A 71,366-nucleotide genomic window follows, 5' to 3' on the forward strand; every position below is an offset into this window, starting at 1 on the left:
AGATGGCTGCTATTCCCCGCTCCCACGTGATCATATCCTGTTAGGGCTCATCCATTTCCCAGTAGCACAACTCCAAAGAGTTGACCATTACCACTCTTCTCCTTACAGCCACAATTTATATGGTTGTTCTGTGAATAGAAACTAACTTGCGATTTCTCAAATTCCCTCCAACCACAGGGAGCTGGATGTGAAGGTGGATGAATCCCGCCTGCAAATCTGGCTTCCAGGGTAAATGTCACATGGGAAGAACCAATGGACACTCAGTATTGAATAGGTGAAATGTGTGTGTTGTGAGCTGAAACAATGGGTCAACTTGACATTAATGGGTGATAAGCTGCAAACAATGTGCAATTCAAGATCAATTAATTTATGTTCCTACCTACACCCTGCTCTGTACTAGGAAACTTTCTATAAATACAAGGACTGCTCCGCTTCATCATTTAAAGACCCTCTTTGTTCCCCTTCTCTCCAGGCTTGCTGAGATCCCAGCCGACCTCAAGCGATGAAGATCCTCTACCTTGTGTTTGTTGTTCTCTTAGTGGTCTCCATGGCTACCGAAGGTAAGAGGAAAGCGTAACAGATGGCAAACATGGTTCCTGGTGGGAATGAGGATAAAATAATTATGTATTCCATATTCTATTATGTCAGTGGTGACACCCACAGAAGAATCTGCTCCCTCAGTATTAAACTTGACTAAGCATTGGTACACCTCACTGAATATAGCACAGTCATTTTCCTTTGATTTGGGAACAATAGGCCCGTTTGTCCAATCACACCAGCTTAATGCAGTTGTAGCTCCATTGAATTCAATGCAATTACTCTTGGTTTAAGGAAAAGGAAACTCAGGGCCCAAATATCTGCCTACCTTTACTTCTCTCCCCAGGGACCATCTGAATGACAAATCAGAAAAAGGAGCCAAGAGACAAATAGTTTCAGATTCTGCTTCCTGGACAAATCCTGACCATAATCAGGGTCCAGGAGAAGGGCAAAAGAAGGACCTTATCTCCTCTCTATGAATGGGACTGAGTTAAGACAGCTGGGCTCCTTTGAAAACCTTCCCAGGAAGAGCACCAAGAAAGGAAGGGAACTGATAAAGTTTACAGATGACACAAATTGTGGGAGTGGTAAATAACTAAGAATACAGATAACTAATACAGAGCTATCTGGATCGCTTGGTAAGCTGGGCACAAGCAAATAAGGTGTGTTTTAATATGGCTGAATATAAACGTATACATCCAGGAACAAAGTATGTACTTACGTGACGGGGGATCTGTCCTGGGAAGCAGTGACTCTGGAAAAGATTTGGGGGTCATGGTGGATAATCAGGTCAACATGAGCTCCCAGTTTGACACAGTGGCCAAAACAGCTAATACAATTCCTGGATGCATAAACAGGGGAATCTCATGTCAGAGGGGAGGGGTTATTTTACCTCTTTATTTGGCAATGGTGCAACTGCTGCTGGAATACTGTGTCTAATTCTGGTGTCCACAGTTCAAGAAGGATGTTAATAAAGGATTAGAAAACATATTTTATCGTAATAAACTCAAAGAGCTCAATTTATTTAGCTTAATAAAGAGCAGGTTCAGGGAACAAATATATAGTAGTGGATTCTTCAATGAAGCAGAAAAAGGCATAACATGCTCCAAAGGCTGCAAGTTGAAGCTAGACAAATTCAGAACGGAACTAAGACATACATTTTTTGACAGTGAGGGTCATTAACCATTGTAGCAACTTACCAAGGGTCACAGCAGATTCTCTATCACGGACAATCATCAAATCATGATGGGATATTTTTTTCTAAAAGCTCTGCTCTAGGAATTATTGTGGAGAAGTTCTCTGGCCTGGGTTATACAGGAGATCAGACTAGATATCACAACGGTGCCTTCTGGCCTTGGAGTCTATGAATCAAGAGGAGATTTTGGTCCTTCACTACTAAACAGGACTGAGTATTGATGCTCCTCACTGAAAATAGCCATGTTAATTGATTCTTATTTGGGAACTTAAGGCCTGATTGTCCAATCACACCAGCTTTATATGGACGTATTTCCATCTAGAACAATGCAGTTACAGCTGATTTAAGTGAGGAGACAGGGGCCTCAAATTATCTGCCTCCCTTTACTTCTCACCCAGAGGTAACCTGAACAACAAATCAGAAAGATTTGCCAAGAAAAAAACGTTCAGATTCTGCTCTTCAGTCTGATCCTGCCCATTTTCTCGGCCTGGAAGGAGAGCAAGGGTGGGTCCTTATCTCCTGTATACGAATGGTCTGAGTTGAGGCAACTGGCTTCCTTTGAGAACCATCCCAAGAGGAGTGCCAGGGAGGAAGGGGAATTCCAGAGATAAGAGGATTTATTGAGAGCTGCAAGGAGGAAACCTTCTGCAGCCTTTATGACCACCTGTGAATTACTGTCCTCCCCCGTCTGGATGCTTTATAGTTACGACGGCTGCTTCTGCTTACTGGGGCACAGGTAGGGATCTAGCTCACAGGGTATTAAATGAGCTGGTCCAGCCACAACCTCTACTGGTTCATTGGATCCTGCACTTATAGAGGTGGGGAGAGACAAGTGGCAATGGCCATGTGGAGTAGCACTTCCTTTCCAAGGTCAGAAGCTTCCCTGTGCTGGGAGACCTGGGACAGAATGACATCTACCCCGAAATTACCTCCCATGAACATTCAGCAAGGAAAACCAAAATTTAAGCCACCTGCTGCTCAGTTGTGATCTTCAAGCCAATGGCCTGCACTGAGGGTGGTGTGGGGCTGCACTGGCCCAAGGGGAACACTAGGGGGTGCTGTGCCTCAGGTAGTGAGACAGAACCCCCAGGCACTCAAGGTTTAGTTTGTCCATGGCTACACACCTTCAGTAGCTGACAAGCTCTGATGGTCGAAATGGGGTGAAAGCCTGAGGCTAATCCACCTCCCCCTCTCCCAGCCTATTCAATCCAACAAGTTCTGTGGTCTGCATGTGTGCAATGCTCTGCTTATCCACAGGGCCGTACTACATAACTACACTTTCTGTCCCTCGTGCAGGGTCTGGGGCAGCTCGGGACACACGGTACTGTGTGCAAAATGGTGGAGAGTGCAAATCGTCGTGTATCTTTCCCATAAACAGAATCGGATGCTGCCGTGACGGGGCCTGAGTATGCTGTAAACAGTAGAAACCAGCAGAAGTCCTGAAAAACCCAAGAGGAGATGAGTAGAATCAACAGAACAAGCTGTTCTACTCCTGGGTCTTCAATCCACTTATTAAACAAGTGGACGTGATGTGGCCTTTACTGTGTCCTGTGTGCTTCTTTGATTCTTGTCGAGTAGTAGGTTTCTCAAGATCAGGGTTGTATGGTGCTAGGCACTGTACAAACACAATAAGAGACAGATCCTGGGCCAAAGAGTTTACAATCTAAACAGACAAAGGAAGATTTATTAACCTCACTTTACAGATGGGGAAGTGAAGCACAGAGAGATTAACTGGTTTTCTGAAGGTCACACAGGGACTTCTGCCCTACCACAGATGTCCTAAGGCCAGTGGGGGAACATGGGATGTTTTAAGCAAACACAGCCAGCCTGTTCAAGACGTATGTTTTGGGCAGAGTTTAGGGCAGGGATCAGCAACCTTTGGCACGTGGCCCGTCAGAGAAATCTGGTGGCAGGCCAGGACAGTTTGTTTACCTGCAGCATCCGCAGGTTCAGCTGATCGCAGCTCCCTCTGGCTGTGGTTCACCGTTCCAGGCCAATGGGGGCTGCGGGAAGCAGCGTGGACGGAGGGATGTGCTGGCTGCCGCTTCCCACCGCCCCCATTGGCCTGTAGCGGTGAACTGCAGCCAGTGGGAGCCGCGACTGGCCGAACGTGCGGACGCTGCAGATAAACAAACCATTCCAGACCACCAGCAGAGTTCCCTGAACAAGCGGCGGACTGGCTTTGAGAACTACTGTCTTAAGGTACATGGCATCATCCAAGGACATGCATTTAACAGGCTCATTGAATCTAATTACATCTTGGTAATGCAATGGCATGGGTGGGTCATGAGCACAGGTGATTGAACCCAGGACTTCTGGATTTAAAAACATGATTCTCTATGGCCTGCAGGAAAAGACCCGGCTCTGTTAACTTGAAGCCAGTAGCTGGCTCATATACTTTTGTGTGTTTGAGCCACTTGATGGCACAGAATGTTTTGACATTCCCTGACACAATAAGCCAACCACACATAGCCACACAAAGAGACCAGAGTCCCACTCCCCCTTGATCGCCTCCAGCTACAAACTGTCCTGGTAGATGGGACTTGTTCTCTTTTGGGTGAATACTTTTCTCTTAAGAATAGCATGAGAGTTATCATTCCAAATTCAGGTCCCTTGAAACTACAGACGTGTCTAGAAGGCAAAAAGTACCATGCACAGTAATCATGGGACCCAGGGCAGCGTTTTTCAAAGTTCGGGTCATGACCCAGAACTGGGCCGCGCCATGTAAGGCACTGGGTCACCTTGTTCAGCACCTAGAGACCCTAACAACTTTTATAAAGGGTAGAAGAGTGACTCACCAGCTGGCGTATCCTCTGGTGGCTGGACATGGTGTCCCATGCTCTCCTCCTCTAATGTCCCCTGCTGACAGCCATTCCAGCCCTGCGATATTCTGCTTCTTCTCATGGCTCGGCTCTCCAGCCAGGTCATGGGCAGTCCCATAAACCAATCCAATAAGCTTAGATCAGGTCTTTGGCCTGACTCTGGGCTCTGTGGTCCTTACACCCCTTATCTCAGAAGGCTTTCACGCCACCTTCCTCAGTGGCTGGTAGGGGGATCCAGGCCCTCTCGCTATGCTTGGTTCTAGTCCAGAACCCCGTGGGCAAGCAGCTAATGTCTGCTGCCTCCCTGGACTACTTCATACGCAGTCTCTAGGTCCTTTTCTCCAGCAGCCCCTTCTGGGCTCACTCCTCCAGAGGCTCTTTGCCCCTTCCTGGGCTCTGCAGAGTTCTTGCCTGCTCTTCCACAGAGCAACATCTCCCAGGGCCTTCTCCCTGGAGTCCCAGCTCCTTGTCTGCTTCTTCCCAGGCTCTCTGTGTGTGCGTCCATCTCCCTCAAAGCCCCAACCCCAGAACTGCCTCCCGGACATCTGGCCTGTTTGTCAAGAGTCACCACAGTAGCTTTGTACGGGGAGACTTTGGCAAACCAGTAAAGTGCTTGAAACCACTATGGCTTATTGTTAAAGGCAGCCTAGTCAGCAAGCTGTAAATTGGCCATTCAGCAATCTCAGCTTGACCAAGGCAGGAGGGGAGGGGGTTTTGGGTGCCACAGAAAAGGCAGCTTGACTCCACGTCCTTCCTGATAAGAATGGTGTTGAAGTTGCTGATACATTTTAGAAGAGCAGGATGTGCCCCAAGAATGTCTATTGGGGTCTCAAGGCTGAAAACTCTGGAAAAACCCACACCTGGTTATTCAATAATCAGAAGGAACCTCTTGCTTGATCATTGAAACTGCTTCCTTAACAAGGTTTCTTTCAGGGACATGTCATTCTATTAATAATGTATAAATAAGGGGAAAAAGCTTAAGATAGTGTGACTCGTTTGGGGACTCTTGAGGACTGGTCTCTCCCTCTGGATGCATCTTGTGTTCCCCACCGGCAGATGGGCTGCCTTTGTGCCACTCGAGAGCCACACTCAGCTTCGGTAATTATCGAGGGTTGGGGGTGTCTTGCTAACTTGTTGCAGACGTGTGTGAGTGCTTGAGACTAAGTAAAGTTTAGCTTTAAGTGAAAGCACTCCTGTGTTGTCCTGCTTGTGCCAGCCATCTATCCGTCGGACGGCCGTGTCTCCCCTGATTTATTTCCTGACACCACCTCCCACAGAGTAAAAGTTACCAAGAGCTTTGGGTTGCAAGAACCCTGGGTAACAGCTTACTCCACTCTTGTCCTTTCCCAACACCTCTCCTGGCCCTTTTCCAAAGCTCCCTTCTTGGGAGAGAATCCCAAGGCCAGGTCTAGCCTCCTGCCTCCCTTCTCCTGCTCCGGAGTCAGTCCTTCCTTCATTACTCACCCAGCTCCTCTCCAGCTGGGCCTACTCCAAAATTGGGCCTCACCCACCCTCCAGGTGTAACTGGGTCACTAATTGCTCTCTAGCTCCAGTTAACTCTTTCTCTGCCGGTGTGGGTGGGTGAGGTAAACACCCCCAGTGTTGCCAACTCTTGTGATTTATTTTCCTAATTAAGAGGCTCTCAGCAGGGGCTGAGGCCAGTCTGATGATGATGCCAGATGCTCCAGCCCTCACACGAATTTAAGCCCAGCCTGTGGGGAAAACCCGTCTCTCATTGGCTGCCCGCCCCACTGCCCTGCCTCCTGGAGCAGAACAACCAATCAGAGCTGCTGTAATAAGAGATCTTTCTCCCCCTCTTCTCAGTAGTGTGACGCCGATCTCACAGGATGAGAAAGGGGAAGGAGGGAGCTATCAAGCAGGGGGGCAAAACTGATGGGGGCTGGGGCCTTAGAGGGTGCTAGACTGAGGCGGGGGCTGCGGAGACAGGATTGATTTGGATGTCTGGGGGCAGAATTAATTGCTGGGCAGGGGACAGGTAGATGTGGGGTGAGAGCTTCTGCAGCAGGGGCCAGAATCGCCTAACCCAGTAAATTTGGGAGAATGGGCAGCTCTGTCACACACCCACACTCAGGATGGGCCCGGGGAGTTCAAAAAGCAAAAGGCAGAGGCAGCCCAAAGCACCTTTCTAAACACATCTGGTTATTTGGGGAGAGTCAAACTCTTGATTATCGAGGATCTTACTCAGGGGTTTTGATCTCTTGAGGTTAGCCATTCTGCATCCCCTCACATGCAGGTATCGTTAAACTGGCAAAACTCTCGCGTGCAGACAAACCCGTCGTTATTTTACACGTTGTTCATTATACCTACACCTGACAGTGTTTTGTTGAATTGGGAACTAACTTGCTACTTGTCACTTTCCCTCTGAGCCGGATCTGAAGGAGGGAGAATTTCACCCCATCTTGTCCAGCTGCTGGGGCGGAGCGGATTGTGCATATTTCATGGGAGAAACATAATGGCAATGTGGAAGGGCCAAAAAAAAGAGAGAGAGAGAGAGACATGAATGCTGAATAATCAGGGCGGGCATATTACTGAGAGTGGATCCAGTGGGTCAGAGTGACCTGAAAGGGGGTTGAGAAGCCAGCAACCTGTATTTGGGGCGTGACTAATTTATGCTCCTCCCCTTGTGCTCTGCTCTCTGGTAGGGGACTTTCTATAAATACAGGGACTTCTCACATATGCCATTCAAACAATTGCACACTCAATCTATCTCGGTGCCTCTGACGGGCCAGCCACACCTTTGGCCATGGAGATCCTTTACATTCTGTTTGTGGTTCTCTTCTTGGTCTCCCTGGCGACTGCAGGTAAGACTGAAAAACGTAGGGGACTGTGTTATGCTTATTAGAAGCACACAGGATCTTTTTCAGGGGGAAAGGCAATACACCGCATTTACTGAAGATATAACAATTATCATATGCATTCAAACACACACACACACACACTGTCCCGCCAGTCAATGTTATAGTTACCAGTCCATAGTCCGGATCAATCTAGTGGCCAGCTAGGTTGATCACCGGTAGGGAGGAGCTGGGTTCCATTGGGCACAACACGATGCTCCAGGGAAGTCTCGGCAGGACAAACCCAAAGTTTCATAGCAAGGCACCCTGTTTATATAGTCATTTTCCTTCATTGAGTTTTGCACCATCATGCTGTAATTAATTGTTGTTTGACGAGTGCTTGTTTTTTAATTTTTTTTTTTATATTTTGTTCTTTTATTAAGTCTCTCAGGGAGTTACCCCATGGTTTTGATCACAGCTATCTCGTCCCCATTCATAGATGCCTGTCTCATTTTTAGAGTCGTCAATCTGCCCACCTCTGACATTTCAGGAGGGGCATGTTGGAGCCTCCTGGCACCCTTGCATCTGTCTCCGGTTTCTCCCTAGACCATCTGGTTCAGTGATGGCTTTCACACTTCCCTCTTAACACACATTCCTCATTCACACACAAAACAGAATTGATTTACACAGAACATTTTGAACAGGAACATCAAATTGCAATGCAAAAGAGAAACAACCACGGCATTCTTGTACTTATTTTAAAATGCTAAGCCTACAACAAACTGGTGACCCACAAAGGTCTGTTACTGCCTTGAAATCAGTCCAGACCCAAAGAAATTCTGGCTGATGCATCTCTACCAATGGCACATTAGGCCATCCTTTCTGCTACTCAAAAAGGTGGCTGGCAGGATATGGTCAAATCATACATCAATATATTTAATACATGCTACATTATTATTTTATTATTCTTTATCTTTTATTTTAAATTATACAAAATACAAACATAAAATCTACTACTACATGTCCCCTTTTAACTCTTCAAGAACAATTCTTGAGTGGGTCATATTTTATACAATTGTTTTATAGCTGTGAGACAATTTGAGCTTGTGGTTGTAATTTAACAAACATTCTTTTTGTTCAATATCACATACAACACATTTCTATCAAGCAAACACAGGACAATATTAACACAACTAGTAATGGGTGTAACATAATAGACTTTAGGGGTCCGGGACCAGCTTGTAAAAACATCGTACCAATGATAAGCTGTCAGGTTTTTTTTTAGATTTAGCAATTTTAGCATGTTTGAATTTAGATGTAATATTTGAATGACACGCTTCCACATATATTCCTTTGTGTTTGTAGTAAAAACTGAGTCACCTTTGTTTCTGACAACAAGTGATCAGTTAGATTGTGCCAATCTAGGCCAAGGGTAACAGAGAAATTAACCAGGGTGGCGGTTATAGTGCTTTGTGTTTTTTTAATTTTTGGTAAATAGTACGTGTGATTGCTAGCAGATAATACATGGGCATTACATCTCTATTCATTCACTGGGGGTTGGCTGATACTTGCATTTTTTTTAAATACTGTTTCCCAGGATATAACACATACACATTGTTTGTTGTACAAAACACGTGTCACATTTTTTAGTTCATCCCATACATGTTCCCAACGATGTGTCCTTGCTGCATGGCTCTGTGGTGACAGGTAGGGACAAGCACACCCATTTCTGAGGGCTCCACTTTGTACACCATCGGGTGTCCAGTAATTTCTCCTTTTTCCCAGCCCAATGACCCATAACCCAGGGTTGCCAAAAGGATCCCATGCTCAATTTTGGGAGCGGGATCACTTTTCAGTTTTCTATCTCCACAGACTGTTGGTGAGCAATTTTAACAATAATTTTACCTAATAACAAATCAGGCTTAACCATGCTGGAAACATGCTGCATTTATTTATATTTGTAGGTACAGAACAAGGACCTCTTCCGTTGTTTTAAAAGATGCGTTGATACCCAAACATTCCCCGATATTACCCCAAACATTTCATGTTCAAGTGCTGCTAAACTAAGAATTTGCATTTTAGTACATTCTATGGCTAAGGCAGTTTTATTCCCTAATTCTATTTGTTGTTTATATAGCAGCCAGGAGGTGGTGTTTAGCCACCTCCACATATTCCATGTTGCTTTTAGGTTTCCCAGATCTATTTGTACCAAGTTCACAGTTGTATTTGCCTGCTTGTGAATGAGACTATCTTGCAGTTGTGACAAGGAACTTAACTTATTTTTAAATACCTTCAGGTCTATAATATTTATAATTCCTGCTTCAAAACCAATCCCTCCTAATATGATGTCTCCTACCTGAGGATGTTTCCCTGTTAACAGACTGGAGCTCCTTGACCTCTGCCCTTTTTGCAATATTGGTTTTTGTAAATACAGTTTCAATGCTTATTATTATTATTTTTGCTTAATGCAGTATTTTTAACACAATACACAACAATGCTAGCAACGAAACAAACAACACAAGACAAAACATAAAACACAACACAATTTTTGTAGATTCATGGCATTTTGGGTTGCTTTTCAGCTGGTACCAGCTTTTCCTGATTTTTTGAAAGATGAAAAGAACATGTTTCTACCTCTTTTGGGGTGGCAGATTATTGCTTAAAATATCCCTTTCTTTTACAAATACCCTTGCTGATTGCAGGCAAAACAGAGGAATTACCCCCATACTTTCCTATGTTTTTGTTTTATAGGCAGGCCAGGTTTCAATGGCTTCTACTTTTTAAGGGTTTAGGGTGAATTATTCCAAGGTTCAGTTATTAAATTTATGAGGTGGTGTACCTCAGGGTTTTTTTATACAGCAGACCAAGTTTGTAATGGGTTTTTTTGCTGTCCTAAGCTTTAAGTTTATTCACAGGTAATAGCTGAGAAGCATCATATGACCGTAAAGGTTCTTTCCAAAAATTATACACACAATACATTTTATTATACCATGTTTTTTTATTTAGACAATTTGTTTTTGAGGCCGATGTGTTCAATGTTCTTGAAATTCTTGCACAAGCTGTCACGGAGTGTGGGGGAGCCCGGCCCTGCACCCCTCTTCCTGGGACTCACAGCGACTCTCAGCCAGCCAGTAAAACCGAAGGTTTATTGGACAACATGAACACAGGATACAGCAGAGCTCGTGTTCAGCGCCAGGACCCCTCAATCTGGCCCTTCTGGGGGTTCAGGGTGTCTGGAATCCAGCATGGGTTCCCCTGTAAACCCACCACCCAGCTCCTAAACCGAAACTGACTCCACTCAACCCTCCACTCAAAATTAATTTGTTGTTTTTAGTACAGCTTTTATTTGCTATTTTGATACCAAAACCCAAATCGAGAATCTCTTTCCTTTCTCCTGGGTTTGACTGCCCTGCTGCAGCCACAACTTTGGTTTTTAGAAAGATATTGATCTTTATAAAGCATTGAGGTACGTTAAGGGTTAAATGCTAAATTCCCAAAGCCAAACAACACTGGCTCCCTGTGTCTGGCAAAAAGTCTGTCAGTTTTGCAACTTTGAATGATAGAGTCAAATGGATTTTAGTGGCATTATTTAAAAACCAAACCAAACCAATTTATTTTAAACCTACAAAATAAGAGTTTTACAAACCAGGAGTATTGGTTTAGGTCCTAAACACTCCACATATTTACACAATATATTTATACACACAGATACATACATACTTTTTTGCTCAACATCCCTTACACTGCTTTAATTTTTACACAGCTGTACATAGATTACATGGGTATACATTTGGGGGCAGTTAACTTTCAGTAGACACCTTTTATGTTCTTTTAGCAAATTTGACTAAATTGTCCATAGTCAAATTATTTAAATTAGAATTTTTTGTGCCTGGATTATTTACAGACATTCCTTTGGGAAAAGGGCCCATTTTCCCCTCCAGAATGGCTGCAAAGAAACCAAGAATTCTCTTTTTATAACTCTTTTCCTTTGGAACATTTTTACAGCATTCAACTGCTTAATTCCCTCCAGCCTCTGCAGAGTTAACGTCTCACTTTCTTTCCTTAAATCACTTGCTTATTTTCCAAAATGACACCTTCATTAGTTCAGATATCACCATTCCGAGTATTGTTCCAGGGATCTGAATTCCCCGTGCCTGCACTTACTGCTTCCCTTCCTCCTGCCACTATGCCCTCAGGGCTCCCAACCTGTTTTCTGTTCTCTCCATTTGTTGCCTGCCTGCTTGTCTGGGCCTGATCCTGCTTTCCTCGCTGAACCACCCCTTCCCATGGGCACAGGCTTTGTTTCACTACCAATTTAGCAAGGAGGGTGAGCTCCTTAACTAGCCCCCACCCCTTCTGGTCCCTTTCCTTAAACTTTTTTTTTTAATTGTGAAATCAACACAATATCACTCACAAAAAATACTACACTGCCCAAACTCCTATATCCTTCAGAGTTTGTTTTAACAGAGCAAGATTTGTTGAAAAGGAGTAATTTCCTGTATCAATGGCAATTTTTTCTGCTCTTTTTGAGCTTTGTTCTTAGGGAACTCTTTTATTTTTACAACTTTTCCGTGCCCATGCTCATGCTGGGACTTACACACCACAAAAAGTCTATACCCACTAAAAACTGCCTGACAGAGCAGGAGGGGGGAACGCTAAGCCCCCTACCTTCTGGGCTCGATCCTGCTTCGACCGAGGGTATATTCACCTATGCAATTTTTCCCCAACAGACGGGTCGGAGCGAGGAATCTAACCCTCCCCCTTATGGGCCGGCACTTCTACGACCAGGGGTGTATATACCTAGACAATTTGTACAAATAGTTTATATCGGTATAGTTTTCCACGACAGACAGGCCGGAGCGAGGACTCTAATCCTCCCCCTATTGCCCCTCACTTCTACGACCAGGGGTGTGCACACCTGACTGATCGATCACTTTCTATGGATGGGACACCTTTTAGCAATATTTAGCGGTATGTTTAATAATCACAGTGCATGTTTTCCCCCTTTCGCAATTCTGCACCAAAAATGTTATGCTTATAAGAAGCACACGGGATCTTTTTCAGGGGAAAAGGCAATATGCCTTATTGAAGATACAACAAATGCATATGCATTCAATCTCTCTCTCTCACACACACACTCACTCACACACACACACACACATTGTCCCGCCAGTCGATGTTACAGTTACCAGTCCAGAGTCTGGATCAGTCTAGTGGCCAGCTAGGTTGACTGTGGGTAGGTAGGAGCCGGGTTCTGTCGGTTGCGACACGGTGCTCCGGGGAAGTCTTGGCCAGACGAACCCAGAGTTTCATGTACATTATTATTTTATTATTCTTTATTTTTTATTTTAAATTATACAAAATACAAACATAAAATCCTACTACTACCACTGTAAACCACAACACTAGTGAGTATTAGGAAACTACACTGATGAGGGGGTACAGTTCCTGCCCCCGGTATTGGAATGAGGTAGGAAATTTGGAGCATCAGGTTCCAGACATTGGGATTTGAAGGAGAATGTAAATTTGGGGCCACCACGGTTACTGTACTCAAGGTCTGTTACTGATGGCTTGGGAGCAGCGGCTCACACGGTGAGTCAGTCTGCCCTCCTGCTACGTGCCAGAAGAATGAGTAATTGGTAATGGGAGAGGGTGGGTGATTCCCTTCTGCAGCACCTGGTGCATGAGTAAGAATAGAAAACCCATCCTGCTGTTACGCTCCTGCTATACGTAGGTATCAAACACCTCTAAATCGAATCCCAGCACGCCTGGATTTTTGTGTTTAAATCTATCTTTGTTACTCATTTTATATGTCTTAGCTGGCTCCCACCATTGCAGGGCCTCACAAACTTTAATTCATTGAGTCTTAGACCCTCCCCAGGAGATAGGGAAGTGCTATTGTTCCCATTGTACAGCTAGGCTTCTAGAGCACAGAGAAACTTGGGGCGGCAAGCCACTGGGGCGCTCTGCCGGTCACTGCGAGGGCGGCAGGCAGGCCGCCTTCGGGGGCTTGCCTGTGGAGGGTCCACTGGTCCCGTGGCTTCGGCAGACCTCCCGCAGGCAAGCCGCCGAAGGCAGCCTGCCTGCCGTGCTTGGGGCGGCAAAATGCCTAGAGCCGCCCCTGCAGAGAAGCTAAGTGACTTGCCCAAGACCACCCAGGAAACATGTGGCAGTGCAGGGACTTGAACTTGGGTCTCATAAGGCCCAGGTTAGCACCCTAAGTGCTGTACCGTCCTTTGGAAATTAGATACTCTTCAACATAGAATATGAGGGTTGGAAGGCACCTCAGGCAGGAGGTCATCTAGTCCAACCTGCTGCTCAAAGCAGAACCAACCCCCAGACAAATTTTTGCCCCACATCCCTAAACTCTTTCCCTTTGGTAGGACACCGGCGGTTTCCAGACACCCAGTCTTGCATCAGACGTGATGGTTACTGTAAAGCAAAATGCACGAAGATCGGTAGCCGGGATGAGGTCGAGCTGGGGACCTGCAAGAATGGAAGGCAGAAATGCTGCCGACCTAAGCATCTGGTAAGGCGGTTGCACTTGTTTCTCTCAGTTATGGACCTCGTCTGGTGTCCATCAAGCAGAATTGGAGGCTGTGGGACAGATCCTCAGCTGGTATAAATCGGCGTAGCTCCACTGACTTCAGTGGATCCGTGCCACTGAAGATCAGTCGAGGATCTGATTCTGTGTAACCTTTAGGAGGACAATAATGCTCACCAACCCAAAAGTAATTCCCAATGTACATGCAGGAATGTATCAGAGGGGTAGCCGTGTTAGTCTGGTTCTGTAGAAGCAGCAAAGAATCCTGTGGCACCTTATAGACTAACAGAAGTTTTGCAGCATGAGCTTTCGTGGGTGAATAGCCACTTCTTCGGAGGAGTCCTCAAGAGAGTGCTAACGAGGCCAATGTAGTTAGCACTACAAAAGTAATTTTCCCTCTCTTGATATTCACCCCTTCTTGTCAGCTGTTGAGAATAGGGCACTTCCATCTTAACTGAATTGGCCTCGTTAGCACTGACGCCCCACTTGGTAAGGCAACTCCCATCTTTTCATGTGCTGTAATATACATACTGCTTACTGTATTTTTCACTCCATCCATCTGATGAAGTGGGTTCTAGCCCATGAAAGCTTATGCCCAAATAAATTTGTTAGTCTCTAAGGTGCCACAAGGACTCCTCGTTGTTTTTGCTGATACAGACCAACATGGCTACCCCTCTGAAACCTGTATAAATGCAGAATCTTATTATCTTCGTCACATAATGATCTCACTCTGACTCTGTTTCTTAGCTCTCCAACTACACTGGGCTCCTAGCCAACCTTCAGCCATGAGGCTCCTCTACACTTTGCTGTTGTCTTCTTAGACTCCGTGGCTACTCCAGGTAAGAGGTGGGACTGTAAATAGGGATACTGGCGGTGTCAGAAACAGAATTATCAGTCTCATTAGGGGCTGAATTTGTATCCCCGGACTGGATTTAGGGGGCTTTTCAGCACTGTTCATTAAATGTCACTCAGGTTATGGGATTCCAGCATAAGGAAGATTCCCACTTTTACATTCTGAGACCTGTGAAGTGAGTTGTGAACATCAGAGCGATCACTAAGGGATGTAGAGCAAGGAGGTATGAGTCTGTGTAAACAGGAAATCAAGACAGTCTTGCATTCAGTCCCAAACATGGTGTACTGGGTCTTTGTTTTCTCTGCAAGACCCACCAAGTCCCCAAACACCATCACTCAGATAGCTAACTACTAAAGCAGCAAGCAGGACACCCTGCACTGCATAGGTTGGCTCTGCGTGGGCTCTGATTTTGAGACAAAAGTCTGTTGTCTCCTAGTCAATCTTTCCCTCATTATACAACTGCCTGAATTCAACACCAAAATAAGAACTATATCATGGGTAGTAGAGTTTAGGATGTCTTACTCTGTTCCCAAAAAATGACAGAGATGAGTGTGCTCCACACACAAATGGGGTAGGGGGGAGGCATGGTTACTCATTTTAGATAATTGCTTCACACTTATAGGTTACACAAGTGGTCATTATATTTCAAAAGCAGCAGGCACCTATGGCAAATTATTCTTGCTGCTGGGGCTTTTTACTACTTCCCCTTGCCCACGCCCCCAATTACAGTGGTTATGGAGCACAACTCCTAGCTTGGTTCAGGCTTTGGGCCTAGGCTCGGGCCTGCCAGCCGCAAGGTGAGCCCCGGCCAAGTAAGCATTGGCCTGGACTATTGGGGCTAGCCCAATTTTCCCCCACATTTACAAACACCTACAAAATAGTGGACAAAAAAGAACGGGATAACATAGTTTATTTCGTATCAGAGGGGTAGCTGTGTTAGTCTGAATCTGTAAAAAGCGACAGAGTCCTGTGGCCCCTTATAGACTAACAGATGTATTGGAGCATGAGCTTTCGTGGGTGAATACCCACTTCATCTCACATGAGTCTGACAAAGTGGGTATTCACCCACAAAAGCTCATGCTCCAATACGTCTGTTAGTCTATAAGGTGCCACAGGACTCTTTGTCGCTTTTTATAGTTTATTTAGACAAACTAAGTATTCACAGCATGCGAAGAAATGTATCAGTAACTGGCTAAGAGACAGGAAACAAAGAGCATAGGAATAAATGGTCCACTTTCAATAAAGAAAAAGGCTAACAGTGCAGGGCCCAGAGGTTCTGTTAGAGGAGTGCTGTTTTAACGGTCCATGAATAAATTTAGAAGGTTAGACCCATCGGAGTCTTGCTCTTTCACTTGAAACCTTCAGTAAAGTTTTGACATGGAGGGATCCGGGTGGATGGAGCCTGCCAAGACCTCTTGGGATAGATCCTCACCTGCTGTAAATTGTCACAGCTCCTTCGACCTTAATGGAGCTATGATAACTTACACCAGCTGAGGATCTGCTTATGTAACCCTGGAAAGCTATAAAAGACCTCCCCTCTTGTAGAGCTACCAGCCTTCACAAAGGAAAGCAGGTCAGTGTCATAGTGGGCAAGGTTCTTTGTCAGGCAGGCAAGTGCCTTTTTCTCCCCTATTGAGATGAGATTCATATTTGGGTTGGAAAACAAGCTGACTTCAATGTCCTTATTTTCTAGGGATACTTACGGCCGTCAAAAGCAAATCTGGGCTATTGTAGATGTCCTGGGGCAAATTTGCACCCAGCTTTAACCAAGCCTCCGTTTGTGCACCTGTAGTTTTGTTGCTGCTCTCAGACAGCTAGGCCAGTGCACCTGCAAATCTGATACTCAGTTGTACAAATGACCTCCCCTGCCAGTACTGCCACGGTAACTTGCCCTTACGATAAGCATGTAACCAGAGATGAAGGTCTGAAAACCTTGTTCCCTGCGTACCAACAATGAATAAGCAACTTCTCTTGTGTGCATGTTTCTGGGTTGATCTGTTACGAAAATTCCTGTTTGCCTGCGGTTTTGTGCCTACACCAATAACCTCAAACTGTTTCTCTTGTGCAGGAGATGAGCACCCTTGAATACACACGTCACTGCAGCCATCCTGGTAGTGACTGTAAATGGGCCCATACTCGGTGTGAATTCATTGTTGAAACTTCTGAGGGGAAGAGATGCTGTTTGGATATGCTGTGTGGCCCTAATCAGAGCAGAAGAAAGGCAAAGAAGATGGCTGCGATCATCAAAATAGCCGTTTCTCTCTTTTTTTCAATCTAGTGGCCAGTCCTCTTTTTAAAGACCCTCTTTGGTCCCTACATGTTCTAGGTGTTTTGATCTTTTCCAAAGAAAAGCATAAGATTGGGAGTAAGGATTTCTGGGTTTCTGATAGGTTCCGTTAATAAGAACTGCTATTCTGGATCAGACCACTGCTCCATCTCCTCAGTATCCTGTTACTGACACCGGCTTCGTTGCGAGCTACACCCTAGTGGGTGCCAGTGGTATAACTCTCCCTTAGGGGAAGGTTCCTCTTTACCTCTCAGTTCGAAGTTTGCTTCTGTGCTGGAGCATGAGGGTTTATATCCCCTTTAATCTTTAAAAAAAAATCTTACCTAATGTAAATGTTGGATAGCTTAATTATCCATATCAATATGAAGATCCACCGAGGATATTAATTGTTACAGTCCCCAGCTACAGAGCATTAGCAGCTTATGCTTTTTGCTCTGGAGCTCCTTGTTCAGTCCCCAGTGTGTCGACCAACATCGTGGACGTCACATAAATGAGGACTTGTCTGGGATTTGAATCACTGTGGGCCTCAGACACGCAGGACAAGCTTCCTTTGAGCAGAGAAAGCATGTAACCCACTGGGAAGTGTGTGTTACAGGTCATTACCTTGCATTGTAGGCATCAAACTTCATCTGCTCTTGCGTTGCCCATTCATCCAGCTTGGTTAGGTCCCTCCGAAGTTCTTCACTGCCTCTCTGGTCTCGACTAACCTAAATCTGTAATTTCAAAATGTTGCCACCAAGCCCCCACCTACATATCAATAATAAACATGTTAATCACCTACCCTGGTATAGAACCTTGAAGCACGCGGCTGTTAATCTTTTGCCAAGATGAAATTCATCCGACTCTTTCATTTATGTGCATTAGCCAATTTATCAGCCACGACAATACTTTGCCTCTCGGACCCTTACTCCTTAGTTCCTTTAGTAGCTTCTTGTGAAGGACTTTGTCAAAGGCCTTTTGAAAGGCTAAAATAGCCAGCTTATTCACCTTTATACCCTATTTTATTAACACTGTACAAAGAATTCTAAAATTACTGAGCATGATTTTCCTTTGCAGAAGCAGTCCTGATTAGACCCTTGTATATCACAGTCTTCTAGGTCAGCGGTTCTCAAACGGTGGGTCAGGAGGACCCCAAAGTGAGTCACAACCAGGGCCAGCTCCCGGCACCAGCGCAGGAAGCAGGTGCTTGGGGCGGCCAAAGGAAAGGGGCGGCATGTCTGGGTCTTCGTCGGCATTTCAGCGGCGGGTCCTTTAGTCCCTTTCGGAGGGAAGGACCGGCCGCTGAATTGCCGCTGAAGAATGAAGCAGTGCGGTAGAGTCCCCGCCGAAGTGCGGCCGATCGCGGCTTTATCTTTTTTTTTCTTTTTCTTTTCTTTGCCTCTTGGGACGGCAAAAAAGCTGAAGCCGGCTCTGCTCACAACCACATTTTAATGGGGTCACTAGGGCTGGCGTTACACTTGCTGGGCTCTGGGACTGAGGCCCAAGCTCCACTGCCTGGGGCTGAAGCCCCAGGGCTTTGGCCTCCCTACCCGGGGCAGAGGGGCTCAGGCAAGCTCAGGCTTCAACCCCCTCCTTTCTGGGGTCATGTAGTAATTTTTGTTGTCAGAAGGAGGTCACAGTGCAATGAAGTTTGAGAACCCTGGAACTAGATGTTTCATAATCCTATTTTTAATTATCATTGCAAGCAATTTAGGAGGCACAGAAGTAAAGTTTACTAGTCTCCAATTTCCCTACAACATACCCCCTAGTTCTCCAGAAAGGAAGGTAAATCGAATGAGATTGCACATTTGTGGTGGCGGCTCAGCCACTTCATTCTTATCCTCCTTCAGGAATCTTGGACATATCCACTTGGGCCTGGAGACCTGTTGCTGCTTATTGGATTTGTTTCAAAACCTCCCTTTTATCCAGCTCAACCTCTGACAGTATCTTATTATGAGAAGAGAGTAGGGTTAGGTAGTTACCTCCCCAACATCTTCTGCGGTGAACAAAACTGAGCCAAAGTAATAATGTAATGTCACTTTAATGTCTTTATCCTCCCTGAAATGTCCCTTTCCACCCCGGCAGCCCAGTGGTGCTACCCATTCTCTTGCAGGCATCAGCTTCTGATCTGCATATTTGGCTATTTGCTCTTCAGATTTCCTTCTAGTGCTTTGAATTTCCAGCTTCTTTTTTACGGGTTAAAGTTCATGCTCTTGTCTATATGGCTTCCCCTGGGCTGGGTTTCCGTTTTTCTAAAGGACACCCTTTGGCTCCAATAGCCTTTGGAACCACACTATTCAACCCCCTTGCCTCCCTACCTGCCTCTCCTGTGCATGCTTTCTGGGATGCCATTTAGGTGACTTCAGAGATTATTTTTGTAGTATGAATAGAACTATTGCTACTCTGTAGAATTTATGACAGATTCCAGGGGAGGAGTGAAAGTTAAGAAAATGTTGCCAAATAATTATGTGTATTTTACCTGTTGGGAAAGGAAAATAGAGATGTATGCTGGTGTAACTAAGCAGAATTTTGTCCACTGTAGACAGGGCTGGCTTTAGGGGCAGGCGACCACCTGGGGTGCCAGGCTTGGGAAGGGGGGGCATGTTAGGCTCAGGGTGCTGTTTTTGTTGTTAGCAACAAAAGGGAAAATAGAATGTTTGAAGTAAAATGTCTTAGGTATTCCATATGTGGATTCATTTTTCACTAACCTCCTAGAAAGTTTTGGACCTTTGTAGAATCTCATGGAACCTTCCAGACTTTCTGAGAATTACATTTTCCTCGAATCTCCTAGAATCTTGTCAGCCATGCCCTCACAGGTATATGTGCAGTCACCTATTGTTACACTATTTTAATACTGGTGGTGCACAGTTCAATTTCTTCATGTTATTAGATTTCAGTTATTCTTAAAATTCAAAAGTTTCTATAAGCTAAGAGGAAATGCATTTTTATTTGCTTATATATGGCATGAATAAACAGATTTACAGATCCTAGTGTAACCCACACACCTTCTGGGTGTGGTGTTTGTGTCCCATCTAGCAGCACCGAGACCACTTAGACAAAGAGATAATTTGAGTCTACTCTACAGCGTTAATTAATAGCCAGTTGGCTTCTAGCTCATAGGGTAAAGGCTCATGCACTAAGCTCCAGAGGTTGTCCTCTGCCGACTGGGCTCTGTCAGCGTTACACTAGCATTCAAATGTATGATTTTATACAATAGGGATAAATCATGCATGCAAACTGTGCATCAAAGTCGTGAAATGGGCTACAAATGCAATAAAAATAAGGTATTCAAACATTTACCAAAGGGAGGAGGGGCGCACTGAAGATGCTTCTTGCGTGGGGCACTATTTGGTCCAGGGCCAGCCCTGACTGTAGATGAGCTGATGGGTGAACAATAGCACATGTATGCTTCTATGCACTGACTATAACATTTCTGTCTTCCTTCATTTTGCTCAAAAATAAACAACACTGGGAACCCCCAGGACGTGATGACAGAGCTGAAAGGGAAGTTGGCTCTTGCAAGAATAGGCTGGTGAGATGCTGTCAGCCTCTCTCACCCGAGTGAGGGTGGAAGGAACAACATGAGAAGGCTGGGGATCAACAGGAACCAGTGCTGTTGTGTTTGTTTGCTTAATGGGAAGTTCTGCCTCTCTGCTCCATAAGACGTGAGGCCTTTATCCATTCTGCTTCTTCCAGTCTTCTTTAGGAGACGGGTGTCCTACAGCAGAGATTTAAGTCTGCATCAAGACATCTTTTACCCCTCTACAGAGATAATAATAACCCCTATTGCACAAGGAAGGGAAGGGTCTTGCCCCACCTCACACAGAGTTAGTGCCAGACTCACCCTAGCTCATCCTCTTCAGCCCCTCCCCCTTCCCTTCAGCTCCCCCTTGGCCCCTCCCCCATGAACTTCTCCCCCTTCAGCCCCTCCCCCTTCCCTTCAGCTCCCCCTTGGCCCCTCCCCCATGAACTTCTCCCCCTTCAGCCCCTCCCCCCGAGCTCCTCCTCCCTGAGCTCCTCATCCTTCAGCCCCTCCCCCATGAGCTCTTCCTCCCTTCATCCCTCCCCCATGAGCCCCTCCCCCTTTGGCCCCTCCCATGAGTTCCTCCACCTTCGGCCCCGCCCCCTCCCCTTCAGCCAATCCCACTGCTGAGCTCCACACCTTCAGCCCCTCCCTCCTTCCCCTTCAGCCCCGCCCCTTTGGCCCCTCCCCGATAAGCTCTCCCTCTTTGGCCCCTCCAATGACTTTCTCCCTCTTCAGCCCCGCCCTCTCCCCTTCAGCCAATCCCACGTCTGAGCTCCACCCCTTCAGCCCCGCCCCCTTGGCTCCGCCAATGCGTTTCTCCCTCCTTAGCCCCGCCCCCTCCCCTTCAGCCAATCCCAACCCTGAGCTCCACCCCTTCAGCTCCTCCTCGCTCCTCAGCCCCCCTCCCCAAGTGCCTGCTCTTTCCCAGTCCTGCCCTCGTTCCCCCAGCCCCTCTCTCCCTCCGTTGCCCTGCACCCCACCCGCCCGCACGGACTCCCGGTCCCGCCGCTCCTCCCGTGCGTTTACAGCAGCCCCCGCGCACTGAAACACGGCAGGGCCGGTTCGGATGCGGAACGGATGTGCTGGGGTGAGTGGGGCGCGCCGCAGCCTTTCCGGTAGGGAACTACTTCCGGTGGGGGCAGAGGCTCGGCCGAGCGGGTGTCTGAATCTCTTCCGCCCTCACGAGTGGGAGGTGGCCAGGGATTGGTCCTGCGAGGCCACGTGCCCCTCCCTGTCTGTGTCCCACCATCCGGGGAATGGGCCAAGCGGACGGGGCTTCCTGCCTGCTGCTGTTACTGCTGCGGAGCCAGCCGGCCGGTCGGGAGGGAAGGGGCTGAGGGGCCGCGGCCAGGCCAGGCTCCCCGTTCCCAGGGCGGGGCTGGAGCGTCCCGCAGGGGGCCCCGCCTACTGGGAGCTGTGAGAGCAGCTCCCCCCCCCCCGCCCCGCGGAGCTGGGATTGTGACTCCCCTCCCCCCCCCAGCGTGTTAGGAACTGGGGTCCCCCCCGGGAGCTGGGGTCGTGCTTGCCCCTCCCCCCAGCGTGTTAGGAACTGGGGTCCCCCACGGGAGCAGGGGTCGTGCTTGCCCCTCCCCCACCCCCGGGCTGCCCTGGGAGCTGGGATCGTAGCAGATTGTGACACCCTCACCCCCCCCCCTCCCACACACACACCCCTGGTCTCCTGTTCCCCCTCCCTCCACAGAGAGGTGGGATTGTGACACCCCCAACCCCTCCCCCCACCTCCTCCCTGGAGACCCCCTCGGGAGTGAGGCACGTGACTCCCTCACTCCTAAGGTGGGAGCTGGGAATCACCCTTACAGTTATGACCCTCCCCAACCCTTTGACTCCCTGCTAGCACCAGCCGTTGTGGAAGATCCCTGGGATTGTGTGGATCCCCTTTTTGGCCCCAACAGGAGGTACTGGTGCTGCTGAGAGTTGGACTTGCTTCCCCCCCCCCCCCCCAGCTGGTTAGTTGACAGGGTCATTCCCAGGCCTGTACCAACCCCAGAGAAACATGGAGTTTGCAGAGCTAATCAAGACACCGCGAGCAGATAATGTCGTCCTGCACCGTCCCTTCTACCCAGCAGTGGAAGGGACACTATGCTTGACTGGCCACCACCTCATCCTCTCATCTCGGCGCCAGGACAATGCTGAGGAGCTATGGCTGCTGCACTCAAACATTGATTCCATTGAAAAAAGGTATTTTTTCCCCTTCTTTGCCCCATCTAATTCCTCCCCTTTGTCAGGGATGGGAAGGAGCACTGTGAAGAATTAGGTGGTGGGAATCTCAGGGTTTAGCTCTAGGTCTGAAGGAGGGTGCAGTCCAATAATTAAAATAGAGGACTGAGCATCAGGATAGCTGGTTTCTAGTCTTATTTGGGACATTGGTTGAATTACTTCACTTTTGTCTTGGTTTCCCTCTTCTGTAGAATGAGGGTGATAATTGCCTACTTTCCTGGGATGACTGACATTTGCAAACTGCATGAATGGAAGGGGCTACAGTTTAATAGTATTTAGCTTTTGTACAGTGCTTTCCATCTGTGGATCTCAAAGCACTTTAGAAAGGCTGTAAGTATTAGGTGAAATGATTTGCCCCGGATGCACAGCAAGGCCAATGGCAGAGCCAGGAATAGAACCCATATCTTTGGAGACCCTGTGCAGTACTCTCTGAATGAGGCCACGCTGCCATATATGGACCAGTGCAATGGTACTATACCTACAGCTCCCTGATCATGTGGCTTGATAAAGCTGAGGAATGTTGGCTACTGTATTTCAGTATAGACTCCATCACTGAGCCGTTCCATCCCATTCCACCTGATCCGTTTAGAGATTACCTCTCAAATATCCTTGTTCCCTGCTGGAGAGGGAAGAAAAAAAGGGATTACAACATATGCCCTTCAGTAGGGCTTGGTAAATAACCCCAGCCATGCATTGCTTTAGTTCACATGTAGTGATGACCCTAAGACAAACCAATGTAGCATTAGAGCAGGCTTACAAAATTCTATCCTCCCACCTTGCTGATGTGAATCTCTCTTTGATGAGCAAGTAAAATACAGTATTTTGTTTCATGGTAAGGATGGGTGAGTGGATGTTTGTACTTGGGCTGGTAGTTCTTCATAATCATTTTGTGGCATGAGCTCCAAAGCTGCTGCTTTTTTGTGTGTGTATTGGCTTTGTGCCATTCTTGAGCAACTCTCTTTAAGTATACGGTCTATTGGTCTCATTGTGGAGAAGAGCCATCGTTAATGACACTGGTGATTTCAGTATGCTTCAGGAAATTCAGAGAGAGGAAAAACAACCCCACTAGTGTATTAACTGTTACTACAGGAAGTTATGAAATAGCAGTGCAGGAGGACATATAGATACATACATGTATTGGATCATCACTGAAACTGGACGGCTGTTCCATTCATTTATCCCAATGCTTGCAGTTCTTCAGTGCTGGAGAAAGTCATGACTACTCAGTGAAGAAAATATATATATATATTTTTTAGCTGAAATAGTGGTTTAGCAGAAATAATTCTGAAACCAAATTACAGGCCCACTGAATTTTGTCTTGTTTGATTACAATTCAGGTTTTATATAGTGATGTGATGTTGGCCAAAAAACTATTACTCATCCTACATAGACAGCTGCGCTGTATCCAGGCAATTACAGCTATACTGCCTGTGCTGCTTACCATGGCCTGCATTTCATCAAGGACTGCTTTGTGCTGTCAACAAATTGCACCCACCGTGAACTGTGAGGATAAAACATAAAGGAATGGCAAAACAGAACTGACCTGGTTTGATTATGTCTGACTGTATTATAGTTCATATTTCTTACCATGTTTCTTCTAAAAATCAATCATCTTTGTAAACATAGCTTGGGAAGCATTCCATAAGCAATCTCTGAGGAAGATACCCACTATATGCCCATTTTACAGATGAAATTGAGGAATAGAAGTGAAGAGAGGTGGTCAAAGCCACACCCAGTTGGGTAGAACTAGTAGTAGAGCCCTCAGAGTTGTGATTTCCAGTCTCTCACTAAGCCATACTACCAAATCTACCCAGACCACTTATGTTGAGTCCCACATATATAACTCTCTACTCTAATATGGTAAAACCCCAGTTCAGTCTAAACATGGCCACAACTGAACTCCTTGTCTGTCTAGCTAAACCCTTTCAGCTTCTGCTAACACCCTCGTGCTCTGAGATATGTAAATATTCATTTCCTTGCCCTTATTTTCCTACTCACTTCCTTCCATCCTTTGTATTTTTAACAGCAACAGGTGGTTTGGGTTTTTTGTTTTGTTTTTTTGGCTAGTTAACATGAAGGAAACAAACCCTTTATTTATTCAAAACATACACTTCTTTCTGCTGTATAAGGAACACCTGAGGCATTTTTAATAGGTACCTTTATCTGCATGTTTTTACATTAAATATTAAGGGCTTGTGTACATCTTATTTCTGGAAGACTTTGAGGACTGGAGAACCTAGTACAGTTATGACTTTGTAGATGTCAAGAAAGTGAAACCTGTTTAATTGAGGGGGGGGAGTAGGTTTTTAGTCAGACTGAAACATTTTTGTCTTTTTAGTTAACTTTTATTAACTCAAATGTATTAAAAAAAATCTGTTTGATTCAACACTTTTGTGCATTCAATTAGTGGATTGTAGAGCAGAGAGCTCCCAGTCAGCACCCTGTAGCAACATCTGGAAATATCGTACTTGAAATAGCTGAGGTGTGGGGGTTGTTTGTTTTCTAAACATTAGAAAACAGGAAGAAAGCCTTTAACCCTCTGTCCCTCTCAACACATACATACCCCCGCACCACCAGAAGCAAAAAAAAAAAAAATAAAGCACACCCATTTTTTTTTCCAGGCCATCTTTAAATATTTACTTTCTCTTTTATAGAGGTGAACTGGGAAGAGATTCCTACCCTAAAGCATTAGCAAGTAACAGTTACATAAGAACATATCTTGCTGAAAGATTTGAATAGCACCTATTTTCTAAAAGAATGCATAGCAGATAAAGCTCCAACAAGTAGTAATTTATTTTGCACGTATGCGCGGCTGGAAGACACATGTATATTTATCTAGGAATTTGGACTTCCATAGAGGCTATTTCTCTTCATAGTTCAACATACTGTATCTTTCACTGCAGGTTTGTTGGCTCGTTAGGCACCATCATTATAAAATGCAAAGATCTGCGGATTATTCAACTGGATATACCTGGAATGGAGGAGTGTTTGAACATTGCTAGCTCTATTGAGGTAAGAGCTTTTAATATTTACTCATAGTAATAAATGACACTTCCATAGCACTTATATTTTTCAAAGCATTGTTCAGAACTTAACTATGAACAGCTATTCAGAGTAATTGAAGAAGGGGCTAGCAGAATGTAGGTTTATAGTAGGGTAAAAACTAAGCTTTAATTTTAGGTTACTGAGAAAGATCCTGATAGTCATGTTTGTCAGATGATTGAAGCACCCCAGGGGAGGGAGTTCTTATTAGGGAACTTGTATGGCCCCCAAATTAATCACATAACTGAACCCAGTGGACGTTACAGTAATACAGTAAATCCTTATTGCCAGTAAGGGTACATCTACACTACCCGCCAGATCGGCGGGTAGCGATCGATCTATCGGGGATCGATTTATCGTGTGTAGTGTAGATGCGATAAATCGATCCCCGATCACTCTCCTGTCGACTGCTGAACTCCAGCTCCATGAGAGGCAGAAGCAAAGTCGACAGGGGAGCGGCGTCCGTCAATCCTGCACCGCAAGGATGCAAAGTAAGTGATTCTAAGTCAATCTAAGTTACGTCGACTTCAGCTACACTATTGTCATAGCTGAAGTTGCATATCTTAGATCGATTTCCCTCCCTCCCCCCCACATGTAGACCAGGCTTCAGACTGTTTTAGGAGGCAAACAAAGAGTGTAAAAGCACTTTGAAGAGTAATGGATCATTGTGTGAAGTACGTTTGGGGTTTTGCACACTACTAGCAAAAATATAGTTCCCCCTTTTTAATTAAACCTCTGACCACAGCGTTTGGTTTTTCCCAAACATAACAGAACTGTGCTCATACATGAAAATAAGAAAGTGAAGCTGACTATTCTAGGTTTTGTTTTTGTTGGGTTTTTTGTGTCTAAGCTAAATAACAGGCAAAGAATAAGTAGCATAACTAAATGCTTTTACTAAGATGGGTGAATGTTATTTAAAATGGGTTCTCTTGACTGTGTTCCTGTTTAATGAGTCTCTTGTTTCCACACTTCTGTTGTGCCGTTTTGCAAATGTAACCCTTAGGAGTAACATTGCATGGGAAATACCCACAGAAAGCAAGTAAGCATCACAAGTGTTCTAGATACATCTGTCTTGGAGTGCATTTGTGTGTCCCACTAACTTTGTGTTAGGTAAATTATACTGCCGTTAAATTACACTGTGCTTAAATTATAGCAATTAACTTGACATACAGTGTATTTTCAGGGCTAATTATATACATTTAGTTGATATTCTCAAGCTATGCCTTGTCTTCTAGTTCCAGTAACTGGCTCTGCGGAACAGTATCAAATGAACCAGAGAATTATAGAAATGTAGGACTGGAAGGGACACCTGTAGGCCATCTAGTCCAGTCCCCTGCATTGAGGCAAGACTAAGTATTATCTAGACCAGGGGTTGCCAACCTTCAGCACACGGTCCATCAGGGTAATCCGCTGGCGGGACGTGAGACATTTTGTTTACTTTGACTGTCCACAGGCACGCCCCCCTCTCCCCCCAGCCACAGATCCCAGTGGCCATGGTTTGCTGTTCCCGGCCAATAGGGGTGCGGGAAAGATGTCCCTCTAACCTGTTTTTAAAAACATCCAGTGATGGAGATTCCACAACCTCCCTCTGTATTTTGTTTCAGTGCTTAACTACCCTTACAATTAGACATTAGGAAAAACTTCCAAATCTAAATCTCCTGTGCTGCAATTTAAGCCCATTACTTCTTATCCTGTCCTCCGTGGTTAAGGAAAACAGTTTATCACCCTGTTCTTTGTAACATCCTTTTACTTACCTGAAGTCTATGATGTCGTCCTCCTCAATCTTCTCTTCTCCATACTAAACAAACCCAGTTCTTTCAGTCTTTCCTCATAGATCATGTTTTCTCGACCTTTAATCATTTTTGTTGCTCTTCTCTGGACTTTCTCCAGTTTGTCCACTTCTTTCCAAGAGTGTGGTGCTCAGAACTGGACACAATACTCCAGTTAAGGCCTGGTCAATGCTGAGTAGAGCAGAAGAATTACTACTTGTGTCTTGCTTATAACGCTCATGCTAATACATCCCAGAATGAAGTTTGCTTTTTTTGCAATGGTGTTACATTTTTGACTCATACTAGTTTGTGATCCACTATAACCCCCAGATCCTTTTCTGCTGCACTCCTTCCTACTCAGTCATTCCCCATTTTGTATTTGTGCAATTGATTATTCCTGCCTAAGTGTATTACTTGGCATTTGTCCTTATTGAATTTCATCCTGCTTATTTCAGACCGTTTCTCCAGTTTGCCAATATCATTCTGAATTCTAATCCTATTCCCCAAAGCACTTGCAACCCCTCCAGCTTGGTATTGTCTTCAGACTATAAGTGTCCTCTCTGAGCCATTATCCAAATAATTTATGAAGATGGTGAATAGAACTGGAACCAGGAGAGGTCACCCTCCCCCTGCGTGACCCCACTCAATATGCCCTTCCAGCTTAATTGTGAACCATTGATAACTACTCTCTGAATATACTTTTCCAACCAGTTGTGCACCCAGTTTGTGGTTTGTCTAGGTTATATTTCTCTAGTTTGTTTCAGAGGGTCTTATGAGACTATATCAGAAGCCTTATTAAAGTAGAGATATATCCCATGTCCTGCTTTCCCCATCCACAAAGCTTATTACCCTGTCAAAGAAGGGTATTAGGTTGCTTTGACATAATTTGATCTTGACAACTCCGTGTTGAGTCTTTCTTATCACCTTATTTTCTTCTTGGTGCTTATAAATTGATTTTGTTTTTTCCATTATCTTTTGAAGTACGGAAGTTAAGCTGACTGGTCTGTAATTCCCTGCGTTGTCTTTATTCCCCTCTTTATAGATAGGTACAATATTTGCCCTTTTCCAGTCACCTGGCAACTCTGCAGTGACTAGTTCTCAAAGATAGTCACTAATAGCTCGGAGATCTCTTCAGCCAGTTCGTATTTCATCAGGCCCTGCCAACTTCAAGACATCTGCCTTGTATAAGTAATGCTTAACTTGTTCATTCCCTATTTTAGCCTCAGATCCTACCCCATTTACATAGATGTTCACTATGTTAGTTGTCCAATCACCGCTAACATTTTTTGGTGAGAACTGAAACAAAAAAGGCATTTAACACTTCAGCCATTGCTGCTGTTGTCTTTCCCTCTTCATTGAATAATGGACCTACCCTATCTTTGGTCTTTGTCTTGCTTCTCATGTAATTGTAAAATGTTTTCTTGTTACTCATTATGTCCATAGCTAATTTAATCTTTTTTTTTTTTTTGCCTTGGCCTTTCTTATTTTGTCTCTACATTCTTGTGGTAGGGTTTTTTTGTTTTGTTTTGTTTTTTATTCATCCATTGTAATTTGATCTAGTTTCCACTTTTTGTATGACGCTTTTTTGAGGTTCAGGTCATTGAAGATCTCCTGGTTAAGCTAGGGTGGTCTCTTATCATGCTTCCTATCATTCCTATGCATTGGGATAGATTGCTCTTGCACCGTTAATAGTGTCCCTTTAAAAAACTGCCAACTCTCCTGAATTCTTTTTTCCCCTTAGATTTGCTGCTACCAATTCTCTGAGTTAGCTTCAAGTCCATTGTCTTTACTGTGCTCTTTACCCTCCTACCATTCCTTATAATCATGAACTCATTATTTCATGATCACTTTCACCCACGCTGCCATCTATCTTCAAATTCTCAACCCAGCTCCTCCCTTTTAGTCAGAATCAAATCTAGAATAGCCTCTCCACTTTCTGTAATAAAAAGCTGTCTCCAGAGCATTCCAAGAAGTTGTTGGATAATGTGTGCCCTGCTGTATTATATTCCCAACAGATGTCCATGTAGTTGACCACCAAGTCCTGTGACTTGGATGATTTTGTTAGTTGTTTTAAAAAATCCTCATAAAAATTTTTTGTACTTTTTGTGTTTAAAAGGCCTCAGCAAACCCTACTTTATTTTTGCTCATTTTATTGTACTGTCCTGTAAAATAAAGATGGGAACCATGGCAGTTTAGTAGGTGGTTCCGAATTGGTAATAGGATATGGAACTTTTCGCCACTAGGACACTAGTTAGTCCAGCCTGGTATTGGACAATTATTACCACCATCTGGCTGTTCAGTGCCCTGTGAAATCAGCTGCTGATCTCAGGCCACTCGATACAGAGGTCTATATCCATCCTACAATTTACTTCCTTGCCCATTCAGTCTTTTGCTTCCCTGCTAAGATAATTGTCTCCTTAGCCTCAGAGATAATATGCTATGATGAGGCTGGAGATACATTGGTGGTGGCCTATGTTAGAGAACCTTGCACTGCTATGCCTGTTCTGCAGAAACCCTTATTAAAAAAAATACTGCAATAATAGCTCAGAATGCTGCAGGATCACTATTGGAAGTTATAGAGTTTTGGACTAGCTACTGTAAAATACCATGACCCTTGTGTAAGGGTAAATAAAAGATGTGTGTCTAGATCCAGATGTTCTGCACAAACTTTGAATCAAAATGTATTGTGAAAACTAAAAGACAGGAACATCATACAGACATTTTTGCCATGAAAGGTCACCTGAGCGAACAAACTGACGCTTCATTTTTTTTCCGCAGGCATTGTCCACCCTGGATTCTGTCACTCTAATGTATCCCTTCTTTTACCGGCCCATGTTTGAAGTTGTCGAAGATGGCTGGCACTCCTTCCTGCCCGAGCGAGAGTTTGAACTTCTCAGTTCAGTAGTAAGTTGGATATCAGGAATTTTTGTAGCCATACAGAGAAGGTCAAACAATCGCTTGGGACTTGATCCTGCCGAATGTATTTGTGCATGTAGTCTGAGCTGTTTCATGCAACCCTGTAGGACGAAGCCATTATTGAAACCAGCTATACCCCGTGTGGATGGAAAATGAAAACTGTTCATGGGCCAAAACTAACCTGTGTGCTATTGGGCTGGCAGTTTGGCACCCATTCTTTACCATGTGCAAATGGGTTTTTAAATATCTGCTTAAAGGTGACCTGCAAAGTTACATGGGGAGTGAGAGGAGGTGTTTCCCTTTTTTCTTATATATAGGAAGCCTGGATGACTTTTTTAAAATTGCTTGTTTGACCTTGGGAATAAATTGAATCAAGTTCTCCTGGGTTTGGAGAACTGAAATGTAGGAGTTTTTTCAGCTCTTAATTGAAGGGACTGGAATGTAAGTCTCTAAAGATCTTTCTCCTGCCGCAGTTCAGGAATTTGAGTGAAATGGGTGGGAATAAACACACAGTTCTAAACCAGGGGTGGCCAAACGTACTGACCCTTTGAGCTACATACAACAGTTTTCAGAAGTTCAAGAGCCAGGGCTTGGGGCTTCAGCCCTGCAGGAGGCGCCTGCCGTGGCTTTGGGCTTCAGCCACATTCCTGCTGAAGCCCTGGCAAGCATGACCTGTGGGGCTGAAGCCCCAAGATCCCCTGCCTTGCTGGACAGAAACCCTACCCTACCACCCTGCTGCAAGGCAGAGGTTCCAGGCTCCCTCCCCCAAGTCTGGCAGGTGGAGGGTGGGCTCCCTGAGCCACACTTTAATTGTAAAATAGCCACAAGTGGCTTGCAAGCCACAGTTTGACCATCCCTGTTCTAAACAGTCTAAAGCCTTATTTGCAATGGGGAAATCTACCCCCCTGCCCTCTCCAAAAATAAATAAATAAATAAAATCCCACCTGTACTACCACCAGTTCATCTGAGCCATTGCTAACATTGACGACATCTGTAGTGTAGACAAGGCTCCTGTGGATGGATCCATTTTTAGTTAAAAACTTTTAGCAAGTTTAACTGACACAGTGGTTAAAAAAAGTCTGGCCAGAGGAGTCATGGGGTTCCCACCGGTGCTAATGCTAGGTCAGCTGGACCTCCGCCAGGCCAGAATATTCCAGACTTTAAAGTTGCAGTAACCAGGCAGAGTCTCCACAGTGCTTCATGTGCCATATACCACATCCATTAGTACATCATCAGAACAAAAAAGTTGCACTTGCTGTTTCCTGTATATGACTGATAATAGAGCGCGTAGTTTTGTTTGCTGTGGTCGTTAGAAAACTAAAGCAATCCAGAGTCACTGGGGCAGGGAGAGGCAGCAGGATGCTAGTATGGATGTGGGCGGCACAGCTTAAGTGTGTAGAGAGCTGCGTAGGGTATATAGCAGGGGTCGGCAACCTTTCAGAAGTGCTGTGCCAAGTCTTCATTTATTCACTCTAATTTAAAGTTTTGTGTGCCTGTAATGCATTTTAGCATTTTTAGAAGGTCTCTTTCTATAAGTCTATAATGTATAACTAAACTATTGTTGTACGTAAAGTAAATAAGGTTTTTAAAATGTTTAAGAAGCTTCATTTAAAATTAAATAAAATGCAGAGCCCCCAGACCAGTGGCCAGGACCCAGGCAGTGTGAGTGCCACTGAAAATCAGCTCGTGTGCTGATCATAGGTTGCTTAGCCCTGCCTGGGAGTTCAGGCATGTAGGGCAATCTGCTCTTCCCACGTACACCATGCCTCACTGTTTGCACTGCTGTTTTTACCCGTGCTAGTTAGACATGCGGTGTCTGTTCTCTGCACGCTGCCGTTGGGTGTAGATAACTTATCATTAGTGGCTCCCTTGGCTTTCTGTGCACTTTCCAATTCACTGCTTTACGGTGCTAGGTTTCATTTGGAACCATTGATTACTGAATGAAAACATGAGCTCTGAACAAAAAAGATCAATTGACATCTCTTATTCCAAACTTTTACACTCAACTTGCTGTTGTAGAAGTGGTGGTATGCCACGTGTTCCAAACAACCTAGATTTATTTATGGTGTCCCTAGCCTCTGTCAGAGGGTGGAGATGGATGGCAGGAGAGAGATCACTTGATTGGTACCTGCTAGGTTCACTCCCTCTGGAACACCTGGCCTTGGTCACTTTTGGTAGACAGGATACTGGGCTGGATGGATCTTTGGTCTGACCCAGTGTGGCCATTCTTCTGTACTTTTCAAGAACAGCAGTTGAAATGACTGTTGGCTAAATATTTCTTATTCATTCAACTTTTTCAGTCAGCAGGAGGGAGCAAGCTAATAGCTGCTTTAACATTTTAGTTCCAGGGCTGAATGAGTTTCAGATCAAAGGAGGCATCTTCCTATTTCTAGTTGCATTATCAAGCTAGAACTGTTCTGCCTTTATCCCTAGTTAAGTATAACTAGGGCCCTACCAAATTCTCGGCTGTAAAAAATGTGTCGGGGACTGTGAAATCTAGTCTTTTGTGTACATTTACCCTATACTATGTAGATTTCACGGGGGAGACCAGCGTTTCTCAAATTGGGGGTCTCAACCCAAAATGGGGATGTGGGGCAGGGTCACAAGCTTATTATTGGGGGGGTCTCAGTATTGCCACCCTTACTTCTGTCCTGCCTTCAGAACTGGGTGGCCAGAGAGCAGCAGCTGCTGGCCAAGGGTCCAGCTCTGAAGGCAGTAGTGCAGAAGTAAGGGTAGCAATACCACGATCTCCCCTGTGATAACCTAGTGACCGCCACACAATCCTCTTTTGGGTCAGGACCCCTACAGTTACAAGATCATAACATTTCAGATTTAAATAGCTGAAATCATGAAATTTACACTTTTTAATATCCTAAGACCATGAAATTGACCAAAATGGATCATGAATTTGGTAGGTCCCTAATTATCACTGTTTTTCAGGAACTCTCTAATTCAAACAGAGTATATCTCTGAGCATTGTAGTAATTTTACATTTTACTCAATTGTGTATGAGAACATTAGAGTTTTACAATACTGAGGTGAAACTACAAAAAAGTTGTTCGGCTTCAACTTTTTCAGTTGTCGCATAGATTCTGTAGAGCCCCTGGAATGTGTACCCCATGTGTAACTGTTTTCATGTAAAACTGTTTGACAGAATATTACGAATGCAGGATGACAAAATTTCACACTACACTTCAAGTGCAGCACTCCAGAAATTTAGCTTAAGTGTTGCTTAGTCATGCTAAATTGCAACATATTCTTGTTTTGAGTCTTCTTGGATAGTGTGGCAAGAATATTTAATGTAAATTGCTCCATCCTCTTTCAAGCAAATTTGCAAGTTGCAATCTGCTGTCATTTGCTGATACTGTACCATAGAGCAGGATTGGCAGCCTTTGGCACGCAGCCCGTCAGGGAAATCTGGCAGGCCGGGACGGGTTGTTTACCTGCAGCGTCCTCAGGTTCGGCCCATCACAGCTCCCACTGTCTGGGTCGATTCACTGTTCCCGGCCAATGCGGGCTATGGGAACCGGCGGCCAGTATGTCCTTCGGCATGCGCTGCTTCCCGCAGCCCCCATTGGCCGGGGATGGCGAACCACAGCCAGTGGGAGCTGCAATTGGCCGAACCGGTGGACGTTGCAGGTAAAGAAATGGTCCTGGCCTGCCAGCGGATTTCCTTGACGGGCCGCCTGCCAAAGGTTGCCAGTCCCTGCCAGTGTGTGTGTGTGTGTGTGCGTGTGTGTGTACACGTACTAATGATCCTGTCTCGGGCGGGTGATGTACAGGGAAGCAGCACTCTTGCCAAGTGTCTGCCGTGCATGACTGTTCTAATAAATCCTCACAACAGCAAATTCTACCCCTAAATGATGGAACTAAGGGTATGTCTGTGCTACTGTGGCATAGCTACAGTGCTGCTGTAACACCGCAGTGTAGATGCTTCCTGCATTGGCATAAGGGGGTTTTCCATTGTGTAGTTAATCCACCTGTTTGTTAGGTGGTAGCTAGGTCAATGGAAGAATTTTGTCCACAGGGAGGTTGGAGGTGGGGTTAGGGCAACCTAACTGCAGTGCACAGGGAGTGATGTAGCTAGATCGGTCTAATTTTTAGGTGTAGACGAGGTTTAAGTCAATGTTCACGCAAAGACATCAGCTATATATTTCATTATGGGAAACAAACAACACTTTCCACTGGCTGAAGACCTGAATGTTTTGTATTGAAAGAGAACTTGAAACATGCAGAGACAAACATGTTTACAGAGAGAGGAACATGCAAACAAGCAACCTCATTACAATAAATTAAATAACCTTGTGTCTAGTTGGCAGCCGGTATCAAGCGGAATACCCCAGGGATCGGTCCTGGGGCATGTTTTGTTCAGCATCTTTATTAATGATCTGGATGATGGGATGAATTGCATCCTTAGCAAGTTCACAGATGACACTAAACTGTGGGGAGAGGTAGATATGCTGGATGGTAGGGATAAGGTCCAGAGTGATCTAGACAAATTGGAGGATTGAGCCAAAAGAAATCTGATGAGGTTCAACAAGGACAAGTCCAGAGACCTGCACTTAGGATGGAAGAATCCCATGCACTGCTACAGGCTGGGGACCGAGTGGCTAGGTAGCAGTTCTGCAGAAAGGGACCTGGGGATTACAGTGGATGAAAAGCTGGATCTGAGTCAGAAGTGTGTCCTTGTTGCCAAGAAGGCTAATGCATAATGGGCTGCATTAGTAGGAGCACTGCCAGCAGATCACGCATGATGATTATTTCCCTCTATTAAGCACTGGTGTAGCCACATCTGGAGTACCGTGTCCAGTTTTGGGCCCCCCACTACAGAAAGGATGTGGACAAATTGGAGAGTGTCCAGCGGAGGGCAAAGAAAATTATTAGGGTGGGTCTTGTGACTTATGAGGAGAGACTGGGGGGACTGGGATTGTTTAGTTTGCAGAAGAGAAAAGTGAAGAGGGATTTGATAGCAGCCGTCAGCTACCTGAAGGGGGGTTCCAAAGAGGATGGAGCTTGTCTGTTCTCAGTGGTGGCAGATTACAAAGCAAGGAGTAATGGTCTCAAGTTGCAGTGGGGGAGGTCTAGGTTGGATATTAGGAAAAACTATTTCGCGAGGAGGGTGGTGAAGCACTGGACTGGGTTACCTAGGGAGGTGGTGGAACCTCCATCCTTAGAGGTTTTTAAGGCAGGAGACACCTCTTCTTGTCAGGATCCTTCCAAAGGCATATCTGGCTGCCAGTCTGCTACTTTTGAAAATAAACTTGGCGTTCGTTGTAGTCAAAGCAAATGCCAAGTCAATTTATGTAAATATCCCCGTGGTGGACTCCAGTGATCCACGAGGGCTTATGTCAATACACAGTAGTTGCCTTTTTGATTGAGATACTCTGCTGGGTTGGGTGGACGCGATACATGCTGTCTGTTTTGCCACTGCAGTGTGTGTGTGTGTTTAAAAACAAAACAAAAAAACTTACTGCGTTTAGGGGCACTTTTAATTGCACCTCCCTAGCCAAACTTTTCATAGTGGAAGACATTCACAGCAGCCCCCAGTATAGGTTTCCCAACTCCATCGGAGTATTTATCATTTGGGGTTACCAGCTTCAGTAGAGCATCCTCCACCCTCATTTCCATAGACTAAGTCTGGTCGGGGTGGCCTGGCATTCCACTGTCAGGGCAGGCTCCCAGAGAGAGAGGTCTTGCTCATCTGAAAGTTCTGTGGCCACTGGTTCTTATCCCAGGCCTCCAGCATGCCCCTGATCCACCAAGTACTGGATCTGCTCTTGGTCCAAACATGGCGTTCAAAGTGATAAAGGTCCACAGCCAACAGGCACCTGAGCGGGGCTTGTATGAAGATGCAATGTGAGCCCCCCTAGCTCCTGAGCAGCCAGTGGTTCTAGCATAGACTTCAGTAATTCAGCACTCTAATCAGTGAGGTACACTTAGAGGCCTTTATTCTCTGCCGACTGTATTCTCAGCTGCTATGTCTGACCCCAGATATCCAGCAGTTTCTGCATTGCCAGTTCTTGCTGAGCAGAGAGCTGCCTCACTCCAGGCTGAATTCGGTATCTTCTCAGTACTTAGCAGGTTCTATCACCAATCTCGGTTTCAGGGAGCTGTGCAAAACTATGGGCTAGGTACTTTGAGAGACCCACAGTGCCCAGGTACAGCAGTGGTTGCAGGGAGTGCTGTGTGTGGAGTCAGCATGCTGGTTTACATGAGCTTGCGCCCATAGCAAACCTTTGAAGGAGAAAACAGTGTTAGAAATGTTTAACTACAGATTTAATCTCAAACAGTTCAGTCTTCGAGCGTAGATGGACCTTCAGTCCCTTTGGCTTGGTCTATATTGGGGAAACTTGCTAAATCCTCCCACAGTTGCTATTGCTGGTGGTAGTGGTAGAGGCACTAGTTGATGCTGTTTGTGTTTCAGTATTATCTAGAGGCCTAGATCAAGGGCTCTTTGCAGACTTGTAATAAAAGTCCTTGTCCCAGAGAGTTCACGTGTCTGATAAATGCTGGAATCCCCTTTATATGGGATTAAAGATGACTGCATCTGTAGGTAATTCTACTGCTACGCTCGCTACGAAGAAGCTAATAACACTGATTTTTTTTAAAAAATAGCAAACATCAATTTTTGGCAGCACTGGCTTCCTTGTTAAAGTGCGCTCGTTAGTGCAGATGCATAGTTTGTGGGAGGGAGGGGGGAATTGTCTCCTGGTTTTGGGTGAGACACAGGTGACAAACCAAAAATCTAAGTGACCTTATCTGTAGATTTTCAGATATTTTTTAACTTTTAACTTAGAATGTCTTGGCTTTCCCACATTTCTTTCTAACAATGCAGCATTCATTTGCTAGTACAACAAAACGTTCTCTTGTACCTTTTCCAGACGAATGAATGGCGGCTGAGCTATGTCAATAAGGAGTTCTCCGTTTGCCCCTCCTACCCACCAGCTGTCATTGTCCCGAAATCAATTGATGATGAGGCCCTTCGGAGAGTTGCAACCTTTCGCCACGGTGGCCGCTTCCCTGTTCTAAGCTATTACCATAAGAAGAATGGGATGGTAAGTCTTGTTTGAGTGCTTTAGGCACTTAAGAGGAGTGGGTTTTCTTGGGCTGGACAAAAATATAAAGGTCTCTTCAGAACTCTTTTGCCTTGTTTATTGAAAAATAACATCTCCTGAAGGCTTTCAGTGCAGCTCATAAGATGTTAACTCACAATCACTACCCAGCTTATTCTGAGACCGTCTTTTCATAGCCATTTATATTTAAACAAGGGAGCCTGGGCAACTCTAGATAAATACACCATCTAGACTGGTAGTGACTGAAAGGTTATCTAACATCTGCTCAGTAGGGATAGGAAATAAGTCATCTCTTAGCAGAGAGATGTCCACCTCGTGCCAGTTGTGGAGGTTGCGAGCACTTCTTGGCTGCCTGTGCCAATTGGCTATGGACTGAACGGCCCACAGAGACTGCATGACCTTTCACCCTGAGACGTGGTCCATCTGAGTCGTGACTGAGGCACAGTGTGAGTGAAGCTAGCACTGCCTCTGCTTACACTGCACCTGTTCTGTGAACGAGCAGAGGACTCTGTTCTCCAGGCCTGTCCATGTGGCACCTTTAACGAGCCGTGAATTTTCTCACTCACTCCCCGACCCCCTCCACTTTTAAGTAGTCAAAATCTGAGACTCTGGCACCTCTCTGACCCAGCCACTAACTGCTTGTGATTACAAAGAAATGTACCCAGAAGGTGGGTTATGTGATTCCTTGCATCTAGTACTGCGTGCTGTTGGAGGCAAGGCATTGGATTAGATGAACACTGGTCTGATCCAACATAGGTACTTCTTGTATTTCTCCTTTGACCCAGGCTTAGAGTTAAATCATCAACTAGTTACATGTTGACAAATCAGTCCTAAACCAGTGAAGGAGTTAGGTTTATATCCGTGTTAGTCTATATCCGCAAAAAGAACAGGAATACTTGTGGCACCTTAGAGACTAACACATTTATTTGAGCATAAGCTTTCGTGAGCTACAGCCCACTTCATCAGATACATGCAGTTGAAAATACAGTAGGAAGATATATACACAGAGAACATGAAACAATGGGTGTTACCATACACACTCTAACAAGATGTTGATCAGGTGGTTCCGCAGTTTCTTTGAGAGTGTCTTTGGCACAGTCTGTCAGCATAGTCTGTGTGGTATGTAGATTGTAATGGGTTTTTTACCTTCAGTCCTTTTGGTATGATGTCCATCTGTTTGCATTTGGAAAGGAAGATAAATTTGTTAGTCTCTGAAGTGCCACAAGTACTCCTATTCTTTTTGAAGGAGTTAGGTAGCTCATGTTGTTCCCTGTCACTGTGGAGCTTCCATTCTCTTCCCTCCTTGGGCGGGGGGAGAGAGATTTCTTGAGATTTTTGCTCTTAATACTTGTATGTTTCAAGCATTCAAGTTGCGATGCTTGAACTTCTGATGGTAATGCCTTCTGTCATGCATTGCTACACCCTGCTCTAGTCTGTGGGCGTCAGTAGATATGTTTGACTCATCATCCTCATGCTTTCAGTTGTCTCTTGTACTAGAATTATGGTATAGCTTTATCATCTCTGAAATCTTTCTTCCATGAAACCTTATCTTAAACAAGTGTGGAGCTCTGGTTTATGGGTCTTTCCAGAACCACCAAATAAAAATACTACTAAAGGAACATATTTGTATTACATAGTTGACTAAAATGTTTTTTAAAACAGTATTGGCTATAGGTTAAAAATAAAACCCTCCTTCAAATGTTTGTCCATTAAAGACATTTCAGCAGGAATCTGGAGTCCGAGGTTGTGAAGGTGGTGGGCAGGGAATCATAAGCTGAAAGCTGAGGAGGCTGTGTAAGGATCTTTCTCCTGCAAAGTGGCCTGCAGAATAATAATTTTTTTAAGAAGCTAGAAATCATTTAATCTAGTGTTCAGACATAAGGACAATGAAAAAGATGGGAAAGAACTGAAGAGTGCAGATACATGCAAGAGGAAAACAAGGGTTTGCAGTTGAAACGGGAAGAAAGGTAGGGAGAGATGAGCAGTTTTTTTTTCAAATAGCAGACTCTACCAAAGACAGCTCTTTGGCCACTTCAACAGCCAGACTATCCAGGTAAATGCCAAGAGGATAAGAGAGTGGGAAAGACAATGAGGAGAGAAGTCTGAGCTTGGCTGGTGCAAGTCCATGGAGGAGCTAAAGGGGCAATTTTGACTTGGATCCTGAAGTTGCTGGAAGAGGCGTTTGAAGGCTGAGGTGAGCAGTTAACTTCACTGCAGGGACAGGACTGTTAACCAACAGGGTTTCCGCTTTCCTTTAACAATGTGTAGAACTAAGCTGGCTGAAGCACTAGCAGATGGATTACTCTCTTCTCTCTCAAAACTACGATACCCGCACAAGGAAATAAGGAAACAGATCAACCGAGCCAGACGTGTACCCAGAAGCCTCCTACTGCAAGACAAGCCCAGGAAAGAAACCAACAGGACTCCACTGGCCATCACATACCGTCCCCAGCTAAAACCCCTCCAACGCATCATCAGGGATCTACAACCCATCCTGGACAATGATCCCTCACTTTCACAGACCTTAGGTGGCAGGCCAGTCCTCACCCACAGACAACCCGCCAACCTGAAGCATATTCTCACCAGTAACTACACACTGCACCATAGTAACTAACTCAGGAACCAATCCATGCAACAAACCTCGATGCCAACTCTGCCCACATATCTACACCAGTGACACCATCACGGGACCTAACCTAGATCTGCCACACATCACTGGTTCATTCACCTGCACATCCACCAATGTAATATATGCCAGCAATGTCCCTCTGCTATGTACATCAGCCAAACTGGACAGTCCGTATGTAAAAGGATAAATGGACACAAATCAGATATGAGGAATGGCAATATACAAAAACCTGTAGGAGAACACTTCAGTCTCCCTGGACACACAATAGCAGATGTAAAGGTGGCCATCCTGCAGCAAAAAAACTTCAGGACCAGACTTCAAAGAGAAACTGCTGAGCTTCAGTTCATCTGCAAATTTGACCCCATCAGCTCAGGATTAAACAAAGACTGTGAATGGCTAGCCAACTACAAAAGCAGTTTCTCCTCTCGGTGTTCACACCTCAACTGCTAGAAGAGGGCCTCATCTTCCCTGATTGAACTAACCTCGTTATCTCCAGCCTGATTCTTGCCTGCATATATATACCTGCCTCTGAAAATGAAGCGGGTACTCACCCACGAAAGCTCATGCTCCAATACGTCTGTTAGTCTATAAGGTGCCACAGGACTCTGCTGTCTCTACAATATGCCACTGATGGGCCCAGACTAGACAACCTAATGGATCTCCCCATCTCTAACAGCTGATGCTTTGTTTCTTCTCCTAGGTAATGATGCGGAGCAGCCAGCCTCTCACAGGTACTAATGGGAGACGGTGTAAGGAAGATTCAGCGCTTATTAATGCCACTTTGAGGGCAGGAAAGCGTGGCTACATCATTGATACCCGTTCCCTGAATGTTGCTCAGCAGGCCAGAGCCAAAGGAGGTGGCTTTGAGCAGGAAGTGCAGTATCCTCAGTGGAGGCGAATTCACAAATCTGTTGAGAGGTAGGTGAAATAAGATGGCCGTCAGGGAATCCCATAGCCGCTTACAGGGTTTTCTTGAACCAGTGTAGCTGCCTCTCTACTAACCCCCAGTGTAGATGTGCTGTGCTGGTGTTAAGTGTTGGCTTCCCTGATTGGAAACACCAGGGGCCAGATTCTCACCTGTGCCTGCGCTCTGCTTCCTGCAGCAGTTGGGAGGTCGATGGGCAGTCATCAGGGAGCTAATTATGGTTCCCTTATTCTCAAGGTCAGTGAGACTTAAGACCTCTCAGCTTCTGTGAGTCACACCAGTACCCTGCACCAATGGAGGATAGGCATAACAGAGCAGCATCCCCTCCCGCAACTTAGTCGGGCTTACAGAGATAGCTGGTGCGGGAACTGTCTGCAGTAGCTTTACATTAGCAGGGAGTTGCCCTGTGGCAGGGAGATTCCTTGCTGGCCAGTTTTGGCCATAGTCCAGTCCTTTTGTGCCACCTGCACAGTGCAAAGGGCTGATCTCTTAAGAATCTTGGCTTAGAACCTTGACGCTGCATTAATGCATCTCCATTATTGTAGCTACATTAGAGCAAAAAACCAAAGCCCCAGGGTAGGCAGGACCTTGGAGAGCTAAGGGAGTGAATAGAACCTTTATGAATTGCTGCCATGTTCTTACAGCTCTTGTGAGCAGTTGAACTTGATGTTAATTTTACAGACAGGTTTGAGTGTTGGTGCATTTTACTTTATATGCCCCTTTCTAAACAAAAATTAAAAGGTTCAGGTTCATTTTGCTCTCTCTGCTTATTAATTTCTTGGAACCAAATCTTTTATATCAAATCGTAATATGCCCTCTTCTTCACCACACGCCTCCATCCTCTTACTTTCCACCACCACATTCATATTCATTCTCTCTCTCCCCCCATAGGTATTAAGCCATGTAACATTTAAATGTCCAATGATCAGTAGATCTGTAACTTTAAATGTGCCTTAAGATATCATGGCAGGAAGAGGATCAAAGAGAAACATTTAGTTCAACCTAAAGCACGCTGAGCACTGCAGCTTGCTAGTCTTGCAAATGAAAGACATAAGATCCTGTAAATATAAAGTATAACATTTTTTCAGTTTATCTTTGTGTGTACATAGTCTGTCTGTCTTAGGCCTGGTCTACACTAAGGGGGGGGGTCGAACTAAGGTACGCAAGTTCAGCTATGCGAATAGCGTAGCTGAACTCGAACTACCTTAGTTCGAAGTACTCACCCGTCCAGACGCCGCGGGATCGAAGTCCGCGGCTCCCCCGTTGACTCCGCCACCGCCGTTCGCGGTGGTGGAGTTCCGGAGTCAACGGGAGCGCGTTCGGAGTTCGACTATCGCGTCTAGATGAGACGCGATATGTCGAACTCTGAGAAGTCAAATGCTACTCACCAACCCGGGTGAGTAGTGTAGATGTACCCTTAGTGTGGTGGTTGTAGTCTGAAAGTGACTCCGTAAAAATGGGATGGTAGGGTTCTATATTTGTCTCAATGACCTCAGATCACAACTTCTCAATTTACAAGCAAAGACTTGTTTTCTTACTACTCTGTCTTCTGCAGCACCCATAGTAAAGATTTTGCAGTTGGAACTTGGGTAGCAAGTGTGTTGCAGTATGTGCCAGACTGGAATCCAGCTTTTTTTCTTCCCAGTATTGATTCAGCCATGTTATCTGGAATAAAAAGTAGCAAAAACTTATTTAGTCAGTGGATATAACAGAAAACACACAGGGTGCAGGTAAATTCAGGAAGATGATGCTTTGTGTCTCTTCCCCCACCCCCCACGCATCGGGACATTTCAGAGCAGAACATGCCTTTTAAGGAGTGGAATTGCTCCAGTTTAAGCACTGGTATTTTCCCACGATACTAAATTGTGACACATTCACAATACGAACAGATTTGTTGAACAAGAAAATATCACTTTATTAAAGTCATGCTTCTTACCATAACTTCTCTTGAAGCATTAGTGTTTAAATCTTCCTGGTCTAATAGCGTCAGTAATATTGCTTATGGGCTAAATAATCTTTGCTTTCCCCAAAGGTATAATATTCTGCAGGAAAGTCTCATCAAACTTGTGGAAGCTTGTAATGATCAATCGCACAACATGGACCGCTGGCTTAGTAAACTGGAAGCCTCCAACTGGCTGACTCACATTAAAGAGATACTAACTGCGGCTTGTCTGGCTGCTCAGTGCATCGACAGGTAAATCCTCTCTCAGTTCTTGGTTACAGTCTGTGATGCTGCTTGTGAAATATTCCTTTCGGAGGCAGCTACGGTATTTTACTACAGTACACTTTCTTGCTTATTTCCATGTAAGACACCATTTTATCACCACCATGAAGGAGCAGTTTAGGCCAGGTCTAGATTTTATTAGTACAAGCATGAGTGAGGAATCATAACAATTAGGGATGGACAATAGGTCAACTAGTCACGATTGCTTCCTGCGTCATCTAATGTTTTGCCCAGTCTAACCTGTATCGCCAATAAAACTAGAGTTTACACAACTGAACTACTGTTGTGACAACATATTAAGGACAGGTAAACTTGATCCTGTTTTGACCATGCATGTGCACATTCTTTACTCTGTGAACATCCTTTCCATTGAGCTAGTCCAGTACTCAGTCTAATTTTAAATGACTGAAGCAATGGGGCTTCCATCATTTCCTTTGCAGGCTTTCCCACAGTTTAACATATCTCTGCTTTTTTGATATTCAAGTTAAATTTACTTCATACTCCTTTCTATCAGTCTACGCAATTTTTCTCCTTTCTTTTAAAGGATCATGACTCCTCTAACCTGTCACTTAACCAAGCTACATGTATATATAGAGTCATTTTTCACCCCCTTAATCAGTTTTTTCCTTTTATCAAAATTTCCTCTGGTGTATTTATCTAGGTGAGCAGACGTGAATGTAGCAGTCTAGCTGTGGCCTGGTCACAGCTGTACGGGAAGGGGCCTATTTCCTCCCATCTCAGAGGATCTACATCTCCTCTTTGCAAACAGGAAAAATATGCTCTTTGCAAATCTGTGGTCTGAAATGTAATTCGGTTTGGTTAAGAAAATGGCAGCCAACCATCGAGATGTGGCATTGAGACCTGATGGTGCTAGGTTTAGTAAATATACCGGCAAAGAATTCAAACTGGAACAGGTTCAGAGAAGGGCTATTGGAATGATCAGAATAATGAAGAGCCGGCCTTACAAGAGGAGACTTAAGGAACTTGGCTTGTTTAGCCTAGTAAAAGAGAGACTGAGGGGAGACATGGTTGCTCTCTCTAAATATATCAGAGGGATAAACACCAGGGATGGGGCACGTTTTTTTTAAAGTTACAGGCCAATGTTGGTAAAGAACGAATGGATATAAACTGGTCATCAACAAGTTTAGGCTTTAAATTAGATGAAGGCTTCTAATTATCAGAGGAGTGAAGCTATGGACCAGACTTCCAAGGGGATTAGCAGGGGCGAAAAACCTAACTTGTTTCAAGACTGAGCTGGATAAGTTTATTGAGGAGATGGTATGATGAGGTTGCCTACAATGGCAGATGACCCATCCAGGATTGCTATTAGCAGATATCTCCAGTGGCCGGAGAAAGGGCACTGGATGGGGAGGGCTCTGAATTACTACAGAGAATTCTTTCCCAGGTGGCAAGATGCAACAGCCTGACCACATGGTCTAACTGATGGCCATATTTGGGGTTGTGAAGGAATTTTCCCCCAGGTCAGATTGGCAGAGACCCTTGAGGATTTTCATCACTTTCTGCAGCATGGGGCACAGTTCACTTGCTGGTTTGAACTAGAGTAAATGGGGGATTCTCTGTAACTTGAAGTCTTTAAATCAAGATCTGAGAACTTCAGTAACTCAGCCAGAGGTTACGAGTCTATTACAGGAGTGGGTGGGTGAGGTTCTGTGGCCTCTGATGTGCAGGAGGCCTGACTAGATGATCATGATGGTCCCTTCTGGCCTTAAGGTCTGAGTCTATGAGCCTTGGACAATGAAACACAAGGATTGTACTAAAACCATCAAACCATGGCAATTACTTGCTTCCAACTTTATTATGGTGAAGGCCAATTATTTCTCCTTTACATTGAGTACAATGGAGCATTTATAACTCCTAGCAGATGAAAGAAGCAAATTGAGTTTATATGGAGCTGGCATGGGACAACCTGGAATTTCTGTGCTCTCAGCCCCATTCGGAAGCTAGTTACTACTTTTGAGTAGACAACACACTGAAGTTGTGTAATCCCCTTCAATGGAATGGTGGGAGATGGATCTACATCCTGGGACTAGGATTTTTCAGCTTGGAAAAGAGGAGACTAAGGAGGGATATGATAGAGGTATATAAAATCATGAGTGGTGTGGAAAAAGTGAATAAGGAAAGTTGTTTACTTGTTCTCATAATAGAAGAATTAGGGGGTCACCAAATTAAATTAATGGGCAGCAGGTTTAAAACAAATAAAAGGAAGTTCTTCACACAGGGCACAGTCAACTTGTGGAACTCCTTGCCTGAGGAGGTTGTGAGGGCTAGAACTATAACAGGGTTTAAAAGAGAACTAGATAAATTCATGGAGGTTAAGTCCATTAATGGCTATTAGCCAGGATGGGTAAGGAATGGTGTCCCTAGCCTCTGTTTGTCAGAGGGTGGTGATGGACGGTAGGAGAGAGATCACTTGATCATTACCTGTTAGGTGCCCCAGAGGGCTGGATGGACTGGATAGTGGGCTGGATGGACCGCTGGTCTGACCCAGCATGGCCATTCTTATGTTCTCTTGCATCTCTGTGACAAGAAAGATGCAAGATCAGAACGATTTTGTCCTTGTTTGTCATTCTACAGGAAGCACGTGGACATGTTTGTTCGCTTTTGCATTTACTGGGAGAGGGGGGAAGAGAATGGTATGAAGTTGCTCTCAGTCTGGAACTACTGTAAAGCAAACTGAAAAAATATATACATAAAGATTAATTTATTCATAGCTATATCACCCAAGTTCCTTTTGGATACACTATGCTAATTCTAGATGAAAGCATTACCATGGACTACATCTTTATGCCTCTGCTTTCTACTTCAAAACAAGTAGTAATAGCAGCAGAGCAATTAATTGGCGTCAGCACTGGCGCTTGCTTGATGGATTGCTCTTATTTACTAACAGTTTATAGCTCAATTTAGGCCTCTGCACATGAACAAATACAACCGACCATTTAGTGTTTTTTTTGTTTTTGTTTTTTAAAAAGCTAAAAGGGTATTTGGCTCACTGTGCAATCTTGTCGTGTTTCAGGAGGGGGAGATGCAATAAGACAATTGTAAATAACGCCACAGGAAATTTGAAGGAGGAGCTTGGTGTGATATTTAGGGGCACTTAGCCGGGTGTGGTATCAGAACATAAATATAACAATGCAGGGGGATTGGCTGTTCTGAAAAGTCAGTGGGAGCTGGGGGGGAAGAGCATATTGAATCTTAGCTGTATGTAAAGCAGAGGTGCCCAAACTTTTCCTGTCGTCGGCCCTCCTCTCCTTACCAGTAATGGAATCTGTCCGCGTCCCCCTCCATTATTGTACGGTTGGCTCAGCAGAAGAGCTTGGGCTGAAGGCAGAGCTGGGGGCTGAACTGGGGATGCAGGAGGAGCTGGGGCTAGAGACAGAGCTGGCCAGTGGCCAGAGAGGGAATGAGGGAAGAGCTGGGCTGGAGGCAGAGCAGGAGGCAGAGTGGAGCTGTAGCTGGAGTGGAGGTGAGGTCTGAGCCGGAACAGGGTTGGGGCTGGAGCTTGGGTGGAGGCAAAATGGAGCTGCGGCTGGGGGCAGAGCGGGGTTGAGTGATGCTCCCTCCTAGCCCCATGTGGGGTCTGGTCTGGGCCTCGCTGTGTGGGGGGCCCCCCCTCCGAAAGTTTTTCTGCGCCACCCTTAGGGGGCTGAGCCCCACACTTTGGGACCACTGATGTAAACCATTACTCCACTTTCACTATAATTTCCTTAGATTTTTCACTTGCTTTGTGGGCTTCTGATTCATCTATACAGAGAGGTGTGTGATAGTCATTACGCTTGGCTCTGAGGCAGAGCTAAGCGATCAACCAGAATATTTCTTGTGCCTCTGTAGAGCAAGCCCTCTGTTACATATTACCCCTGTCCATTTGTAGTTCTACTTTGTATTGCTGTAGCTTCTAAATACCCTAATAAGGAGCATCAGGAGTGTTCGATGCTCTACAAACACCCAAGAAGACATGGTCCCCCGTTAAGATTCTGAAGAGGTTTCCTAGTAGCCTGTTCTTCCCAGGAGAGTCCTAGATGCCTAACTGAGCTTCTCAGCCTCCTGATCCCTTTTCTAGTTGAGTTGGGATCAGTCTTTGGATACTGTCTATTTAATAGAGTAGATTCTAAGTTGATGGATCCGGGAAGACCTCTTCTGTGTGTGTGACAAATATTCTGGATTCCCAAAGCACATAGCCAGAAATTCTCCTGAATCCTTAAATGATGTGAAGCATAGATGACGCTGTGCTCTGGGGCTGGAAGGAGTATCAATATTTTTTTCCTCTCAAACTCACCCCTGTGAGGGTGTGGGAGAGAAGGAATGGTTGATGGTTGGTCAGCCACCTTATGTTGTCTAAGTCCATGGCAGTTGTGCTGATGTGTACTGAGAGACTGGATTTACCTGCATCTTGCATATTTGTGTTCCTATTCTTGCCCTCTTGAATTTTCTCTCAGGGAAGGAGCATCAGTGTTAGTTCACGGGACTGAAGGAACTGATTCTACACTCCAGATAACTTCACTGGCTCAGATCATCTTGGATCCAAGGTGCAGGACGATACGTGGCTTTGAGGCTCTTGTTGAGAGAGAGTGGCTGCAGGTGAGAGATGCTGTTTAGTTAGAGTTAAGATGTCACTAGATGGAGGCACTCACAAGTTGTTGTTCAATGTGTATATTGTGATCGAGCCTCAGGCCTCAAACATGTTGGACCCTATTGTGCTGGACGCTCTTGTTGCACGTCTTGATATCTGGGGCACCAGTGTAGCTGTCTCCCATTGGCTTTCTGTCAATGGAGTATTATGCACTAGCTGTCCTTCCCCGTTGGCTCTGAGAGGCCTCTCTCAATGTGAGGATTTCCGAGCCCCTCTCCCATGTCAAGGATACTGTTGCAGTTGTAAATTTAACAAATAATTCTGCTCTTTGTAGTTCATGGCAGCCGATGTTCTCAGCCAGGCATGGTCAGTAATTTCGTAATCTGCTAAATTGTCTTCAGTGCATATTCTTGTAATTTGATGAAATGTGATATTACTTGCATACCCCTAGTGTCACTGAAAAGTGCAGTGGCTTTGTCACTGGCAATTCACTATCGTTAGCTTGAAGCCTAATTGCAGTTGTTACGTGATGTTAACATGATGCAGTGGGACACGGTATCACAGATAGAAATAGTTTTGCAGAAATCTTTTGCTTATCTTCCTATAACATACCCCTCCTCTTGCTTTGTATGTAATCTATTTTTTTTGTTTCTTGCTTATAGGCTGGTCACCCATTTCAGCTGCGCTGTGCTCAGTCCGCCTACTCCAACAGCAAGCAGAAATGGGAGTCCCCCGTGTTTTTCCTTTTCTTGGACTGCGTGTGGCAGATCCTCCGTCAGTTCCCTTGCTCTTTTGAATTCAATGAACACTTCCTCGTCATGCTCTTCGAACACGCCTACGCCTCGGAGTTTGGCACGTTTCTGGGCAACAACGAAAGTGAAAGGTTGGTGAAGAGACTTGTTTGGTGCTCCTGGAAATCAGGCCACGCCTCGTTACAGATGTTCTGTTGGTTTGAAAGAGTGTGTGGCTGGTAGCTGTCTTCTAGTTTTGAAAGACCTGGCTGTTTTTAAAACATCCAGGATCCTTCAGTCTTCTTCCCTTAAAATAAACGGAAGTTCTGTCTGAGATACTTATCTGGCCCCTATTACTGTGGTATGTGAGCACCACACAATCTTTAATAGATTTTCCTCACAACACCCTGAGGTAGGCCAGGGCTGTTATCCCCATTTACACATGGAGAGGCTAAGGCCTGCATGCACAAAAGGAGTTGGGCACCTGTGTCTGGTTTAGACTCCGCTGCAAAGCACAAAACTCCCCCTGAATCTGTTAGGCCCCTAAACTTACTTAGCACCTAAGTTTTTTGCACTAAAAGTTCCCTTGGTGTCTTTGTATCGGCCTCTGGGCATGTGCACTAATGTCTCCCTCTAGAAGTCCAAATGCCTGTTTCCTGTCTAAGCCCCAGAGCAATTCCCCAAGCAAGGGAAGACAGACATTCAGCTTCAGTCACATGCAGGGCTTCATCCAGTCGATGTGCTCAGAGGCTGTCTACTGGACTGGCCCCTCAAGTGTGGGGGTGGGGAGAACAGGACTTCCCTCATAACTTAGCCCAGTGGTTTGGATACTCACCTGGGCATAAGAACATAAGAAAGGCCGTACCGGGTCAGACCAAAGGTCCATCTAGCCCAGTATCTGTCCACCGACAGTGGCCAATGCCAGGTGCCCCTGAGGGAGTGAACCTAACAGGCAATGATCAAGTGATCTCTCTCCTGCCATCCATCTCCATTCTCTGACGAACAGAGGCTAGGGACACCATTCTTACCCATCCTGGCTAATAGCCATTTATGGACTTAGCCACCATGAATTTATCCAGTCCCCTTTTAAACATTGTTATAGTCCTAGCCTTCACAACCTCCTCAGGTAAGGAGTTCCACAAGTTGACTGTGCGCTGCGTGAAGAAGAACTTCCTTTTATTTGTTTTAAACCTGCTGCCTATTAATTTCATTTGGTGACCCCTAGTTCTTGTATTATGGGAATAAGTAAATAACTTTTCCTTATCCACTTTCTCAACATCACTCATGATTTTATATCTCTATCATGTCCCCCCTTTGTCTTCTCTTTTCCAAGCTGAAGAGTCCTAGCCTCTTTAATCTTTCCTCGTATGGGACCCTCTCCAAACCCCTAATCATTTTAGTTGCCCTTTTCTGAACCTTTTCTAGTGCTAGAATATCTTTTTTGAGGTGAGGAGACCACATCTGTACACAGTATTCGAGATGTGGACGTACCATGGATTTATATAAGGGCAATAATATATTCTCAGTCTTATTCTCTATCCCCTTTTTAATGATTCCTAACATCCTGTTTGCTTTTTTGACCGCCTCTGCACACTGCGTGGACATCTTTAGAGAACTATCCACGATAACTCCAAGATCTTTTTCCTGACTCGTTGTAGCTAAATTAGCCCCCATCATGTTGTATGTATAGTTGGGGTTATTTTTTCCAATGTGCATTACTTTACATTTATCCACATTAAATTTCATTTGCCGGCAGTGGCAGGAAACGCCTGGTTCAAGTCCTCCCTCTCTTTGATGGAGAGAAGGGATTTGAATAAGGATGTGCTGCCTCCCACGTCAGCGCTGGAAGCATTGGGCTATAGGAAATTCTGATGTGGGGCCCGCTCAAGTCTCCCTTTTGAAGCTGTTGCGCTGTGGATAAATAGTCACTGGAGCAGGGGGACTGGATCCTGGGTCTCCCACAGGAGTGCTCTAAGCCCCAGGGTGTAGAGTCATTCTCATGCTTACGTGTGCTGTCTTGCCCCTCTCCCCTTCTCCTCCTCCCCCCACCCCCCTCCGGGACTCCTTGGGAGAGAAGAACAAGCATGAGAACAACTCTATAGCCTAGTGGTTACAGCACTCATCCAGGATCCAGTCGCCCTGCTCCAGTGAAAAATCACCCAGAGTGCTGGCTTTTGTGGATTGCAATCGAAGGTGCCTATCTAGCCCCACTCAGTGTATAGGAGCCAGGCACCTAACTCTGGCTTTGTGAATCCCAGTGATTGTACAGGCACCTGAAAGTTGGGTGCTGTGACACCGAGAATCACAGCGCCTGGCAACTCCTGTGCATCCAGGCCTAAGTGACTTGACAGGCAGCCTGTAATAGAGCGGGTAGCTGAACCCAGCTCTCCCAAGTCTCGGCTAGTGCCCGAACCACTGGACCATCTCCTCAGTCTGCGAAGTGGAGGATGTAGTCAGTAGCTTTAATTTATATAGCCTCTGGCATGCAAACTGTCCCAAGCCCCTTTACTACGCTAAGTCCTGGTACAGAGACACATCTGATCACCCAGGATAGGGTCACGCACTGTGTAGGTTTTGATTCCCTGTGTCTGTTTGACAGTAAACTGTGAAAACTTGCTTGTTGAATGGCCTCTGTCAGATAGCATGTGCTGTGGTGCGTCCTGCCACAAGAGGGACCCTATACACAGTTCTAGTAGTAACCTCACTTACACCAAGAATTGCACTATGAGGCAGAATCCGCAGACCCACCCACCTACCCTCCTCTCCATTTTGGTAGCAAACAGCAAAGAGAGCAAATTTGCTTGTCAAACTCTTTCAAGGGGTCAGGTTGTTCATAAGTGAAGATGGCTGATTTCTACCCCCACTGCTAAATGAGCTCTCGTCTCTGCCCTCTTGTTTTGAATGACATGAAATTGTCCCTGCAGAATGAAATAACTTAGTGTACAAATATGACCTTTCAGTATCATTTCACTGTCTTGGATCTCTCTTTATTAACAATCTGAGTTATCACAGTCCCTCAGCATTCACAGCATGTGGAAGACTTGCAGATATTTTAGTTCCCAGGGAGCTACCTGATTAACGCAAATGAGAATGTGCAGTTTTGAAGACAAGACAATTCAGTAATAATATTGGTCTGTCCCAGGTGTAAACTGAAGCTGTCACAGAAGACTATGTCCTTGTGGTCTTGGGTGAATCGGCATCAAGAACCGAGCAAATTCAAGAATCCTCTCTTTGAGGCCAACAGTCTCGTCATCTGGCCTTCTGTCGCGCCACAGAGCCTGCAGCTTTGGGAAGGTAAATCAGGCTTCTTTTGTATTGTGTATTTTTGAGATAACAGAAATTCTCCTAATTGTCCACTCATCCTACCTTCATGCCTATGACTGGACATCTAAGGGCTTAACTCCCATTGAAATCAATTATTACAAATGACTTCTGACACCCAGCGCCCAGGAGACATGGTGCTGCCTCCTACCACTTCTTAGGCACTACAGGTGCTATGAAAGTTCTTACCCAAGGGCATCAGACTGAGCCTTTTTGAACAGTTAGTGCAACCTAAGTTGTTCCTTACTTACATATTTCTAAGGAGAATGCTCCCTCTCCGTTCCTTTTATCCTTCCCATCCACCCAAGCATTCCCAAGGCTACAGAGTCATGATTCAGTCCTCTATCCATACAAACTTCTGAATGTGAATCTCTGATCTCATCGAAGATTTACATTAGCACTAAACTAAAGTGAGGGGGTGGAATCAGGCCAAGGTGGAGACTGAATATTGACCTGTCAGACTAGGCTATATGGAAAGCCAAAGTCTAGATCTCTCTAACCACTGACTTTTTAAAAAAAAAAAAAACGAGGAGTAGTGAACCCATTTTGGTCATTGTCTATATTTCAAAGCATTGTTTAGGTAAATCCTTAAGAATTCTGATGTCAGTCCGTAGCACTCTGCATTTGTAAAGCACTGTATGAATCTTCACTAAGTAGCAGTTTTCCTCCTGGTGACATTAGTCCATTCTGACTTTCCCCCTCTCTTTGGGGCCGTAGGTGTCTTTCTCCGTTGGAATAGGTCCTCCAAGTTTTTGGACGAAGCCTACGAAGAAATGAACAACATCATAGAGTACAACAAGGAGCTTCAGGCAAAAGTCAATGCACTGAGGAGGCAGTTAGCAGAACTGGAAACAGATGACGGGATGCAGGAAAGTTCCTGAGATCTTGCAAGGCTTTGGACACCAGGTCTTTCCTTTCAACTCACCTTTACACTAAAGACTAAACAGAGAATGTGCATGTGTTGCAGAACCCTCTGGTGCAATTGCTCCTCAACCCTTCACTGCTGAAACCCTCACTTTACACTATCTACATCTCTTCCGTTTGGGATGGGTCTCTTGTTTTTTGTTTACAGGGGAAGTGCACTGTTCAGCATAGTGTTCTCTCTTGACCATTGCTGTCTTTAATAAATTGTGTACAGTTTCAGCATAAGCTTTGTCTCTTACCTCTGTCAAAGTTTGTACAGACCAGGATGGGTCAGGAGATGGGTGTTAAGTTTAAGTTGGGGACCATTTTTTGACCTCTAAACATTTATTTGTAAGAGTATTAAATATTTTTGAGTGCTTGGTGAAGGCATTTTTGTCTAAGGTGCCTTTTGTGAGATTAGTTAAAGCTGTGTTGTTTTCAGTGATGCTTATTTTTGGTTGGTTCTGATGTTGGGTTTCATACATTCTGTGTTCCTTTTATCCAGAAAGGCAGTGAGGATGCAAAAGTGGTTTAAACTGCTTCCGGTTTCTGGCAGTTACATGAAACCTCCTGTACACTTGACAAATAAGCATGTGGTGTTTGAATTAAGGAACCGGAATTGGCTTGGTGGGGCTACTTGAAACAGAAGCCAGGTGAGCAGTTTGTATGCAGTATAGAACTCGTAAGGATTGTTCTGCCAGGCTCTCTGCCTTGACTTTCAGTTGCATTGTCTGTGTGTCATGAACAAGTAAACTCTTCGTATCCCAACACACAGGGCAAATAGCTAGCAGAGGCATTCATTTGTTAGTGATTAAACTAGTAACCAGCACACACTGCCCTTTTTGGGAACTCTGATTGCACTGGCCTTTTTTAAAGGTTTTAACTGATTCATTGTGATGCTAAGGTGCAAAAATCCCCATGGGTCCTTTTAAAAACACCCACTTTTGCTGCAGATGTATTTTTGTCTTGCATTCTTCTGCTAGGCCTTTTATCTGCTTTGGCAAAAGTTGGAATTGAATGTGATCCAGCAACAGCTTAGAAATGTGTTATCAATTAAAATGTATAGCTGCTAAAAACTGCTTGCAGTGTCCGATTCTCCATGTTAAAAATGTTTGATTTCTGTGGCTACTTTCTGCATTTCTGTGGTTAGTCTGTGCTTTCATCAACATTTTTCACTTTTCCCACCTTTTTAAAGGGATGGTCAAGGCTTGGCCTTGTGTATTACTTAACTTACCTAGACAGTTCCACTTGGAATCAAGTGGTTTGGTGTTTGTCTGTAGAACAATTGTTTTCCCTTAAGGGAAGTGGAGGGCTGTCTCTTCAACCCACAAGGATCCTCTTCCTCCTCTCCCTGGCTTTAGCACCTCTAGAAGGGAATAGAACCTGGTACGTGGGCTCTGCTGACTGAACACGTTCTTGTTGGGATGTAGGAGACTAGCTGAGGATGCTCCTAGAATTCCCTCAAGTCATTCCCAGGAGACACTGTCGTATATGGCGATCAGAAGGGGTGGATCTCAGATCCAGCCCCTAGCAAAGGAGCAGCTGCAGGCTGCTTTATGCGCCATGTCGTAGCCTTTACTACAGGAAGTAATATGCATTGCTCGCTGCAGAACCCAGGAGCATCTGAGCATCAGCCGCAAGGGAAGCTATTTTCTGTCAGATTGGCCACGGGGATGACAGTGGTATGCATTTGCCAGTTTGCTTATAGCACAACTTGACATAAATCTGGCTTTAAGGTGGCTTCCTTAACTGAGAGCTGTAGCAAAAATAGTTGAATTATTCCCTGCTTTTTTTGCCTTCATCCCCAAAACTCCCAGGCTGGACTGTTTAAAGCAAGTGCTATCAAATGAGGCAGCTAGACCCGTCCCTTCATAATTAAGCCTTAATAACATTTTGAGTGGACAGCGACCAGTCACGTTCGTCTTAGCTGGAAAACAAGCCCTGAAAGTGAATGTATCACTTCCAATTTTTGTTTTGTTTTGTGACTTTAAGCCACAATTACCCCGTCACTACCGTTGAGATGTACCAATGGAAAAATTTTCCCACTAAGGTATAATGTGTTCCCTTTGGAGCTGGTACTGGAGGCTGTTCCGAATGGAGGCTTAAAATGATTGTTTTTTTTTTAAAAAAAAAAGCTTATAAACTTCAAAACTAACAAATCCATAAATGGTCATTACAAGAAATAAACCAAACACAACTGCTGGCCAAGGCAAAGGTGTAGGAGATTTGAACTTAATAGGACAATGAGGCTGGGTGGTTTTGGTTTTTCTTAGTGTTCCACATTGGCCTAATTTTGTTCCCAGTGAAAACAGGTGTAGAATCAGACCAGTGTGGCACATTCTAGGGTGCCCGCTTTGTGTTTAACTCAATATTTTACAGTATTTTTATTCTTAAAGTGAATTGGCTTGTATTAAAAAAGAAATCCCTTGCATAATAGGCATATTTGAATGATGAAGACTAAACTACTTTAAGAATGTAATCTGCAGAAAATCCTGGTTTCTAAATATGTTCCTAATCAAGGATTTAAAATTTTCTATATTACTTGACAGTGAGTGACCTCTAAATACCCCTGTGCTGCCTTTTATTATAAAAATCCTTTTTCTAAAATATTCTGCCCTGGGCTGATCTAAATTTAGTCCCAAAATTGATCTCATTTTATTGCAAACACTAGCTTGGCTGCTTTTTATCTAACAGGGTAGTGAAAGATGATAATAAATACAATTTGTTTAAAGGTGCTTGTTTAATTAAAACGGTTTACCCGGGGGGACGTATGTTCAGATTCTCATGTTAAACATTTTTTAAATGTTTTTGAGGGGGTGGGGTGGGAGGGCACCTTGGACCCTAAAACTTAAGCCATGCAGGGCCCAGGTTTTTCCTGTAGTGACTAGTGAGCTCGAGTGCCCGTTGGTGCCATGTAGAAGGGTTTTCAGAAGTTCTGAGACAGCCCTCAAAAGTCCAGACCCTTTCACATGTATCAAATAGACCCCCCAAATCACTAGCTACCTCTTTAAAATCCTGGCTAAGTTTGCTGTACCTGCCCAGTTACATTCCTTTTAACAAATATTTTCAGAATTTTGTTACTATGGATACCATGAGTCTGAAATATGTAATTACCAGCCATATTGGAATGGCTGAGAAGAGATTATTCGGCTCCGTAATAGACTATCCATAAAACACATTTTTAAAGGTTTTGTAACTTCCAAATGTAGCAATGATCTATAAGACAGCAGCAAAGAGACTTTTTGGCCTCAATGCATGGTGGTTCCAGTCTCCCGTGCAAACTGCCTGCGTCTTTTGGGTAGCCAGCTGTGACAGCTAACAAAAGGCAGAGAACTCTCTCATGAGGCTGGCGTTTCATCCTGACCTTGTGCTACTAAACTGCGTTCACCCCAAATGACATGAGTGTTCCCCTCGATTTAGCATTAGTTTGGATCACAACCATAATACTGTTGATAGCACTGATTGCTTTCATTATTCCCACTGTTTCAGCCTTTATATTTCAATTTTGTTCACAGCAGGAAAAAAAAAAATCAGAGGAGGTAGATAATTTATTTTTCTTCCAAATGGACACCTTCCCCATTCCCTTTAAATTGAGGAATTGGGCGCGATTGTGCTCAGCACCTTGCAGGATTGCTAGATCAGGGCCCAGAGTTCTCCATACCTTGCACGATCAAACCCCAACAGCATATGTGTTCTTAAAATATTCCCTATGTAAAATTCCCCTCTAATAGTCCTCTTCGCCTCTCTGTCATCTTCCAGGTTTTGGGGTGGGGTGACCACAGATAATCCAGGCTGGGGTCCTCAGCTTCTTCTCCCACTTGTATCTTTATTCTGGGGCTGCGAGGTTTACTCCCATATTAAATGTTTACGATCAGCAACGTAGCACTCTTCCTTTTCGGTGTGCCCAGTTACGTATACCTGTGTTGCCCCATGAGTGACCTGAAGTGCTGTTTGGTGCAGGTAAACACTTGTCTTCAGGTTGGACCTGAGCTGTAAGCATTGTGTGGTAAGAACCAAGCTCGGTTCTTCAGCTGGCAGTGCCTTGTGCTGTTGCCAAGACACCTGCTTCAATTTTCTTTTGTACATACATATATGTCTAGAGAGAGAGAGAGAGAGAGTTATAAATGTAATTAACAAGCTGGACCTAGTGCTCCTGAACCTCAAGGAAGTATAGAAACTTAATGGGGACACATGTTGCTGTTTACCAAAAACAGAATGAACTTGCACAGCATAGTGAACACAAAGGGAATATGTACATTCGATAGATATTTTGATTGTATTATTGATCTAACGTTTGAATGTGGCAATCTGTTAAAGTGCACTATTGTCCATGTTGCATACAATATAATTTGCACTGCATAGCATATCAACATCCGTAACGTATGCTTTTGTTAAAGCCTTGGGAAGTGCTATCATGTACAGGTTCCTGTACAGCGGAAAATGTCTATATATTAGAAATTCTACCTTTTTTGTAACTGTGTGATATTGAATAGCAGCACTGTTTGTTACGTACTATACATGATATATCCGTTAACTAGTATGAGCTAAGTAGTAAGTGCGTTCTGTCCGAAAATCTGGAATCTCTAATCAGAGTTGGCTGCTGCATCAAACTTAATTTAAAATGAACTGTGTAACAGGAATTGTGTGCTATTATGTTAGATGTCTGCTGTTTGTGAACAGAATCCCAGCCACCACTACGTAGAATATATCACAAAAGGCTAATGAATTTGAGGAAAATAGATTGGCTGAAATTCTGTTCAGCTCTTTGAAAAAATTAAGATACAAAATGGCTGTAAATTTTTGCTTTAGACTTGTTGAGAACATAGTGTAAATTGTCTGAATTAAAACCTTCAAAACTTGAAAAGAAATCCTCGAATTACAAAGCTTGGGTCTTTTCTTGTCAGCATTGTCGTCATAAATCGTGTGTGTGTGTGTGTGCGCGCGCCAGTACCATAACATGGTCTCTAACATTCCAGTCTGAGCGCATGTTGTTAAACTGTTTGGTGCAGTGTGGGGTTGGGGTTCAGATAAGGTAGTTCCATATTGCAGGGCTGCACAAAAAATAGAGTTAAGCTGTTTGAGGCATGTAACAGGTTGCTGGCCTTTGGGCATGTCCTCGCATTCCAGTGCCCTATTCCAAGCCTTGACCTTCTAGTAAAGGATGCTGGGAGTTGTAGTCTCCACAGATGGATAAAGGGTCAGCTGATTATCACGTCTGCCAGCTGGAGACTACATAAAGGAAAGCTCCTAGCTCAGTCAGGGAAAGGTGAGGGTTGAGGTAAAAGACCTTGAGGGAAATTCCTCCCAGAGATGTGGCAAGAGTCTTATGGAATAACCAGAAAAGCTGTCCCTCTCCCTTCCTAGCTGGTGGAAAGTGGGAGGAAGGGCCTTTGTTACCCTGTATTTTGGGGTGGGGTTGTGTGTCTTCACAATAAAACCAGCCCTCAAGGAAAGGGACACAAACTGAATGGGGGTTGGGAGCTATATTCTACCTCCCCTGGCTGATGAGTTTGCTTGCTGGCTTATTGGACAACTAGTGTGTCTCTCCATGTGGCAAAGTTGATTAAACCTGTTGGTATTTTGAGATGGGGGTAATTTAATGTGGTGTTGCAACGATTGTAAAATGGATCCTGTTGGGTATCCAAAAATGTATATTGATGGGGACATTAGGTTTGATTCTCTGTGTCCTTTCACCTTGTGCTGTCATTTATACCAGAAAAAAATGGATGGAGAATGCGGCTATTCAGATGTGGTAGCATTTTATACCTTACTGGTGTAAATGACTGCACAAGGTCTAGGTGTAATGGAGAATCAGGTCTATTGTCTAATTAACATAGTCATATAAATCCCCCTGAATGGCCTGACTGGTTCATGCTTGTCCTTCTGAGCAAATCTGCAAAATGCAATGAATTAGCTTTTCTAATCAAATTATCCAAGTGTGATACTTCGATCAACATTCCTAGAAGAAAATTAGGACTGATTTAACTTTTTTAAATCATTGAGCGAGGGGTGGGAGGAGATCACGTTTCTTGGTTTGCCTAGCAATGTACCGTTTAAAAGCAAAGTCTGTTTAGATGCTTCTGGTTCCTCCTGTGGACATACAGCTGGTTTTCATTACCTGTTGTGAGGTTGCACCCAGAAGTCCTAGTCAGGATTGGGATTCAATTCAGCTTTGTACAAATATGCAAACACAATCCTTGCTCAAAGAGCATGCAGTCTTAATGTTCAGATGCCAGTTCACTTGTTGAAACCACAAATAGAAGGAAGAAAGATGAGTAACCACAGTAAGAGCACATGGTAACTCCGGTTAGCTGCATGCACAACTTGATGGTTCTCAATCATTTTAGTATTTTTGCTTTCTAAATACCAGTACCCCCGATGGTCCCACAACCCAAAAATCATTAGTTGGCTCCGTTTTTAAAGTATCAAGCACGAGTGGGTTTTGAGGGAAACTGATGCAGAGAGGGTAATGGCTACCTTATGCATTGCTCAGTTAAAATGTATATAGTCCAATTTAGTGCCATTGTAGAGCTCTCTGCCTTGTCCTGTCAAGTTCCCCAAAGCCTTGTCAGTTTCCCAAAGGAATGAAGCAAAACAATGAGAGAACACAAAATGCTAAACATCACCTGGAAAGATTCTGACTGAATAATGCAAAGGGCTGCGTGTTCCAGGGCTTTGTTTGAACCAAGTGCACAGAAGGGAACACATTTCCCTTTTCAAAATTCCTCCCATATATCAGGGTCCAACTTTTCTACACCTCTGTTGCTTTCACCTTTTTGTGCAACACATGATGTACATTCTTGGTGTAGCACGCAATGTGTTATGCAACGTCATATGTGTGGGTGTCTTTTGGATCAGTGCACTCACTTAGCAAGAACACTGCATGGAAAGTAAAGTTAAGAGGGACTGCTTCATACAGTTTCTCACCTGTCTCACGTGTTGAAACTGCTTTTTGAATGGCTGCAGGCTTCCAGCTTCCAGCAGAAGAGAGAAGTGTTCTTGAAACATATGCCATGGGACCAAGCATAAGGCGATTCTCACTCACAGTTGGCACTTGTCCCGACATCTTCAACTTTTTCCTGATGCTCGATGTACTTCCTCGTGAGTCTTGCCAAATTCATTTTATGGATGCACTTCTTACAGCACGTAAGGTGCCTCTGAGCATTGTCTTTAACTAGGTCCTATGCCGCCGGGGTAGTCTCCAGAGATTCAGCCACTAGTTGGCGCACTCTCCCCATTGATGCCTAAAAATGATCAAGCCTAAAGTAAAAAACCATGGATTTTGCAATCAATGACTTTGGGATTGTAATAAAAGATGGTATATAATGTATGTTGTGCAACTCTGTGCATACTGTTTGCAGATGGATTCCAGTCATTTCTGGCTACGTGCTGACCTCTTAACCTGGGCCTCTATTACTTTTGGCATAATAAAGCTGATAATCAGTACCACTGGAACCCCCCCATTTTTTTTTCCTGTTGATAGCAAATCAGCTTGGAGCCTCCTTCCATTTATAGGGATCTGTAGCATTAAAAAGAATGAATCAGGTATCATATTCTGCAAAAAGAACAGGAGTCCTTGTGGCACCTTAGAGACTAACACATTTATTTCAGCATAAGCTTTCGTGGGCTACAGCTCACTTCTTCGGATGCATAGAATGGAACACACAGACAGGAGATATTTATACATACAGAGAACATGAAAAGGTGGAAGTATGAAAGGAAGAGTCTAATCAATTGAGATGAGCTATCATCAGCAGGAGATGATAGCTCATCTCAATTGATTGGACTCTTCCAGTTGGTATGGGTACTTCCACCTTTTCATGTTCTCTGTACGTATAAATATCTCCTGTCTGTGTGTTCCATTCTATGCATCCAATGAAGTGAGCAGTAGCCCACGAAAGCTCATGTTGAAATTTGTTAGTCTCTAAGGTACCACAAGGACTCCTGTTCTTTTTGCGGATACAGACTAACACGGCTGCTACTCTGAAACGTATCATGTTCTGAGCATGAACTGATAACACAGTACTGCCAGTTGAGAGCCACAACTGACCTTTGTGAGGGCTGCAGATTTGAAAAGGTCCTGGTAAAGTATCATTTCTAGGCTTCTCGTGTTTGGTACATTTGTGCTTATGGGAGAAAGGGCTTTTGAAGGATAGCCCACGTGACCCATTTCCACTGATGTGTTACCAAATTTCCACCAATCGGAGAACCTGGAACGAAGAGCCCGAGGGGCAGCGTGTGTCCCATGCCCACACCACAGCATGACACCACTGCAATTATGAAACTGTAGATGTTCACTAATCAAAGGGCGCCTCCCTTCCCTTTTTAACATTAACTTTCCCACAGAATCACACGTGCTCCCAGGCTAATAAGGAAGTAGCACATGTTGCAAGAAACCATTCAAAGAGAAGTGGGCAAGTGACCCCTCTGGAGTTATAGGACAATGGAAAGGGGGCGGGTTACAGATTGTTGTGCATTTAAGCTCCCAGCCTTTTAGTTTTATAGCAGCATATTGGTGCCAGCTTATACAGTAACTTGAACTCTAGGTAGTACAATTTGTATTTTCTCATCTCGCTTTGCAGCTCTCGCCAAACATCTGCCATCTTTTCTCCCTTGCCCTATCTGAGTGTGGAATAATTCATTGTATTTACTAGTCTGGGTGAAGAGGGGAGACTCACAATGCCTAATTTCATGGCTCCCTAGCAGATGCTATTTTCCCCCAAACTGATATTGACATAGGAGCCCTTAGCTGAACAACATGCTTTGTTAAGTTCGTGTTTCTCAAAGCTGAGACGTGATCCCTGCTTCCAGAAGCTGATGTCCTAAGTCAGGTAAGTGATCCTGGGATTGATCCTCACATACACAGGGTCAAGAAATCAAAAGCTTCTCCAAAGTAACAGGCTCAAAGGAGGGTTTTAAAAGACAGGGATGGTGTGTTTTCATCACTTACTGTTTGTATTATAGAATTGGGGGCCGTTGTGCTAGGCATGTTACATACACATAATAAGACACTCCGTTGAAAGGAACAGCTCCAAATAGAAGGGTGTAATGGCTAATCCTATTATAGGGGGAAATATTCTGCTGTAATTATTTATTTACAAGTGGTTAATTTAGATGTGCAGTAACTACTGAGTGTGTCTGATGTGCTCGAACAAGGACTCCACTCGGAGACAGGAAAAGAATTTCTGATGCGCTGGTAGGGAGGGGAACACATCACAGGTCCTCCCTCAGGCATATTTTCTAACTTTAAGCACTTTTCCCTGGCCGGTCATTTCTTGGGAGTGTGAAACTGAAATTTTCTTTCCAAGAAAGTTTCCTTTACGGCATGAATGGGGAGATGTTTCAGAAGGGCACTGCTGAAATGAAACCGATTAACAGAGAAAGTTGACAGTAAAACGAACCCCTCCCCATTTGTGTGTGGATAATTCTATCTATTTTGCAGCTTCCGCTTTGAGTGGTGTGTTTGGCGTATAAAGGGTTGATTTTTTTGACTGCTTAGTATACACGCTCGTGCACCAAACCTAATGTGTTATTTTAAACTGTTTTGACCTCAAGCACTCACATGCAGATTACAAATGTCCTTAAATAGGTGCTTTCCCCCTCCCCCGCTCCTTTTCAAGATTAAATGAAAAGCTCCTCCTTGGCTTAGGAGTTTTTCTTTCCTTTGCAACCTAAAACAGTCAGGATTCTGTGTTCTCTGTACTATATTAGCTGCTTTTTAAGTCATTGCAGGAGGAAAATAGCAGCTTTGATGTACTTCTTGGTAATTAAAGGATTCTTGCTTGTTTAGTCCTGTAGGTTTGCCCTCGAATTTAGTACAAATAAGGCACAGTCCTTGCCTTGAAGAGCTTAAACTCTAAGGGGCTGATTCTGCAATGCCTTATTCATCCAAGTGGTCCCAGTGAGTTTAACAAAGCTCCTTGCATGAGTAAAGACTTGCTTGAATGAGTCGGTGTTTGCAGGATTGGACCCCAAGCTGGGAATGAGGTTCTCACTTTCAACAATTGCATTTTAAGGGGCGTTTGTAAGTCTAAACTCATGTGTATTTGTGAATGATCTATGATCGGAGGCCCTGAACTTGCAGTGGGCTCTGAGATGGGAAGGATGGCCTTGTCATTAAGGTATAGGGCTAGGACCAAGAGATCTGAATTCAATTCCTGGTTCTGCCACCAACTTCCCGAGTGACCTTGGGCAAGTCACTTAACCTCCACGTGCCTCGATTCCCCATCGTTAGAATGGGAATGATACGTTGATTCTTCATCAAGCGGTGGGCAAACACAGATCAGTTACAGTTGGTACTGCAGCTTGAGGGCAGGACCAAACCTGGCAGGCTGTCTCCAGAGTGGACCAAATCTGTGGACTGCGTTACTCCAAGAACAGAAATTCTCAGGTAAGCACAGATACTTTCCTATTCTCCCACCCTTTGGGTGTGTCCTGCCTAGTTAGAATGTGAACTCCTTGAGGCAGGGACTCTCTCACACTTTGTTTGTACCGTGCCTTGCGCATTGGTACTCTCCATGTGGGTGCCACCTCTAGGCACTCGTGTAACACTTGACAGCTCCATTATTATTTGTATCGGGGGTAGCCATGTTAGTCTATATCCACAAAAACAATGAGGAGTCCGGTGGCACCTTAAACACTAAAACCAGGAACCAATCCCTGTAACAAACCCCGTTGCCTACTCTGTCCCCATATCTACTTTAGCGACACCATCAGAGGACCCAGCCACACCATCGGGGCTCATTCACCTGCACACCTACTAATGTGATATGTGCCAGCAATGCCCCCTCTGCCATGTACATTGGCCAAACCGGACAGTCTCTACGCAAAAGAATAAATGGACCCAAATCTGACATCAGGAATGGTAACATACAAAAGCCATTAAGAGAACACTTCAATCTCCCTGGACCTTCAATAACCGATTTAAAAGTAGCCATCCTGCAACAAAAAAAAAAAACCTTCAAAAACAGACTTCAAAGAGAAACTACACAACTAAAATTGATTTGCAAATTTAACACCATTAATCTGGGCTTGAATAGGGACTGGGAGTGGCTGGCTCATTACAGAAGCAACTTTCCCTCTCTTGGTATTGACACCTCCTCATCAATTATTGGGAGTGGACCACATCCACCCTGACTGAATTGGCCCTGTCAACACTGGTTCTCCACTTTTAAGGTAACTCCCTTCTCTTCATGTGTCAGTATATTTATGCCTGTATCTGTAATTTTCACTCCATGCATCTGAAGAAGTGGGTTTTTACCCATGAAAGCTTATGCCCAAATAAACGTTAGTCTTTAAGGTGCCACCGGACTCCGCGTTGTACTAGAGTTGTCAGCTTACTTGGAGCTGCCTAATAGATAAAGTGTGTTAAACAAACGGATCCCTGCCCTGAAGATCTTGCAGTCTAAAGGCTCCAGTGGCTACAATGTGGTACAAAGAAAGGACTGGGGTTTATTACAGCTGGAGTTGTTCCTAGCACACAGGTGTGTCCTAAGAAGGCCCTTTGAGAGGAAAGGAAGAGCCTGTGGTATTCAGCAATCTAAAGGTACAATGGGCAGCATGAAAGAAGGCACTAATTAGGGAGCAGGCAGAGGAGACCTAGGGCGAGATCATGAAAGACGCGTGGGTGAGGAGCAGGGAGTGGAAAGGGAGACAGAAGGCGATTGAGCCAGAGGTGTAGGGAGGGGCTGAGTTACGCAAAGCTTTGAAGATGAGGGGAAGCTTTAAGTTGGTAGAGGGAAGAGGAGAGGACGCAGCAACCATGTTGAAATGCAACAGCAAAGTGCTTCTTCAGGTTCTAACTGCACTTCAAGTCAGGTATTCAGCCAGAAGGCTGCAAAACCATCTGGAATCCATATCAAACGCTATTTGCCTCTCCCTTGTGCAGGCAGAAAAAGTACTTTAATTCGAATTTCCACACGCACAAACAAGCGAGTTGGAGCCAACAGAACCTGTATGTTACTGTTTGTTCCCATGTGATGATGCCTGTTTTAGGGTGTGTGACGGGGTCTGTTATACGTAAGGCTACGATTTCCTCCTGGGTATTTTTAGTAAAAGTCATGGCAGGTCACGGGCAATAAACAAAAATTCACAGCCCATAACCTGGCTATGACTTGTACTAAAAATACTTGTGATTAAATCATGGGGGGAGGGGCGCTGGGGGCTGTGTGAGGGGAGGTTCTGGGGGGTGCCCAGGGTCAGCTGCACCAGCTGCCAGAGGCTGTGGACTGCTGCCCGCGCCAGTGGACCTGGACTGGCTGGGGACTGCTACCCAGGGCTGTGGACTGCGGCTGCCTCAGCCAGCCAGCTGGCTGGAGACCATTGCCTGGGGCCAGTGGACCACGGCTGGTCCTGCCGGCCACCCGGGGACCAGTGCCGGTGAACCAAGGCTGCTTCAGCTGGCTGTGGGCCGCTGCCCAGGGCCATGGACCATGTCTGCGGCAGGCCACTCAGAGATCGTGACCGGGGCTGCCAGAGCAGCAGCTGGTGTGGCTGTACCCGGGGTCACCTGAGCAGCTGGCCCTGGAGCCAGATGCTTGGGTGGCCCTCGGATCAGCCACACTGGCCCATGCAGAAGTCACGGAGGTCGCAGAAAGTCACACAATCTGTGACTTTCGTGACCTCCGTGACAGACACAGAGGCCTAGTTGTACACCATCCTGGAAAGCTTGGGTTCACCCCTCCCTTCATAGATACAGACTCCAGGCCAGAAGAGACATGAGAACATAAGAACGGCCATACTGAGCCAAACCAATGTCCATCAATCCCAGTATCCTGTCTTCCAGCAGTGGCCAATGCCAGGTGCTGCAGAGGGAATGAACAGAACAGGGTAATTATCGAGGGATCCATCCCCTGTTGTCCTGTCCCAGTTTCTGGCAGTCAAAGGCTTAAGCCACATCTACACTCCTGGCTACATTGGCACCGCTGGGATTGATGCAGCAGTGCTGATTTAGCGGGTCTGGTGAAGACACACTAAGTCGAAGGAAGAGCGCTTTCCCGTCGACCAGGGGCGGCTCTAGGAATCCCGCCGCCCCAAGCAAGGCAGCGCGCCGCGGGGCGCACTCTGGCGGTCGCCGGTCCCGCGACTCCGGGGGACCTCCTGCAGACGTGCCTGCGGAGGGTCCGCTGGTCCCGCGGCTCCGGTGGAGCATCCGCTGGCGTGCCTGCGGGAGGTCCACCCGACCCGCGGGACCAGCGAACCCTCCGCAGTCATGCCTGCGGGAGGTCCACTGGTCCCGCGGCTCCAGTGGACCTCCCGCAGGCATGACTGCGGAAGGTCTGCCGGAGCCAGCTGCCGCTCTGCCGGCAAAATGCCGCCCCAAGCACGCGCTTGGTGCGCTGGGGTTGGAGCCGGCCCTGCCGTCGACGTCTGTATCCACCTCCCCGAGAGGCAGAAGGTCAGTCGATGGGGGAGAGTCTCCCACCAGCACAGTGCTGTAAGTTGACTAAAGTAGCATAACTTAGATCAACTTACAGAGTTAGCGTAGACCAGCCCTGAGAGTCACCCAGTGCATGGGACTTGGCTAATAATTAGGGCTAGTGTCTTCCACCAAATTTGATAGGTTTCACAGCTGTTTCTTCTACTCGCGGTGACTTCCATCGGATGCATTTATCATCCCCATAGGTGCTGGAACTAGCTGTGTTGGGGGGCTGCCGCACCCCCTGTCTTGAAGTAGTTTACATTATATACAGGGTTTGCAGGTTAGTTCAATAGCTCTCAGCACCCCCACTATAAAATTGTTTCAGCACCCCTGGCCATCCCATTGAGCCCATAGTCTGTTTCCTTCAGATTACAGAATGTAGAATTTTCTTCCTGCAAATTTGTTTTGGAACCAGTATTTTTGTCTATGGTTATTAATAATAATAATAATAATAATGCTACTATAATGTAGGTGGGCTCATTGCCTTTTAGATTCACCCATTTTTATCCAAACTTTCCATGTAACTTTCCTCTCTGAGTGCTGTGGAAACATCATTTGGGGAATCCAGGGAAATCATCCTGATTGAGTTGACAGTTACTGGCACCGAATCATTTACTCAGTCTAATCGGCGCTTCTACATCCAGTCTTGAGATCTGAGTGACTGAGCCAAAGGTTGCTGACTGGTGCATTTGTGGTTCACTTACAGGTAAAAACTCTCATTTATAAAGAGACCGCTCGCACTCCGAAGGCTGTTAAACTATGACACCTGCACGATGAAAGTAATACTTGAAACCTGATCTGCTGCTTCCCTTGCTCTTGTATTATCATTTACACTTGTGCAAAGTGAAGTTATAATAGCCTTGAACACATTTCTAAACTGCAATTTTATTTTTCTGTTTAAGCTTTGAAGACGTTTTTCACAGGTGAGCGGCCCGGGCTCTGAGAATTGCTGTATCCTATCAACATTTTGTTTGACAGCCGTTTTTACTCCCTTATTTTTCTTCTGAGTCTTGGTTACACTTATTTTTTCTTTTTCTGACAGGCAGTTGTTCTTTTTTAAACTACTAGATGTTCCCCCCCTTGTTTTCTTACAATCTGTTACTTGTGCTTATCAGCACCCCTTGTGATGCTCTTACTTATTTTTCAACACAACTGTACCCACATTACATCCCCACTAGTATATTGTCAAGCCATCCTGAAATCCCTATTTCCTTCTTAGTGATTTTAAATAAATCCTCCTGAGTCAAATGATATTATGTCTCTGCCTGCATCAGCCATTTGCAACTGATTATTTACTGATCGTTTCTTTTGGAAAGGGGTAGTTTTCCTTCAGAATAACTACAAAGGCTCCTGGGGGGACACACAGTGGTGGCAGTAGTCCCCACCTGACCCCGTTGTGTAATTTGTAGGGCTGTCAATTAATTGCAGTTAATGCATGCGATTAACACAAAACAAATTAACTAGATTAAAAATAGTTGTGATTAATTGCAGTTTTAATTCCACTGTTAAATTAAAATTGGTATTCAATTATTGTTAAATATTTTTGGATGTGTTTCTACATTTTCAAATATATTGATTTCAGTTACAACACAGAATACAAAGTGTACAGTGCTCACACTACATGATGATTTTTTATTACAAATTTCACTGTAAAAAAATAAGAAAATAGTATTTTTCAATTCATCTCATACAAGTCCACTCAGTCCTACTTCTTGTTCAGCCAATTGCGAAGACAAACAAGTTTGTTCACATTTACAGGAGATACTGCTGCCTTCTTATTTACAATGTCACCTGAAAGTGAGAGCAGGCGTTCACATGGCACTGTTGTAGCTGGCGTTTCAAGGTATTTACGTGCCAGTTATACTAAATATTCGTATGCCCTTTCATGCTGCGACCTGTAGGCTATAAAGTTGTACATTGTTTTGTTTTTGAATGCAATTAGATATAGATAGATACAAATGTAAGAATTTGTAAGTTGCCCTCTCACAATAGAGAGATTGCACTTAAGTATTTTAACAGTGGTTTGAGCATTGGCCTGCTAAACCAAGAGTTGTGAGTTCAATTCTTGAGGGGGCCATTTGGGGATTGGTCCTGCTTTGAGCAGGGGGTTGGACTAGATCTCCTGAGGTCCCTTCCATCCCCAATAATCTATGAGGTGAACTGAAAAATACTATTTTTTTGTTTTTTTTTACTGTGCAAATTTTTGTAATAAAAATATAAAGTGAGCACTGTACATTATGTATTCTGTGTTTTAATTGAAATCAATATTGAAAAAGTAGAAAAAATCCAAAATTTTATAATAAATTGAAATTGGTATTCTGCTGTTGTTTAACAGTGCAATTAAAACTGTCATTAATCACAACTATTTTTTTAATCTCGCAATTGTGATTTTTATTTAATCGTTCGACAGCCCTAATAATTTGTTTGACTATCGGGGTTCCACTGGGTGTCACTGTACCGAGTTGTACTGCCAGAACCACATTTCAGAGGAAATCAAGCTTTTAACACTTTACCATCCTCATACACATGTCTGCTTCCACTTTTTAACACTTCCGCAACCCCCGACTGTTTAGTTCCCTGTGAGCGCTGCAGTGTTAATTTGCTTGAGAGCTCTTTTATCTGCACATGCCTTCTCCTTCAATCACTTATCTCCCAAGGTGACATGTTTCTCAGCCAATTTCTCTTGGCAGCTGTGAGCTTATCTTTGTGTTTCTCAGCACTCCTTCTTTAGCCGCGATTACTGTTCTCTCCAAGGTTGTCCCTGAGTCTTGTTCTTTAAAGCTCCTGTGGCATTCAACAGACCTTTGCTGTGCTCTGCCAGTAATTCTTTGACACAGGTGTCCAAAGTACCACCCTCTCTTTCTCTTATGCTACTGAATTTTTCTTTAGGAGAGAACAATAATTCCCCCTCCCCCTTTTAATTTTGTCCCCCCCCCCACGTTTCTTTTATTTATATTTTAATCTAATAGCACTTACTGGAGTTCTTCTGGTCTCAGTCTCCCCCTACCACTTTTCTGAGGTGTCCATAGGGTCCATCCTTGGATTTAACCCAACTCTCCAGCATGGTACTGGCTTCCTCATACTTAAACCCTTTCAGTGCCATTTCCCTTACTGCTAGGTAGTGACCCTCACACTAATGGGTCATCATCTGGACCCCTGGTAAGGAGACTCTAGAAGAATTCCACTATGATTTCAACAGCTTCCACCCCACCATCAACCTCAGCCTGGACCAATCTACACGGGAGGTCCACTTCCTAGACACCACGGTACAAATAAGTGACGGTCACGTTAACACCACCCTATACCGAAAACCTACCGACCGCTATGCCTACCTTCATGCCTGCAGCTTCCATCCCGGACACACCACAAGATCCATTGTCTACAGCCAAGCGCTGAGATACAACCGCATCTGCTCCAACTCCTCAGACAGAGACCAACACCTACAAAATCTTCACTAAGCATTCTCAAAACTACGATACCCACACAAGGAAATAAGGAAACGAAACAAATCAACATAGCCAGAAGTGTACCCAGAAGCCTCCTGCTGCAAAACAAGCCCAAGAAAGAAACCAACAGAACTCCACTGGCCATCACCTACAGTCCCCAGCTAAAACCTCTCCAACGGATCATCAGGGATCTACAACCCATCCTGGACAATGATCCCTCACTTTCACAGGCCTTGGGTGGCAGGCCACTCCTCGCCCACAGACAACCTGAAGCATATTCTCACCAGCAACTACACACCGCACCATAATAAGTAACTCAGGAACCAATCCATGCAACAAACCTCAATGCCAACTCTGCCCACATATCTACACCAGCAACACCATCACAGGACCTAACCAGATCAGCCACACATCACCAGGTCATTCATCTGCACATCCACCAATGTAATATATGCCATCATATCCCAGCAGTGCCCCTCTGCTATGTACATCGGCCAAACTGGACAGTCCCTATGTAAAAGGATAAATGGACACAAATTTGACACCATCAGCTCAGGATTAAACAAAGATTGTGAATGGCTGGCCAACTACAAAAGCAGTTTCTCCTCCCTTGGTATTCACACCTCAACTGCTAGAAGAGGGCCTCAACCTCCCTGATTGAACTAACCTTATTATCTCTAGCCTGATTCTTACTTGCATATTTATACCTGCCTCTGGAAATTTCCACTACATGCATCTGACGAAGTGGGTATTCACCCACAAAAGCTCATGCTCCAATACGTCTGTCAGTCTATAAGGTGCCACAGGACTCTTAGTCGCTTTTTACTAATGGGTGTGTTACCTGCTCTGGAGGAATGGATCCCAGGTTTACTCGGGGTTGTCACTGAGATTAGATTACTAATACCAGCTTCAGACGAGTGGATCCCCAGGTTTTGGCACCAAAATGTTGGGATGCCCTCCGAGACCTTTTCCACTCGGCTTATCCAGAACATGTCATCCAGTTCTCTGGGTTCCAAAAACTCAGTTTGAATCTGGACTTATCACTCAGGTTTCTTTACTGGCCTTTAATAAAAGCTCCAGTTCAGGCTCAGATGTTGGGTGAAGGGGGGGATTAGGATGCACCACAGCTCCAAAGTACATAATTATAAATCAGTTTTTATACATAGTTGAAGCCCAACTAAACACACGTACATTGCAGTCTACATTGTATCATATGCTTTATGCAGGGCCGCCCAGAGGGGGGGGCAAGAGGGGCAATTTGCCCCAGGCCCCGAGCCCCACAGGGGCCCCCACGAGAGTTTTTCGGGGGCCCTGGAGCGGGGTCCCTCACTCGCTCTGGGGGGCCCGGAAAACTCTTGTGGGGCCGGGCGCAGGAGCTTCTTCGCTCCCGGTCTTCGCCGGCAGGGGGTCCTTCCGCTCCGGGGCGGAAGGACCCCCCACTGGCGAATTACCGCCGAAGACGGAGCGGGACCCGCCGCCGAAGTTCAGCTCGGTCTTCGGCGGTAATTCGGCGGCGGGGGGCCCTTCCGTTATGGGACCCGCCGCCGAAGTGCCCCGAAGACCCACGGCGGGGACCCTCCCGCCGCCAAAGACCGAGCTGAACTTC

General features: G+C 45.0%; 2 protein-coding genes across 4 annotated transcripts; both read left to right on the top strand.

Annotated features, from left to right (window-relative positions):
* The first annotated feature begins 7,318 nt into the window (after window positions 1-7,318).
* LOC123366297 (gallinacin-13-like) lies at window positions 7,319-16,963 on the top strand. The gene is made up of 4 exons (XM_045009587.1): window positions 7,319-7,376; window positions 13,733-13,878; window positions 14,641-14,732; window positions 16,815-16,963. The coding sequence occupies exons 1-3, from the start codon at window positions 7,319-7,321 to the stop codon at window positions 14,680-14,682; spliced, it is 246 nt and encodes an 81-aa protein (XP_044865522.1). The 3' UTR covers window positions 14,683-14,732; window positions 16,815-16,963.
* Window positions 16,964-21,446: 4,483 nt separating this feature from the next.
* Window positions 21,447-57,762, top strand: MTMR9 (myotubularin related protein 9). 3 transcript variants are annotated; one of them, XM_045010695.1, is made up of 11 exons: window positions 21,447-21,625; window positions 22,449-22,734; window positions 25,677-25,785; window positions 30,363-30,488; window positions 37,382-37,555; window positions 40,903-41,120; window positions 43,160-43,321; window positions 47,806-47,947; window positions 48,602-48,822; window positions 51,813-51,964; window positions 52,709-57,762. In XM_045010695.1, exons 2-11 carry the CDS (start codon window positions 22,550-22,552, stop codon window positions 52,870-52,872), a joined length of 1,653 nt encoding a protein of 550 aa, XP_044866630.1. In that variant the 5' UTR covers window positions 21,447-21,625; window positions 22,449-22,549; the 3' UTR covers window positions 52,873-57,762. The 3 variants fall into 3 exon arrangements, with proteins under 3 accessions (XP_044866630.1, XP_044866631.1, XP_044866629.1); XM_045010696.1 differs by having other exon boundaries at window positions 22,500-22,734; XM_045010694.1 differs by lacking the exon at window positions 21,447-21,625 and having other exon boundaries at window positions 22,200-22,734.
* The last annotated feature ends 13,604 nt before the right edge of the window (window positions 57,763-71,366 follow it).

The sequence above is a fragment of the Mauremys mutica genome, chromosome 3 (assembly GCF_020497125.1).
Source record: "Mauremys mutica isolate MM-2020 ecotype Southern chromosome 3, ASM2049712v1, whole genome shotgun sequence".
In the NCBI taxonomy this organism is placed as follows: domain Eukaryota; kingdom Metazoa; phylum Chordata; order Testudines; family Geoemydidae; genus Mauremys; species Mauremys mutica.

What these genes read in the sequence shown, in the direction of transcription:
- LOC123366297 (XM_045009587.1), top strand. Translation starts at nt 7,319, where the DNA reads ATGGAGATCCTTTACATTCTGTTTGTGGTTCTCTTCTTGGTCTCCCTG. An exon ending in GGTCTCCCTGGCGACTGCAG is followed by an intron (nt 7,377 to 13,732) that starts GTAAGACTGAAA and finishes TCCCTTTGGTAG; the next exon opens with GACACCGGCGGTTTCCAGAC. An exon ending in GCTGCCGACCTAAGCATCTG is followed by an intron (nt 13,879 to 14,640) that starts GTAAGGCGGTTG and finishes TCTGTTTCTTAG; the next exon opens with CTCTCCAACTACACTGGGCT.
- MTMR9 (XM_045010695.1), top strand. Translation starts at nt 22,550, where the DNA reads ATGGAGTTTGCAGAGCTAATCAAGACACCGCGAGCAGATAATGTCGTC. An exon ending in TTGAACTTCTCAGTTCAGTA is followed by an intron (nt 30,489 to 37,381) that starts GTAAGTTGGATA and finishes TACCTTTTCCAG; the next exon opens with ACGAATGAATGGCGGCTGAG. An exon ending in GAGCCTGCAGCTTTGGGAAG is followed by an intron (nt 51,965 to 52,708) that starts GTAAATCAGGCT and finishes TTGGGGCCGTAG; the next exon opens with GTGTCTTTCTCCGTTGGAAT.